This window comes from Ammospiza caudacuta, chromosome 2 (genome assembly GCF_027887145.1).
Source record: "Ammospiza caudacuta isolate bAmmCau1 chromosome 2, bAmmCau1.pri, whole genome shotgun sequence".
Lineage (NCBI taxonomy): Eukaryota > Metazoa > Chordata > Aves > Passeriformes > Passerellidae > Ammospiza > Ammospiza caudacuta.
The window spans coordinates 3696263-3768351 of NC_080594.1; the positions used below are offsets into that span (position 1 = coordinate 3696263).

At 38.4% G+C, this 72089-nt stretch overlaps 2 long non-coding RNA genes across 2 annotated transcripts in view; both read left to right on the plus strand.

The window, feature by feature from the left end:
• Positions 1-429, plus strand: part of LOC131554765 (uncharacterized) — a 4840-nt gene extending 4411 nt beyond the window's left edge. Inside the window, exon 3 of the long non-coding RNA XR_009274424.1 lies at positions 1-429. This exon is cut by the window's left edge and continues 1636 nt beyond it. This is a non-coding gene — a long non-coding RNA (uncharacterized LOC131554765).
• A 25521-nt stretch (positions 430-25950) lies between these two features.
• On the plus strand, positions 25951-51135 carry LOC131554786 (uncharacterized). Its single transcript, XR_009274427.1, has 7 exons — positions 25951-26011; positions 28453-28538; positions 30561-30660; positions 45535-45628; positions 46447-46552; positions 49312-49374; positions 51070-51135. It is a non-coding gene; the product is annotated as an uncharacterized LOC131554786 (long non-coding RNA).
• Positions 51136-72089: the final 20954 nt, after the last annotated feature.

Here is a 72089-nt window from a genome sequence, read left to right on the forward strand (position 1 = left end):
AGGGGAAAACTCCCTTTGAAGTCCATAGGAATACAAGTAAGGATTGCAGCTCCTATCACTTTTCTGTCATCCTCTATCATGCATCTAATTTAAAAGCACAAGTTCCATTTGAGAGGCTAATTCTCATCTTTCTTCCCCTCCTTATTCCATTTTCTCCTTTAGCAGCTATTTCCAGCCTAATTCAGCCACCTGTGAGATATAACCGGATCATTCGGCAACTGCCACTCAATTATCAAAGGGAAATTCATGCAGGGGAAAAAAAGACACAATTTGAAGGCAGCATTTATCCTTCAAAAGTTAAAAGACCACGGTTGACACTCATCTGAAGCAGCCCACACCCCAAAAGAGATGTGGCAGCAAAGTGAATTAAAACAGCAGGCTGCTCCTGGAGCTCTGGTGCTGGGGGCAGAGGCAGGGCAGGGCACCTGAACCAGGAGACCAGATTTTTGTGCAAAGACTGGTCCAGTGCATGGTTGTGATGGTTTTTCTGTAAAGACTAGCCCAGATCAGATCCCTAGCTGATAGTCTCGTCTGATACAGTGGAACGTCAAGCCCATGGATCTGGATGGATTCAGGGACTAACTGGGTATTGAGTTTCCCAGCCTCACAGGGATTTGTGAGAGCACAGACTTTCTTTTCTGTCACTATTTTTAGCTTCTATCTGTTCAGAAGCAGGTTTTTCTGCTGTCTTGGAAACTGCAGCATAAAACCCTGGCGATTGTTGTGCAGAATCTAGGAGTAGAACTTTTGAACATTACAACATGAAATTAGGCTCCCAGTTTCTTTTTTGGATCCACTCTGTCATAATGAGAGGCCCTTAGGAAACATTATGTTCATCCTACTCTAATTAGCTGATGGAATAAAGGCCAAGGTGCTCAAGCTTGATTATTTCTGTGTCAGGGTAGAGTTCATAGGTTATTTTTAATCCAAATGCTAACACTGTTTCGATTGCATTTAATCAAAGAACAAATAACAACACGCTCCTTATTGTATAAAAAAAAATGTAGAAATGTTTACTCCTATGTGAAAAGCCATTCCTTCTCTACTGTTAATATTAAAAGCATTATGGGAAGGCAATGCACGCTCCTTAAGATTAGAATTTGAAAGGAAACCCCCAGAACTACCAGATCAGGATTTCTACATTAATTCTTCTACACAACCAGAGAGCAAGCTTGTGGAGTTTTGCGGTTTTTTAGTTATTTTTATTGTTGTTGGTTTTGTTGTTAATGTTGTGTTTGTCAGAAGGGACATCAAATGCTGAAGGTAGTGCTCAGCTTCTTTTAGATCAAGACATACTGGAAATACCACTCCGAAGGACTAGGCTGCCTTTTACAGCAAAAAAAAACATAAAAAGAATTCAAGGTAAATTTAGCAACTTTGTAAAAATGCCAATCAAACTACTTTTACCAAGTTATTGACGTACCATAGAAAATAAATATGAATCAGAATCAGGCTGATTCCTACTGTAAAAAATTAATTATAGGATATCCTTACTCTTTGACTAACAGTGGGAATTGACTTCCTAAGGTTCAGAATGTGCTGGAAAATAAATATGCTAATATTTAATACAAATTAAATGGCCTTGCAGTACAAAGTAGAAACAGCATGAGGTCTCAAAAAAACATTAACCTCATATTCCAAATCAATATAATTTTCTTTTCCAGTAAAACTGGTGATTTTTGAGGGTATCATAGAATACAAAAACAATGCTGAGATGCATTTTAAAACCTGCAATCTTCTTGTTGAAGGTTTTATGTTCAATTTGCAAGCAGCCATCTTAAAGACTTGGAGAAAAATACTGAATTGTTATGAACACATTAAATGTTGTGCCAATTATTCCAAAATTGAAAATTATTTCACTGCTCAAAATTTGACAAGAACCAGAAGCCTCCAGGTCCTGAAAGCTTATCCTATTTGAGCCTGGAATTCTCTACACTGTAATTTCAGTGTCCTCTTAGAAAAATTCATTCATGTGACCCAACCATGGGATAAAAATTTCACCAGAGACATTTTAACTGTTTCCTGCTAGAGAGTTGAGCCAGGTAGGTTCAACACCTGCTGTAAGTAGATGATCCAGCCTGATTTATTTTTCCAATAATAACAAAATATCTTGTGCTTCACCATAATTTTGGTTTAGGATACTCTGTGTACGGTAGTTATTTGCCAGCAACCACAAACAAGGAGTACAACCAAAGAGAAGTTTTCAACCTTCAGGGCTCCCTCACAACTTTTAGTAAAATTAGAGAAGGTTCATCCTTACAGGAAGCACAGTATGCACTTTGCCAACTTTGTTCCAGAAAACTTATGGCATTTTCAACTCACTGCCACAGTCAGGGAAAGATTCAATTTTACAGTAGTTCCTCTTAACAGAGATTATCTGTCACAGCCAGATGTTACAGTGATAGCTGCTCAGAAAAAATTATTCTGTTTCAGAAGCAGTGGCTCTGTTTTGTTCATTAAGTAGAATCAATGAGCATTGGCTCAGAAAGGACCTGGAGCACAGCTCTGGTAGATGAATTACACAGTGGAATCTGCTAACTAATTAATATTGTTAGAAATTAATCTCCCCACCTGGTGGGGAAAAAGTTACACATGTTCTGGTTCCACTTCAAACTTTGGAGGTGATTGAGTGGGAAAGGAATGGATTGAAGTTTATTTAATATAGACAGTTATGGAATAAGGATCCAAAAACAAACTAGAGAGTTATTATTAAGTTCAGATGACATTTAAGTTCAAAAACCTAAAAAAAGCAGAGGACCTGACAGGTTATCCTCTCTAGATCCTATTTCAAATGATTTGTCTTTGTTTCTCCAACTTCACTCTTGGAATATCCTTAAGTTATCCTTACTCAAAGCCAGAGCAATGCCAGGCCCCCAGCCTGAGCTGAATGAAAATTCTTGGCTTTAAAAAGTTAGAAACTACTTGTTCAAGGTTGTTAAATCAGAATATCTTGGAGTGGTTTGGGTTGGAAGGGACCTTACAGATCACCTGGTTCCTACGCCCCACATGGGCAGGGACACCTTTCACTATCCCAGGGTGCTCCAAGCTCAGTCCAACCTGGCCTTGGACATTTCCAGGGATCCAGGGGCAGCCACAGCTTCTCTGGGCACCCTGTGCCAGGGCCTCATCACCTTCACAAAAAGTATTTATTCCTAATATCTAATATCTACCTAAACATAATCTCTTTCTGTTTAAAGCCACGTACCCTTTTCAACATGCCTCAAGTAAATCACTGTATGCAAAAATAAAACACTTGCAAGGAGATGACACAAATTTGGCCATCAGATTTACAATACCAGTGAAAGGGTTTGTAACTTGAACCTTGTTCTATAAATATGTTGTTCCTATCAAGCATAAATGTGATTTTTTAAGATCATTAATCTGAAGCTTGATGGGATAAAAATACGATGTCAACATTTTATGGATTTGAAGAAGAGTGACTTTCTTGCTTCTGGTTTTCACTGAATGACTGAGAACTTGAAAAATAACTCTCTTTCATAAGATTGTATCTGTGAGCTCTGTCAGTTTTAGTGCTCCTATCTTGATCTCTGGCAGCCGAGAGCCCTGCATATAAAGTTATTCTTTTGTTATCATTGCTTTTCAAGCTGAGAAAGAAACCTCAGGTATTTTTCTTACTCAGAGAGGTAGATCTTCATTTTTTTTATAGCTAAGATTATCATTCAGCTTTCATTTCTTCAAGTTTGAAAAAGCATAAGATTTGATTCAGACATTCACTTTGGAGCAGCCAATTATAGGTGTCATTTTTACAGTCTGTATTCTCTCTTCCACTGTAAGTTTATTTTTATACATCATAAACTCTTTTCCTATAGCACTGAATTTTGCTAAAGGAACTTCAGGGAAAGCATATAGCCAGCTGCAGTTGTCAACTCAGATACTGTGCACTGATATGTTACTTTTGATTTACAGAGAGTTAACAGTGCAATAGTCTCAAGTCAAAACCCTCCTGTCCTTCTGTTGCCTTTTGTTTGGGCAAAATGGGTAATATTGACAGCATATTTAATCTAAAACATTTCTGAAAAGCGTTTAGCTAAAAATAATTTGAAAAAATTTTAGTAGATACCTAGGAGCACTGAAAAAAACAAAAGGATATATTTGTTACCTCACTAAAACAAATTTTTTTGTTAGTGCTTTCCCATTAAGGAAAAATTACACAAGGCAGGTGAAGAGGGAGGGGGTGACACAAACTCATCTGTGATAGAAACACTTTGAAATGTTAGTGAGTGCCCTGCAGAAAATGTGGGGTTTTTTCCACAGGTTTGGAGTGCTGATTTCAAATCACAGGTCTGTGTTGTCACTTTGGAATCTCTGGCAGTCAGGAATCATTTGATGAGGATAACTGGAAAAACAAAAGATTGAATCTCAACACCCTCATCCAGGCTGGTGTGGGCTCAGTATGGACAGGCACATGTGAAGAGCTGAAGTGGGGCTGAAGAAATTCCCATTATGAGCCTTATATGAGAAAAACCCTATTAAAGATTTTTTTTCATCATAGCTCATTGACCCTGAAGTAATTAGCATTAAATATCACTTAGGGAAATTGCTAATCTGTAATATCTGACAGAGTGAAAGAAGGAAAGAGGAACCCTGTGACTCACACAGCTTTGAACTTTGCTTTCTAAATACCACACAGCTTTCCAATCCAGTAGCAAGTAACCTAAGAGGTGACCCCCAGCCCTCAGGCTAATGGAATGAGGCATGAAGCTCCTACTTATTCTGGAAAAAGGCCCTATAAAAAGCTGTCACTGTACATAATATTCCCCTTATTCCAGCCTGGTGAATGGCACTGCTCTCCTACCTGGAATTTTTATCAGTTTAAGCCATGGCTTTCAAGAATTCCAAATCAGAACTTGCTGGTCATGTAAGGTGTTGTGAATGTTCCTAGGACACTAAAAACTCACTGCTGCCTCTGTGTAAGCATGGCAATTCTTCTGCCTGGTGACACTTTTGTCAATATTGCATCACCCGGGAAATCCCATTTTATCCTAGAATCACTGAAGTAAAGATGTACTAGAGCGCAATTCCTGCCTGTTATCACAAATAGGTTTCAACAAACCCCTTTACAGCATTCCTTAGCAACAGAAACCAAAACCAGTTTACACTTTTTCTTTTTTCCTTTGTGCCACAGTGCCCAACAAAAAAGCCTCCAGTCTATAAAACATACAACAATGGCAAAATAGACAGTTCTTTAAAACAATAAAAAATGGATTTCTGCCAGAAAAGGCTCACATTATCTACAACAGCATTGTGTGACTTCATACTCAGTCCATATACAAAACAAGAAATTCATCACCTCTTGATCTTTTTTTGCAAGTTACAGTCAAGACACCTCCTGTCATCTGAAACCTCATTAACCTAAAGATGCACTCAGGTCTAATAAATTTACAGAAACTCCCTCCCAAATCACTCCTTCCATCTCCCAGCTTTTGAAAAGCTTATGGCTTAAATAGTTTAATATTACCTGAACCTGGACATGAAAAATATTGCTTTGTTTGGATATAGCATATTTGAAATACTTCTGTTCTCTAAAACAGTGAGACCACCAAATTTCAGTTTTAAAGAGAAATATTTTGCTGCTTTTTTCTTGTTTTTTCAGGGGTATTTTTTGTAGTTAATCTTATTGTGGAATGGGCTAGACTTAGTTTTGCTCAAAAAAATTGGCAAAATTGGCTTCTGGCCTCTTTATAAAAGTCTGCTGGTTTTCTTGTTAGTAAAGGCTGTAGTCTTCATTGCAGAGCTTTGTTGGGGCTGGGGAAAATCCAGATTAATCTGACAGGGCTTTCTGGTTGGTTTTGTTGGTTGTTTGTTTTGAGGGATTTTTTTCTGATAAGAAAAATGAAGTAATATAGTTCTCCTCTGGTCTTCTGGAACTGTGGAGGCTCTACTGCCCATTGCAAAAGGGCTTTCCAGCACTGAAATTTTCTGCTCTAAAATTGCCTAGTGTTCCATGTCTTGCTATTGTCAGGAAAAAGAGAAAAGGTCCTTTCCATTCACATTTTTATGCTTATCTTGAGGCTACACAATACTCACTCTTTTTTTGGCCAGACCTAAAATCTACAGCCAGCCTTAATGAGGCCTGTTTATATTCAAGAGAATCTGACTCGTTGCAGCCATACATCTTTGAGTTCTGCAATTTGTTGACGTGTAATTTGTCAACACGTAATTTGTCATGGGCTCAGGGGATGTCCTGGGAGAAATATGAGGGCTAAAACCCATAATAGGCTGTGTCAAAGCTTTGCTCTGTGCCCTCCTGCAGTGAAAGTGCATTTCAGAGGCTCAGCTCACCTGGTTTTGGCCACACATCCACCCCTGCACATGCTCAAATAGGGGTGTGATGGTTCTTTCTCCCTCCCTGTATTTTGTTATTGTATTTATTTGGGTCTGATGCTGTATAAGTGTGGGACTCCCAGCACCTGAAGGGGTATAAAATTTGCTCATTACCTGTATTCCTTTCATCCTGACTTATTAAATCAGCCATTTTTAATATGCCGTTTGTTGTTAGGTGTTTCTTACTGAGATATGAAAACCTCCTCTGTACCTCTCACTCCCCATTTCTCATTCCAGAACTGAAGCCAAATTTAAGGTGAAGCCTTAGGGAAAGGCTTGCTTTTTTCCTCCCATCCATACTCCTCACCAGAGTAAGAAACCAACTGTCAGCATTTAAATTATTATGTTAAAAGGCTTTACCCTGCATGCAGCAGAACAGCTACATGTGGAAAACCGTCTTAAATTCACCTTTCAAAATTCACCTTTCTGGGGGGTTTTCTTCTGCAGTTTCTGTGCCACACCTTCAAGCTGTGTTTTCACCAAATCATTCCCTTTGTTGTCAAGAAGGATGGGGTCAGTGGCAGCACCAATGTTCCTACACATTATGGCATCATGCTAACCAGCTTTACAGCCTGGGGTAATTCATTAACTTGGAGTCCATGACACAGTTGCTGCCTGAGTGCTGCACTGAAGTCCTCAAAAGGCTTTACAAAAGTCAGGTGAGCATTAAATGATCTACTTTCATAACATTTTCCCAAGTAATTTAGATACCGATTTACACCACAACTGTGGTACTGTAGCTCAACAAAACTACAGCTTTGTGGGGCCCAAATGATGTAATTTCTGATATTGAAGAAGCTTTATGGTAATGGCATTCCAAAATGGCTTAAATTAGGCTGCTACAAATCATTGGTTACTCTGAACCATTTGAATCTAAGTGATTTCATTAAGCCTAATATAAAAAGAGCTGCCAAATTAATCTCCTCTTGGATGCCAAAATTGAATGTTTTAGGAATAATATTTTTAAATACAGATGATTATACTTAAAACAATTAAAGCAATGTCACGGTTCATTCATTTTAAAGACCTTTAAATCATACCAGTCTTGAATCTAATTTTAAACTTGCAAGCATTACTGAAGTGACTTGAAGTGTTTAATGCAATACATATGGGATGGTAATGTTGATAACTTCCCCTGGGCTAGGCTGAAAACAAATGGGATTTTGCAAGTTGTGCCTGGAAGAACAGTTCTTTCCCTAATAATTGAAAATCAGACAAGTTTCAGAGGACTGTTATTATTTTTGTTAAATTCATTATGAGCTTCTTAACCAAATGTGCCTTACTCTGCTACCACATTTTCCTTTCACTAGTCATTTAATACACACTGACATTTATCCAATGATTCTGAGAACTTCGAAGGGAATGCTATAAGCCAAGGAAGAATCAACCTTTAAGGGGTTGCCTATGCACATCCACCTTCCCAAAACTTAACAAAAACATTTTAGAAAACATCCCACAGCAATAATATCATATTTTTCAAGTTTGCTGTTAATTTTCAATGACTAATTAATCTTTAATCCCTCTAATTAGAAAGAATGAGTATGAGATAACAAGTTGTTCTTCAGCCCTGAAACATTGGTGAGCTGAAGACTGACAATCACCCAGACAAAGTTTGTATTCAGGTTTCTGGTTTGAGATTTCCTGTTTATGTGACCATAATGTGCACATTTTGCACAGGTACCACATTTTCACCTTCCTGTCCCTACTTTGAAGTACTTGTGATCCCAGCTGTAAATGCAATAATAGAAAATAACTTTCTTTTAAATAACCCTTTATGTGCATTCCATGCAATAAATTCCTTGAGTAGCTTTTCACTCTTGCTGTGGTTACAGGGCTGCTTGCCAAATTATTCCTTGCTGCAAGGGAAAAAAAGGCAGGAAAGAGCTTGAACTAGGCAAGAAGAGAACTTACACAGGTCCTGTTCTCAGTGACAGCAGCTAACTAGGCATAAAATGGGCACGGGGAGAGATAACAGCCTGCCTGACACTTCCATCTGTCCCATCCTCCTTGTTCCTTCTGGAACGCTCTGACCTGGTGGAGGGGACAGTCTTATTTCAAACCTCATGTTCTCTTTTGGTTTTACAGCTGAACTGAACTGAATAACTGCAAAGATGGCAGATGATGCAGGGAAATTGCACCCACATCCCATTTCCACTGAGCCAGAGTCCAGAATTCCTGTCTTCTGTAGTTATTTACAAAATAAACCAACTCATAATGCTCTCTCTGTCTGCCCCTGCACTGGAGTGACGCTGAACCTTCACTTTGTGCAAACCCCAGGTTTTTAGCCTGAAAAGTTGTAAGAAATAGAGAGAACTGGGTTATCAAGAGAGCTTTAGACAAAACCTTCTAATAGTGTTGATTTTCTTTCTAAATGTTTCTGTTATGCTTCTGCATACAATGTTTGGGCCTAATTTTACTTTTGAAACAGCACTATTTTATAGAACTCAATTAACAAAATGTGTTTTCCTCCCTTAACCCCCAAATCATTACAACACCTAGAATCTGAACATTTACCTGTAATTATGGAAATTACCAATTGCCCAGCATTGTAAAATACATTGCTTCTGATCCTAACCTAATGTGCAACCTGGACTGATCTTCAGTCTTGTCATGCTTCATGTGGGTGTGAATTGCTTCCATTTCACTTGCAGCCTTCAATTTAATGTAACAGTAACATCTAGAAATAATCCCTGGTATTTATTTTACTGTGTATTGTAGATAAATCTCCTGTGATTGTATTAGTAGGTATAGCATTTTAATTTTTGTGAAAAACAATTTCTTGTTGTCACAGTGTGGCTGAAAATTATTTTCTAATCTCTGTTCTCTCCAGCAACATGCCAGGGTTGGCTGGGATTTAAAACTTAACTCTTTTATTATTGTTTTTCCTTTTATTACAGCTTCGAAGAGGGATTTGGGTGAGGCCAAAGAATTACAAAACTTTGCTAGGAAACTTACAACTCAGAGTAAGCACTATGAAATAAACCTGATGGAGTGGAGTTTGCTGTTCAGTTTTGTAATTCCTAATGAGGAAAACAACAGAACTCCTGCTGTAAGAGGATAAGATTCAGCCTCTGCTGCCTCTTTCTGACAACAAAGGGAACCCAGGGGATGCAGAGCTTCAGTAGGAGTCACATTATGACTGTTTTTGAGTGCTGGTGGGACCATTAGTATCACTGCTTTAGCTCAACTCCTTATTTTGCTTTCAGAGTTGACTCTGTGATGGCTGGGGTTTGAAAATGTATATTAATTGGCTAAATCCTTTTTGCTTTTTCAGCTAAAAGTCTTGGTTAGCAAAAGGACACTGGCTACTCCATGGCTGCTATTACAAAAGGAATTGTCCAGGTAAATGACACTTTTCAGGTCTCAAGGACTTCTTGAGGACTAGGTCCCAGCATTGAGTCTACCTGATATAAATATTATTTTGACAAAAGAGTTCTATTCTGTAAAAGACTCAAAGATTTATTTTTTTTCCCCTCTCCTCTCCCCCTCATTTTCAGCAATTCCTGGTCTTTTTAAGCTGCTCATTTTCTTCAACCTTTGTTTTCTCTGGGCTCCTCTCTGTGCCTGCCCGTTGCTGGTGCTCTGGGCAGGACATTGTGGAGTTCAGGTTTAGCCACTCTCTACAGTGATTTCCCATTCAGCAACAGAAACTGGAATCTGGGCAGAAAACATTCCCAGGACCCATAATCCCCATTATACACTTTGACCAGTTAGTGGTGCCTACCAAGGTTTTACAACAATGTGGTATGTAAATGACCAAAATACCAAGCATACCTAACTCTATAATCCAAATTAATTTAATTTATCATTATTACTGTGTTAACCTACACAAGCCTGCTTTGTCCTGCTAGGTTCTGTTTCATTTTCACAACTTTGCTTTGCATTTTCTTCTGGAAACTTCTCTCTTTACGAAGTTATCCAATTATGCTAAACCATCTTTTTGTACCAAGTTTTCCCAGTTTTCGGAAATATTTTTAATTAAAAAAATCTATTATTTAGCAATGGGAATGAAAGAGTTTGTTAACTTGTCATTTGAAAATGTAAAAATTTTCCTCTTATTGTTACAGGCTTAAAATAACTGAACCAACTGTCAAGTTTTTCCCAATCTTACAGTACAATTAATTATTGTTTATATTTTACTAAAGGTGAATTGCTAAATCCTTACAATGAAGTTACAAAGAAATGTTTAAAGGAAAAGTCAGCCCCTGCCTCACAAGGATGTGGCTTCCCAGTGATGCAGATCTGTTACCTACAATAATTCTGAAGAATTTGTTCCAGCAAACCCCTCCTTCCTTGCCCTGTGCACATCATAAACTCTGCAGAGAAGGAACGTGTCAATAATCAATTTAATCCAGTTCACGGCACCAGGAGTTGTTCACCACAGAAATGAGGAATTTGTGCTTTGTGAAGCTGCGTGCTCTTAAGAAAATCCACTCTGATGAACACTGGTGGAAAAAAGGCATTCTGTGAGTTTGCTTTGAGTGAGCCTATATAAAGCACACTGGTTATGAATTATTAATGCAATAAGGCAGAAGGCTTAAGAAGAAAAGCCCTCTAGGAGAAGGGAAGTGGGAAGGCTTCATTTACATCCATTATCATTCAGCACCAGCGCATTCTTCACTCAGCATTTTGCTGTGGCAAGGCTGAGTTCTGAGCCTGGGAGTGAAGCTTGTGGGCTTCAGGAGGAGGAAAAGGCTGGGGAAGACATAGCCTGAGGAAAGTCAGTGCCCTGGGCAAACTCTCAGGTAGGGGAATCAAAGGCAATCATCGCATCCTCTGATGGCTCCTGGCAGCGCCTCTCGTTTGCTCAGAGGTGTCAAACCCTCCTCAAAGGCCAGGCTGCAGCACCAGATCAGCACTGGCAGCTTTGGATAGAACCTGGGAGCAGAGATTTGTCTGAAGCTGAGCAGGGAGAAAGAGCAAAGCCAGCCCTGGGATGATCCTGGCTGCTCGAATTTGTGGGAGGTGATTTAAAAACTAAAGGTGAGGACCTTGTGGATGAGGAGCTGTATTGCAGAAATCCAAACAAATGGTAATTGGTGCAACGCAGCACCAGCTCTATCTCTGTCACACTCTTTGAACTATAGTTATCTTCACTCTAATGAAAAAATACACTTTTTTCACTAGCATGAGCTCAGTTGCAGCAACCCACATTAGAATTACTGCCAGGTGTGAGGGAGAGCTAGGGGCACACATAGGAATCAAAACCTAGATTTCAAAGCAAGGAATTAACTTTCCAACTCGAAAATGGATCTGTAGTTTTATCTTTATCACACATTGTGTCTTCCTGGCTGTTTCTGAAGGCAACCCAGCATACTGACATCAACATTTGGCAGCAGAAAAGAAAAAATGCAACAAACTGCATTTATTCATGCATTTCCAGACATTTTGTGGAGACAAGATATTAGTCCAGCTTGTTTTGTTAGGTGTCAGCAACACACTTGTAGACTTTAATTCCTCTTACTTTTTTGCCTACAATGAAATTCACAGCTAGCAAACAAGAGTTGAAGACCTCAAAGAAAACTAATCATTTGTGAAATAGTCTAGCTGGAAAATAATCTGGACTCCTCTATTTCTAGCAGAAGGGAATGCAGAGCCCCAGAATTTTTTTTTAAGAATGTCAACATTACTTTGCATGAAAAACAAGAGATTATTTTAAAATTTTCCAGTGCTTTCTGCTTCCAGTATGTAAATCTGAGTGTTTGTAGAATTCATTATATTTCCCTAAAGGTTCTGGAAATGTTAAACTAGCATTATTCAATTATGTAAAGCAGCAGGAAAGCCTTTCTTCTTTGTGTCTTGATATACATAATAGCATAAGTCAATATTCATGCTAATATTAATTGAAAAATGAATGCCATTTTATTATTGTTGTTAGAAATAATAAATATAAACCCCTGATTAAATAGATAGACAACACGCCAGTTTCCCCACTTCATAAGATTATTTTCAGTGTTTGTATATACTGCAATTAGTCATGGGTCAAAATCAACTGTGCTAGAGAACCTTATTTAAAAGCTAGGATAATATTTGGCCTCCTTTTATCCCACGAGGAGAGTTCAGTGGGCTCCTCTTCATGTGAAAACCTCCAATTCCTTTTTAAAGAACCTCTCCTTCCCATGCCTCAATAGCTTTTACTCCAGGCATCCTAACTGCCACTAAAATATATGGACATGATAAAGATATTTCCTAGGGTTTTGAGGGTTTGTCTTGTCTGATAATTCTGTTTCAAATGAACACACTCAGATCATTCAGATTCTTGCCCAAAAGTGATTATAAATACATGCATAAGTCTGAGAACACCAAAGGAACATCACAGATAAAATTTAGGCTCTTGAAGCCTAAGCTAGCTTCTCACTCATTAAAATTAGTTTTAACTATGCAAGTTAGAGAAGTAATAAATAATTAATAGACATATCCACAGCTCCCTACAAACTGATTTTAAACACAATCATGTTCTGTTTAATCCTCAAATTATGAAATGTAAACTAGGGATTGGAGACTCTTCACTAGGGAGCTGAGGGCTTGCCTTGCCATTACCCTGACAGAATTGCACTGACCTGTGTGATGTTCCTGATTTTCATTATTAAAAGCAGGCTGAAGGCCAAAGAATGAGATGAAAGTCACACCTTGAAAAAGAGTGTTAAATGGTGACATCTTGCTTCTTGATATTTATCTTAATCTTTAGTCTTCTATCTCTTTTTATAAAAAAAGTCAGAAAGGTTGGTAAAAACCTCCATATATTAAATAAAACCAGGTTTATTTCCCATCACTGCAATGTTGTGGTTACAACAAAGGATTGTTCAGAAGGCCGTTCCCTCAAAACAAAACATCATGAAATTCCTCAGTGTGCAAAAGCAGGCTCCTTTTCCTTTTCTTTGAGTTTTGCAGCAAGTGTATAATGCTAATTTTGTCCAGTATCTTTGTGATTTCAAACTGCAGCATGACAGACACACCTCTCATAAGAATGGCCAAAATAAACAGGGTGGAATTTTATTCAGAAAATGCAGTCAGATATTGTAAAAAAATTGTATTAAATAACAGAGTAACTGTTCATATAACAATTTTGATAGGTAATTCAGTCTGAATCACACAAGGAAGGATAACATAAATCAGCATGGTGAGATTTGGAAAATTTTCCTTCTCTTAAGGTCCAGTGCTGAGCTGCTGTGTGCTCTTGGAAAGCTCTTTCCAGAACTGGTTCTTTTGCTTTGTTTGCCACTTTCTGCCACCCTTTCTGTGTAAAACATATTCTCCTGTTGGACCAGCCCTCTGCACGCCGTGCCTGAGCACTTGGTGCTGGTGTCTGGTCTCTAAGAACCATAAAATATTCCTTAAGTACCATGGGTTTGGTGTTGGGTCTTTGTTTGGGTTTTGAGAGGGTTTTTTGTTTTGGTTTGTTTTTTCCCCCCCATAGTAGTTGCACTGGAGATGACAAAAATCCTCCAGGGCACTAGAAGATTAAGTTTGAAGTAATTTTTGGACAAAGGAGGAACATCCAGGGACTAAAACTGAGTTACCCGTGCAGTGGGATGGAGTGCAGAGGTCCCAGTGCTCAGGGATTTCAAATGCAACCTAACCAATTCTTCTCTTCTGCCTTTGTGGCATCTTTATCCCTCATTAGGTGAGAGTAGGAAGCTCTGGTGGAAGAAATCCACTGATTTTCCTCTATTTTGTCTGAGTCACATCTGCAGAGAAGGTGTTCAGAGTTTCCAAAGGTTTGTAGTAAGGAAGTTCTGTATTATTTTGAAGCTCTGTTGTAAATAACCTGAGCATCTTTCAGGACTCATGTTTGGATGTGTTTGCCTGACTCCAGTTGAGTTCTAATAGCAAAAAACCACATGGGCCCTTTTAATTGAGATGCAAACTTTCCAAAACACTTTAGTCCAAGGTAGCCAAGATTTAAGTGCTTGACTACTGAAGCTGCATAAACTCCAGGAAGCTGTTATCCATTAATGGGAATGAGGAAATTTACCCTCTGTAATTAACAAATCTCACTGAAGACTGTATTCTTCATCACCATGGATTGTGAGAGAACACTGCACAAAAGCAAATGTCAGCTCTTTGTGACTCAGAACTAATTAATATTTCTAAAGCCTTTAATATATCACTGTGTTAAAAAATAGCAATCTTCTCTTTCTTGGTAGTACCTTAGAAGGAAAATGAACTGAATAAGAAATCCACGTGGCTTTAATAATTAGTGGAAGAATTGCACCTTATTTTCCTGTATACTGCATCATAAAATGGCAGGATCTAAATGTATTCATAGAAGTTGGGGATTTGCCTCTTTTTATTCATTTCTCACCATAAAATTAGAAAAATCAGTCTCATGCAGATTTCCTTAATGTCATTTTTTGTACTTATTATTTATGATGACTGCATTGCAATTCTTTACTTTACACAAAGTCTATGAATTCATTCATAGCTTCTCTTTTGGCGCTGAACAAAGAGATTCCTCTTAACTGAAATTTGAAAAACAAATTCTGGGAATAGTTAAGAGGCTGAATGAGCAGCCCTGTTTTCAATGGGAAAGAAAAATAAATCAAAATTTTTGAAAGTCTTCAATGGCAGCACCAATTCCCCCCATGGCCTCAGGTCCTGTTGTCAGGCATTCAGGGCCTCTCCCCACCAGGCTACTGAGAAAATGAATTTCTCTCTAAGATTCTGATATAGCCTTCACACTATTTCAAGCATTTTACATTGAAAAGTCACAAACCAAAGTATTTTAGGTTACAAGGACTTTGCAGAAGTCCCACAACTTGTAGCTTGGGAGCACAGCTGCATTCCAGTGGAAAGGACTAGCTTTGGGCAACATGAACAAAAGCCACTGCACTATCTAATCTGGAAATAAGAGTGGGTAGGCATCAGATTAAAAAAAAAGAGGTTTTAAAATAAATTATTTATTTTTATATGATTATTTATATTAAGGTACAATGAATTTGACTGATGTTTACAGGGGAGCTGAGCTGACTGCAGTTTCCAGAAGGGGTTAATAGAGTGTAAAGGAAGCACATTTTGGTGTGGAAAAGGGACCTCAGCTTCATGGGGAAAACAAGGTCACATGCATTTCAAAGAAATGTTTTCTGCTTGGTGTCTGAACTTCCAAAAGCAGACAGAAAGTGAAAGCGGGTCAAAAAGGCAGCAAAAGGTGGCAGAACAGAACCATTGTGAGGATTGAGCAGTTAATCACCTCCCACAAGAGGTGGATAAGCTTAGAAGTCAATATAGATAAGCAAGAAATTCTTCTGGGAAACAAAGATGAGGTAATGTGTGAAATGGGCACTTTAAACTGAATTAGCCTCCCTCTAGACTTTATCTAGAGTCAATCGCTTCTCAGTGTGTGAGTCAAACCCTACATATCAGCTCAAGATTTGATTAACTGAGAGTCAGCCTTCCTAATGCTCATGCCAAGGGAGTTACAAGGGTAGGAGTAAAGCTCCAGAAGCCTCTGCAAAAGTCTATTACAAAATGTAGATTAAATAACTCAAACCCCACTCTGACTTTCCTGCTTTCCTTGCACATCTCAGCCTTTAAGTTAATATTTGTTTGCATTTATTTTCTACACTCACAACTGGCCAGTGAGGGAGACTGGGCTTGTGCACATTGATTTTTGTGCTGCTCACCCTGGCCTTGGGGACTCTGAAAGGGTGGGCAAAGCCCTTCCACAGCACAAAGATGCAAAGGTCATATCTGAAGGAGATGGGTCCTCTCAGTGTTTAAAACCCATGGACTGCTCCTGCCTCATGCTTTTTCAACAAATCAGCAGAGTTCCAGGAGGAGACAGAGTTTATTGAGGGGCCTGATTGCAGGAGAAGAGGGAGCAACCACAGCCAAAAAGTGTTTTAGCTGAACAGAACTGAGGAGGATCAAGAGACTTGTGGGAAATGAAGCCTTGTTTAGCATTGTAATGCATAGAGCAGGGGAAAATTTGCATTCTTTTACAAGAGGAAACAACTGGATTAAGAGAAAAGCTGAAAAAAATCAAATTCTCTATTCAAAGGAAGGGGAAAAAAAGTGTTTTTCCACAGGTGGTCTTCCAAGAGCTGGATGGACTTTATCAGTAAGAAAAACAGTATGAGATACCTGGTAGTAAGTTATCAGAAACTTTGATAAGCTTGTATTTTTTACACTATTTTTATCTAAATCCAGGCCTGCTCACAAATCAGTGAGACAGCACACAAACTGAGGTGGAAGGACAATGGGTTTAAATGTCAGAATTCTGCTTTCAATTCTCCTCTCTACTATACTCCCTATGTAAAACCTAGCAAAACTTTATTCCAGGTTTTATAAAAGAGAACTTTTCCTGTGCTCCTTTCTGCTGTCAGCTGGGAGCACTCAGCACAAAGAGATGGCCTGTTGGCCAGACCAACACCCAGCAACAGCTTGTTCAGAAAGGATTCAGAGCAGGTTTCCAGCCACAAATTCGGCACAAAAACATCTCCTGGAAGCACAGACTGCTGGTGCTGCCGAGAGAAGGAAGATGAGGAGGAAGAGAATTACAGGGAATGGAGGTGGAAGATCCTTTTCCAGAAAAGGCTGGAACCTTTTCCTCCTGCTTAACACTAAAGGTAATTTTTCCAGCAATTGTCCTGTCATCAGAAACAGGGTATTTGTGTGGACAAAGATGTCTGGAGAGTGGACACAAAGGAAGGTAAATTCACAGGAAGGTTACAAAACCTGGATCCAGGCTAAGAACTGGTGGTTTGCTCCAGCCACTTGATTTTCTCTGGGTGGCATGGATGAATTGTGAATTATCATCTCATCTTCTGTAATTAACCACACCAAACTCCTGCACTTTTCAATCTTCATCCATTACTGCCTCCACCACGACATGTTGTAATGGACATATTAAATGGCAGGAAACTGCTCCTGGTCTCAGTGCACAGAATAATGCATTCCCACTTCCACCCAGACGAGAAAATGAACAATCGGAAATGAGGCGACTTGGAATATGTATTTCTCATGAATCACTGACAAAATATTTTATGACCTCCTGTAAGATAAGAGGCAAGACAAAGGAGATATTAGTAGATTTGTTAAAATGAGAATAGTTCTGGCAGAATATAATTCTTTTCTGTTTCAGAAGTACCTGTGGAGGAAAAGTTTCCCTGGAAAAGAGATGGTACAATTCAGGCTACAGTCTTACCCAGAGAGGTCATTAATACACTCATTTGGGAACATAAATATACCTTCATAATGGTAGTTTGGTATCAGATCTGAGCATTTTATTGCATTGTTTAGATAGATGCTAAATCTGAATTTCCCCAAAATTTTTCCTTATATCTATGTATTTAATTTTCCTTATATTTCTGTATTTAGCTTTTCCAGTGTTGCTTTACAGTAAATAGAGCAGAAGAGCAAACAGAAATCAAACTGTTGTTTTTGTGTTGAAAACATGATTTATCAGAGATAGGATGGGGGGCTCAAGAAGATTCTTTAGTCTTAGGCCTGCTTTTGCTTGCTACCCTCTGCACCAGCTGAATTGTCAGAAAAAGTAACAGAGGAAGCTGCAAACAGGAGCTTCTCCTTTACCTGCTCAGAGCAGCCAGTTTGCTAGGGCAACATGATAAAAAGTGTGGAAGGAGTGATTCCACGGCATGGGAATCCTCCTGGGGCAGGGCAGTTTCAAATACTGCGTTTCTCTCAGCAGTGCATCCTAAGGCAGAGCTCTACCAACAACACTCATGATAAATGCCATGATTTACCAGGAAAACTAAGGGTAGCCCTGAACTTCCACCCCTAAAATTCCCTAAAATTCCTTTTAGCATCCTAAAGAAAGTAATTTTTAATCACTTTTTCAGTACAGAACTGAACAGTCTGAGAATAACTGCCCATCTCTCTGTTGGTGCAAATGAAAGTAGTGAGAGCTGACTCCTATGTCCAGGTGCTATGGAAATGGTAATTTTTTTTTTTAATTTTTAAGCCTCATTCACATTATTCCAAAGTTTCTCGATATATTCATACACCACCATTTGAATGGACCACAACTATTTATTGAAATTATCAAATAAATATTTGCTTTAAAATGCAGCCCTGCTTTTGATTTATTGCATTCATTAAACATTGTCTGCCTTACAGCTAAACCAACACATATCAGTATTATTTTCCTTTGAGTGTGTGTGTGGAATCTGACCCCTGATGATGTATCTGAAGGTGAATAAGTGAATTCATCCTCATACATGATCTTATTTATGTTTTTGATGCTGTCTACCTTCCCAGACAGAAGTGGATGCTCTATTAATTCATTTTATTCTGCCTAAAGTGTAATATCTCACAAGACTGCTCAAACTGCTTCACATAAATTAGAGTAAAAACTTATTTGTCTTTTTAACCTTGATGCTACTGTATCCTATTGTACATGGAGACTCGAGAACACACTGAGCCGCCTTCCAAGTACAATTAGTGCTTAATTAAAAAAATAATGAAGAAATTTATTGCCACATGCAGGTTGTCCTACCTTCTATTCACAGCAATATCTACTTAACATTCCTAACCACTGCGGCTGTTTGTTGATCCTATATGAGTTTTAGGGTTAGAGGAGATCTCATTATAGCACAGTAAGTTTAAATACTGATAAAAAAATCAGATTTTTGTCCTCAGAAAACATGACTTTGAAACAAAATTTAAGGTAAATAATGAGAAATAGGTCTTCATGAATAACTGAATTCTTGCTGGTCTTGCACTGTTTTAAAGGAGTGACAGGAGATTAATCACTGTGATGAACTTCCTTCCTTGTTATTTCTCATTTACACACATACAAATGGATGCTTTCATTTTTGGAAAACAGAATTAACAGATTAACAGTGCCATTCAAGATTCCTTAGTCTTTGCCATAGATTTCTAATTGTTGTTTTTAAATGCAAATCTTATTTTCAAAGGAAAAGAACACACATGAACTTGAAGCTCTCTCTTTTCCATATGAGTGGTTTTTCTCCAAAGGGAAGGTACAGACTTTTTGGTTTTAGCAGATTCTAATCCATGGTTTTGGCAGATTCTAATCTATTCAATATCCACTAATTAATCCCAGTCTGATAAATGATAAATGGACTTTGCTTTTTGCTGAAGGCTCCTGGTTTTTACTCCTGCTAACATACACGTCTGTGTTTTATACGGCCCCATGCTCATGTTGGCAACAAAAACTCCTAGGACTGGCTTTACAAATTCCATAAGGAATGAACCTGAAGGGAGTCAGAGCCACGGAGCTGTTTACCTGCTTTTTTAATTATTAATGGCACAAGGCAAACCACCTCTTGAGGTCCAGCAATAGCTGGTGTTAAGCTTGAGAAGGAAACAAACATTTCTGAGAAGGCCAAAAGTCTGGAAGAGTTATTGCTTCCCATAAAAATCTGAATCAGCTTCTGTGGTGAAATGATTTCCTGAAAATTGGACTGGGTGACTGCTGCAGTTCCTGAATTAAAGCCCATTCTTCCAGCTTCTGGACAGACTCTCTGCCCAGTTTGCAGGAATTTAAAATAAGGACAGTCTTGTTTTAACTGCAGTTCTGAGGGAACTGCCGAAGTGCTTCATTTGCCCAAATCAGTCAAATTTCAGGGAGTGCAGCCTGCCAAGTACAAACAGATGTGCATTACAATTCTGAATTTAGTCACTCTCACCTACATGGGTCTTGCTTTGAATGCAGATGAACTTTGGAATGTAATCTCACAGTGGTGCCTGGGCTATACATGTGGAAGTCAAACATAGCCTGAGCACATTGCTCATTAGCAATCACAAATTCTTTTGCTTCACTACCTTTTCTTTGTATTTAATTCTTTACCAAGAAGAATGCATTGTGCTATAAACTTTCAGATTTAACTGTCACTAGGAGTCTCCTTCCATTTATTTATCAAGTGGCATCCAAAGTAATTACAGAAGGAAACAACCACAAGCACCTGACATGCTGGTAAAGGCAGGCTGGTAGAACTGAGTGCTGTAAAGTCTGGCTGTATATTGACAACATTTGTGATGTCAGACAGCATTTTTACATTTATTGTGAGGGGCTTGCTTGCCACATTGAGCTCACGCGCAGGGTGACACGGTGTGCTGGGTAAGTCAGGGATTTTATATTCATCTGTTCATTTATTGTTCATTCTGCAGCTCCTGCTGGGTGACACCTTGCTCTGTATCTCTTTGCTGTACACAAAGGCACTCTTGGTGACAGATGAGGGGTTTTTAATAACTTTAAGTTTCTCTTCAGCTACAAATACAGGGCCTGGGCTTGTGAGCAAGAAAATAGAGCTTTCCACAGTTTGGTGCTTTCAGCTTTTTGTTGCTACCAATTTTTATTTTATATCCCAAATTTTCCTTATGGTGAAGCATCCTTCCCTTCAAGGGGAAGACAGAAAAGCTTTACTAGAAAGTAGCCACTGTCTACCTGTATTCTGTTTTTCACACTGCCTGGAAACACAGCTTTTAAGTCAACTTTGTCCTTTCTCTATTTAGAATGTGTCCAGCAGCCAAAAGTTCACATAAAAATGATCCAAACATCTCAATTCACATACAATGATCCAAACATCTCAATTCTTTGCTCCTTGCCTGAACAGAGCAGGTTCCAGGCATGCCCACACAGTGACCCACAGTTCCCTGGAGGGGAACCCTGCAGAACCTCATCAAAGGACTACCAAAAAGCTGTAACTCTTCTCTTAGGGTGGCTGTAACACTGCTCTTAGAGGAGCTAGACCTGCAGAAAAATAAACAAGATTTATATTTAAGGCTCTGCAATGGAGTTAAAACTAAAAGTAGCTACTGCAAATCTTTGGGCAGTGAAAGGAGCAGACTTGGAGGAATTTAGATACATACAGCATAAAAACTGTAGAAGCAAATATTCAAAGAACCTGAAAAATACCTTAAATGTTTTGCATCTTGTCTGAAACTTTCCCATCTAAATATTTTAGTTACCTTGATGTTTTTTCCCATTAGACAGCATATTTTACTTCAGTGTTTATATACAGGAGTGGAAAGGATGGATCAGGTAGACTAGAGGGTCAAGAGATGGACACAATCTCACTTCTTTTTCATATTAAATACTGTCAGTTTGCTTGCTGACTCTACCAAAGCTCTGAATTATTAAAAAATCCCAGTACAATTGAAGTTAAGGACTTGCATAATCCTTTTTCTAAAGATGTAAGATATAGCTATGAACACGCTGCTCACTTGTAATACCTGCTGTGATCTGCAGTCCAGCTGCAGCTTGTCAACAGGATAAACACAAGACATTCTCATGTATCTAGTTGTGCATGACAGCTGTGAAAAGGAGATTATAAACCCCCACTTTGCCACCAGCCTCATGGAAGGGAAGCTTTAAATAACACAGGAAAGATAAAGCTAAAGCTAAAAAGACATTTTTGTCGCAAGGAAATAGCCTGCCCTGACATCACACCTTTGTCTAATTTCTTATAAGTATGTTTATTACCTCAAAACTTTTTAAAGGCTTGACATTTTTATGGTTTCAGGTTCATTGCCCAGATTAAGCCTAATCTCCCCCCAGTATCTATTTAAAGTGGGATTTGTGGCTTTGGCTGCATGATTCCTATTGAAGTTAATGGGAGCCAGTAGGCCAAATCCTCACATGCTATTTTATTTTTCTCCCTATGTGTGTTTAACTCTTCTAAACAAATAAACCTGAGCCTAATAATTAAATAAACAAAATCCACTTCACTGTTTGCACTGATGAATTAGGCTTCCAGTACCACCTGATAGGATTTAGAAGACTGCTAAAATAAGATCAATTAAAAAACCTCAACCCTAATTTTATGACAATAAAACTGCAATGGCTCTCAAGGAATAAAGGAATTTCCCTGACCTACAAGTTCATTGCAACTGGTTTGAATATGTGTAAGTTGGTGCTTGTGTGGGTTTGTGGGTTGGTTTTTTGTTTTGGTTTGGTTTTGGGGTTTTTTGTGCAAGTGTGTGGGGGGCGTTTTTTGGTTGTGGTTTGGGTTTTGGGGATTTTTTGCTAAGAAATAAACAGATTTTTAAAGTTGCATGTTTCTTTTCTAAGCATATTTTAATTCTGACAAAAAATACCATTAAATATTCTGACTGCAATTTCTACAGGAACAAGATGAAATTTGGAAACCTCCATTCCCTGCTAAATACAGAGGTTAAATGGCTTTATGATTAGGTGAGAGACAACATTTCTGACCTCTTATGTAAATAAAGGTGCCACACCTCAGTTTCCCAAGCTGGGAACAGGTTGCCCACAGAGGTTGTGGTTGACCCATCCCTGGAAATGTTCAAAGATGGATTGCATGAGACCCTGAACAACCTGACCTAAGGTATGGCAACCCTGCCCATAAGGAGATGGTCTGGATTTGTAGGATTACAGAAAATCTTGCAACACCTTAAAACAAACCCTAAATGAGTTTGCTCTGGAAATGAGGACTCTTTAGTGAAGGAGACTTGAAGACATGGATTGAATTATTCTGTCATGTCAGTCATCTTGAGAGAGATGCAGCTGGCAGAGTCTGCAGGTCTGGAGAAGCACCTGCTTGTATTGGCAGAGAAAATGGCAGGTACAGGGCTACCTAAGGCAAATTGCACTCAGCAGCTCTCCAGGGCTCTGACATTTACTCCTGAGTGAGGAGTGGAGGAACAGCTCACTGGAATGTGTGAAAATGACTGCCTTGATAGATTCAGTTTTGTCCACATTATGATAGTTTATTATAATTTTATGTATGTTATGTATTTTCCATTCTTCTTCTCAACGTGATGCCCAGGCCACTCCGAATGATTTGTGTTGAGTTGGTATAAATGTGTGCTGTGTGTGATCATCCACTGCCTCAGGGAATAAAGGTGTAAAGTGCTGGTTAACATTCCTTCAAACATTTTTCATTGCTTCTTTACCATGATAATCTTTCCTGACCCCCACACTAATTTCATTTTAGAATCTTCCTGAAGGGAATAGCTGGAGATGTGAAATAGCTGGAGGAGGATAATGTGACACCTTATTATGAAGCAGCAGTGTGAATGGTGTCAGCTTGGTCCCTGGTTTTAAAAAGGAATACAACACTATACACGAGCTGCATTTTGAACAGATGGATCTAGTCGTACATAGAGCATGAAACCCAGTCAGATTTAATACATATGATCCCCCTCCTGATCTGGGCATGTTGTTATTGTTACCACTGCTATTTTCATCCTGCTGCTCTAGAAGGACAAATATTTGCAGCACAGATAAACAAACACCCATCCCAAACACAAACTAGATCTTTATCACATGGAGCTGATTCAAAGATGTTCACAACCTATGAATGAGATGAGAAAAATACAAAAGTGCAGCCAGACAAGTGCAAAGAAACACAAAGAGATTATTGAGCAGTCTGACCAAAGAGCTGCTGGTTGATGAACCCAAAGCCTGTGTGCACAGTTCCCCCTGGACAAATGATAAACTGCTGCTCATCAATTGCAGCACAAAACCACAGCAAGGACAGCTCTGTTTAGTGGCTCAATATCTCTGAATGAATACCTTAAACTTCCACCATCAATACCCAGAGACCTGGAGACCATCTAAGTATCTTTGCCTTAGACACCTGGCAGAGCTGTGTTACTTTTCCATGTGAAGAGGATGAATTCCACAAGGTAAAGCTGAAAATTAGATCTCCCCAAAAATTTGGTTGACAGCAATGATGGTCAGCACATGTTGGAAAGAAAACCACCATTTCATCTGCTCCCCTTCCTTCTTCCCTCTGTCCCTTTCAAGTTGTAATCCCCTCTCCTTTTTTTTTTCTTTCCCCACATGTCATTCTCTGTTTTATTATTAATGTTCCTCTGTGCAGCGCACAAGCATTTTTAGGATGTTGAGCAGTCTTTAGGGTCAGCCGTAAGTATGATCCTCTTGAGGATGACACTCTGAATAAACCACACAATTGTGGAACAGATAAGGTTGGAAAAGACCTCTAAGATCCATTACTACTGCACTGCCAAGTCCACTCCATCTACCAGTTCATCAGCTTCCTAATTTTCCTTTCCTAACTCCTAACACTGTTTGAAAAAATTGGGTGAACCCAACCCACATCCTTTACTTCACATTTTGGAGCAGGAAAATATTTCCAATGGCTGTGCTCATTGCTGCTGCACCACAGTACATACAACATAGAAATTTCTGTTTTCTTTTTCAGAGAAATAACATTTGACAAAGTTTGAAAGTCAAAGAATAAAACCCTTAACTAGAAAATTTACCTGGAATCCTGTGGGAAGTTAAAAAAAGCACAAATATGGAATAGTTAAAAGGCAATCCAGAGAGAGACTGATATATCTGATTAAGACTTCATGAAAACTAACACAGACAGTGAGCTGGATAATAAAGTATTCAGAAGGAAAGCGCTTAAGCAAATTATTTCTATTTATGGAAACAGGGACCTGCTATGAGATATAAAGTCAGAAAAATCCTGGCACACATATAGGAAGCAATTAGATTGTGACAGATTTATTCTTGCCATTACACGCACAATGGAAAAGTTACTTTTAAACCCAAGTTATCTGTGTAGTTTCCACTCTTCTCTGAATGATGGATTATACACAAATCATTTTTTTTTTTAATTCAAATCACTTAGTTGAGAACTCAGAAGAATCAGAGATTATCATCATGCTGTTCTTTCTCCTCCAGTTTACACTAAACAGAGAAAACTTTGTAATCTTTTAAATATCCATCTCCAAATCTGGAAAAATATTAAAAAAAAAAAAATCAACCATATTTGAATGAGTGGAAAAGTGGAAATGTTCCTGGAAAAAATTGAAAAACCCCTCTGAAATAGTCTAGTTTAATATAAAACCTGCTTCATAATGAAAGTTGTTTTCTCTTTTTTTTCTGTGAGCAAGGATTTTTTTGGTTATAAAAGAAATGATGCTCTTTGCTTTTTCAATCTAGCAGAATCCCGAAAAACAGAGATATAATTAATGTTTAAGAGTTTTAACTGGTGCTAAGAAATTACATTTTATTCCTCATTTAAAAGTCATTTAAAATAAATCTGTTTGTTCCACAGCCCATCTTCCATAATGTTTAAAAGAAATTATGTTGAAAGTGATTTTATTAAAACTGTCTGGTGTGCACTCAGTTTTGTCTCCATCGTAGAGCACAAAAACTCGACGGAAGTGAAATTGGGGCAAATTTGGAAGCCAGAAAAGCTGTGTGTAGGAACTGCTCCAAGAACTTCAGGATCCATTGACTGGATATTAACTCAGAATGTCAAAAAGCTGATAAGTTTTCCTTGAAAATTTTTGAAGGATTGAGGTGGAACATCATTCTCTACCCCGAGCAGAGTTTGGACCCAGATAAAATGTAGTTAACCACCACTGATTCTTTGGTGTTTCAGTTGTGACAATTCATAATTTATTTTTACTTTATCCAGGTCACAAAACTAGTTCATTTCAGCATTTCCTCATACAAATACTCTGTTTTAACTATAGTAGGAGTCCTAGTAAAATATCTGTATTGTATTTGAATATCTGTATTGTATTTGAATATCTGTACATAAGCCTTGCCCTGATCAGCCCCGGTTGTTTTTGATGGGCTGCAGCTGTGATGGCCTGAATTGGGCTGCAGCTGTAGCTAGTGAAGATAACTGGGATAAAAGGGGGTGGGCTTGGCCGGTTGTAGAGAATTTGGGAGAAGCCTTGATGCAGGAGTCTGTGCTGTGATGATTTGCCCCCAAGAAATATCACTGAGAAGGTAAGGGACTTTAGAAATATGATAGCAACTTTGAACAGCTTCATTTGAAATTATATTTCTTGCTCTGCTTGAGTGGGAGATGGAGCTTAAAACCTTTGCCCTTTTGTTACTTTCACAAACTGACTTTTTTTGTTTGTTTGATTGTTTTTTGTTTTTGCTACTCCATGCTGCCAGTTAATATCTTTTTTTTTTTTTTTTTTTTTTTTTTTTTTTTTTTTTTTTTGCCAAGCAGAGTATTCTAACTTTTCATGACAGCCAAGACAGCCAGATCTGGTGAATCCACAAAAAGGTTAAAGCAAAAGGCAATGCCTGATAATACCCGCCTTCACTGAGCAAATCATGCAAAATGTTCCCAAACTGAGCCCCTGGCTGGGAGCTCTGAAACCAGAGAAGGTTCCACACATACCTGCAGATATTAAACCCAGACCCCTTTCCCCAGCCTTTGATTCTCCTTCTGCTGCAGCATTAGTGAAAGAGTGGATGATGTTACAATTCCATGTAACTTATATCAGTTAAGACAGACATTTACATTTTCAGGGCTTTATGGTTATCACAGTATTAAAAAAGGACAAATTTTCTATTTCATAGATGTTTTTGCTGCAGCAGAGCTTTTGCATAGGTTTCTTATTGTCTTTCTGCAATCAGAATTGGTTTTTCAAGTGTCAGCAGCAACCAAGATGTGCCACAAGGAACCCAGTGGCTGCAGTATCAATATTGTGGCACCCCCAACACCAACAGTGACCCTCCAAATCAGGGACCTCTTCACCAAAGTTTAGCTGAGCAAAAAGATAAGCAGGAGCCATGATCTGAAGAACTGAAATATAATATTATTTTTATATATAATTATATATATATATAATTAATTATCCTCTCAGCAAGAATGTTGTTTTGCTACATGTGGGAAAAATAGGTTTCTCTGAGTAGGTCACAATAAATCTCTTTGGAAGTTTTAAAAAATTAAAATAAATCAAGGTGGATGGTACAGCATCAAGCCTGACAGAGTTCAGAAAGTGTTAGGACTGTGCTGTCAGCCACAGGGTGTAATTCTTGGGGTGTTCTGTGCAGGGCCAGGAGTTGGACTCACTGATCCTGATGGATCCTTTCCAACTCAGCATATTCTGTGATGCTGTGATAGATTTATTTTTTTTTGTGTTTGATTCCAAGTGGAAATGAATGCCGTTCTCCAGGGAGGAGAAAATGCATGGTTTCTAACAACCTTCTTATTGAACCAAAAGCAGATTTTATCACTGGGGTGATGCTACAGCCTGAAGATGGAGGAATAATGACTGTAATTTGTCCAGGTGCTAACACACTGTGGCTGGAAGTTTCTTACTGTGGAGTGCAGAGCAATAAATTACTGGCAGTTTATGGATGCTGAAATAACCAATCCATTAGTGCATTTGCAGAAACTTGTTAGATACTCTACAATGACTTAATGAATTATTTGCCAACAATGTAGAAATAGAAATGCTGACTTTTATTATGGAGCCACAGGAGATTCCTGGTCCTTAAGATGTAGGAAACTTGTCATTCCTCACGTGAGTGGAATGACAAGCTCCCTATCTTAAGGAAATCTTTTATCAAATACAGCTAAGAAAGCTTAAATGTAATTAGGAACTAGCTACAGCAAGGCTTTATTTTTTCACTCCTGTAATTCTTAGGATGGTTGCAATGCTAGTTGAATCCCAGCTAGTACGTTTTTAGTTCACTGGAGCTGTGTTCTGTAACACTGATGTGTTTGCATTCAGTCTATGCCCACGGGTAACCAGCGTGGAGGGCTGAATGTTAAATAATCAGATTATAAACTAACATCAGTTTGAAGACTTTCACTGTTCTGAACTTAACAAGAACCAAAGCAGCATCTTAGTATGTCTCTCTCTAAAAGCCAAGTGTGAATCTCCCAGAAAATTGTGTGAAGCTTGTCCTTTTCTTTAGTAACACTATCCTTGCAAACTTAATTATTAACCTCTTACTCTTTGTGTCCACCTTCTTAAAGACTATTATGTGGGGAGTCTGTTTTCCATAATTCAGTTTCTTAAAAGAGAATCCAAGTATTGAAATGATATCTGAGGAAACTCTTGTGCTGAGGTCAGTAAAGATTTGTTTACATTGACTGCTTGCAGCCCCGAAAGAACACAGGAAAAAAAATAAGTTGTTGCGGTGCGCAGTATTTTTCTACAGCCTTAAAAATTGCTCATTTTGGTGATCAGGCCCTAATGACAGTTTAACACAGGGAAGGTTGAAATGTCTCCCAATACACAAAGCAGGAATTTGAATGCTCTGCCCGGTGTATTCTTTCACAATGCTGAATGGGAAGGCCAAAAGTCCGCAGAATTCTTGTAACATGTGTTAGGCAGTGTTGTATGTATTTACTAGGGACAGAGTGATCTGCACCCAAATAAACAATTAGTGATTACTAACAAGTATTAATTTTGTCATAGATCTGGATGCTGTTCCTCTTATTGGACTGTGTGGAAAAGGAACCAGTATAGCCACATGAAGTAAAGTATTTTAAAAGATCAGACTGGTAAGATGTCATGTACCAGTAGGCATGAACTAGTCACAAAAAAAGGATGAAATGTCTGCATTTTTTTTCCCAGCCTGTGCCATAGGAGTCTGGGCATCTCTCCCTTTTTACAAGGCAGTAAAATGGGAAAGGCTTTATCCTCCCTGTTTATACAGTGCGCAACATATTTCTGCCTTACAGGTCTATTTCACCAGAGAAAAGGTGTTCTATTTAACATGACACCCAGAAGCCAGGGAAGTGCTTAAATGTCAAAACCCCATCTATGACTGGTGTGTCAGAAGTTTATCTCACATTATGAAGTTGTTCCACAGCTCTATGGCTCCCCTGAGAAAAGTCATTTACCCTCTACACAATTGCTTGAATATATTTACAGTGAGTAATCAGTGGTGAAGCAAATGCTAAGCTGTAGTTTCACCCTCCTCACTGTGGCTGCAAAATGATTTAAAGTGTGATTCTTTTCATCTTGACACTTAGTCTGTGAGCGCAGGTTACTCAGGATGGGTGAATCAGGGCTGTGTTTCTTCATCCAGGAGCCGCAAACAAAGCCAGAAAAGCCCTGGGGTTCATGTAGGGCCTGTGTGCTGGCACAGGGATCCCAGGGATGCCTTAGGATTTAGCTTTTCTGTTTTTCAGGTCCTCTACTGCTTCATTGTGTAACTCTAAAACTCCATGGCCTGCCAGCTACTGTTCTCCTTTTTTATTCAGTGAAAACAATTCCTCTCTGGGCCTAAAACTCAAGGACTGTCTTAGGCCCTGAGTTGGGGCCGTTAGGCCCCAAACAGTGATTTAGGGGGCAGACTTGGAGTAAATCACTTCATTACCTGAAACTGTAATTGGAGGATTAACCCCTGCTATGTAAATGAACCAAAATTATATCTATCTGGAAAACTCATGGCTGTGTCCTGGGTGTAGCCCCTCCGAGGCTTTGGACTGCCCAAAGTGAACCTATTGAAGGCCTTCCACAAACACCCACTTTGGTTCCCTCAGTTTGGCCGACCCTCTGGTTTGGGTAGCCACTCCAAGGCATCAGCCTTGCCACTCCATGTGCTGATTGTGGAGGGAAACCTGAAAGCAGAGTGAGCCCTCTCTCCTGACTTAAAATGCCTACAATTATCCTGAAATCCCCTAGACACTGGGGGAGGAGAGGAAAACCAGGTTTTGGAGGGTGGAATGAGTGTTTTGAGGAGCATCATGTACCAGAGGCTAAAACCTCAAGCACTGGGCAGGGATGGTTTTTCTAGGACAAAGCCCAGAGACAAAATGGCCTTGATGCCACATCCCTGTGGATCTCCTGCTCTGTCTCCAGGCATTTCAAGGCTACCTAGACAGAGGAGCTGCTGCCTGCCATGGCTGCTGATGGTCCAGGCAGAGGAGGGACTGCTGTCCCAAGGCCCTGCCAAGGTGGGGACGCCAGGCCTGCTGTGACATCTACGGACAGGGCCTGGCAGTCCCAGGGGGCTGATGAGGGGTTCTGCATCTCTGAAAAAGACATCCCTGAGTGTAGAGGGATGGAATGTAAGAGAATAGTGCAGAGGACAATCTCACACCTGAGGAGTTGTAGCTATATTAATTACCAAAGATTAGGAACAGGCCTGCCCTTAACAGGCTGCAGCTGTGCCCAATAAGAAGGGTGCTATAAAAGAGTGGCTTAGGTGGGTGAGGAGAAAGTTGCAGTGTGTGGCTGTGCTGTGAGGAAGATGAAGTTAGTCCTGTGAGGAGAAGCCCCTGAGAAATCACCAAGAAGGTATGGAACTACTTTGGCAATAAGATGACAGCACCTGAGTGTCTCAGTAGGGTCCACAGGCCCCAGGGTACCTCAGGCTACCACGGGGAAGGGGCAAGAAAGAGGGAAAAGGGTAAATAAACATATAAATGTCTTGTTGATTTCAATTTTGTTGTTATTAGCAAGGTGAAAATTTACAAATAATTAAATTAATACTCCTGTTGTTTTTATCCTAATGAATTATAAATTATAGCTGAATGCTGAAGAATTAATTACCCTTTTTCTCTTGGCATGCGTAGGTGAAGGCCGCAGACAAGGCCAAGATCCTTCTGCAAACAATCTCTTCCCTGCATCACAGTGGAGTTTTCTTTGGTGGCCATTGGAAATAAGCAGCCTTGTGTGAGTACAGACAACACAATCTGCTGGCTATTTCTATTTTAAACTGACTTGCAGTTCTTCTACTTGCAATGGTTTGTAGCTTTCAAAATCGGAGGTTTAGCCTATCATTTCTGTGTTCATATGTTTATTCCTCCCTCTAAACTCCAGACTCATGGAAAGCATTAAAAAGAAACTCGTTTGTTTTTCTACAATATCATCAGAATCCCAAAATGTGCTTGTTTAACAGGAACTATATTGCAGGTTATTTACCCCCTTGTGTTATGTGTGACCATATTGGATGCCTCTCTCACTAGGCTTTGGGTTATTCAGTGATAAAGCAATTTTCTGAACTCAGTCCAGGAAGGCTACACAAAATAACATTGCAAAATCATCTTTTCCCTATCACCCCTCTGAGATTTCTCTGCAAGTCTTCCCTTTTCTGTGACTCTCAGGAGTGATAGCTTTGTTTGCTGGATCTTGAGCTGACAAGTGTGATTTATTCACTGGCAGCCATCAGACTTAGGCACAGATCTGGGCCTGAACCCCATCAAAATGTGTTTAACAACAGAGAATTAGGTTAGTACAAGTGACAGCCAGGCCTGAGATTGCATTTTAAGTTGTTACCCCGAATAATTCCATCATACCCCATTACTGTTTGGTTTGTTGCCTTCAGTGTTTACAGCAGCTCTCAGGTTTGTCTGTGACATGCGTAAACACAATTTCCGCTCCGCAAGACTTGTCAGGTGTAGGAGGAGAATATTCTCAGGAATTCAGGACACTGGGTTATCTTCTATGGCAGACATAGTTAAGATGTACCACTAGCCTTTATTTTAAACCCTCCATTTTATTTTCAGGGTCTTTTGTCCCTCTCCTTTTGTTTAGTGTCCTTGTCAGCCTTGCTGTCATCTTAGATTAAATCCCTACAAGCATTCATTACTGTAGTGTGGGAATATAAACAACTCCTTGGACTACTTCATACCCGTGGAAAATGAATGGTGCAATATCACCCCTCAGTGAAATGGAATATACATCTTAAGCCCCTGACACTTACTCTATTTAGTTTAAAGGCTTCTTTATTCAGAATGTATTTTCCCTCCGTGTTTAAGGAAACAACTGCTTGGCTACTTAGTATCTCACAATAAGTGTCACATCCTTTGCCAAGGAAACGATTACTCCCTTGCAAAGACAAATGACAGGTCTGAAGCAAATCCAGGGCAAAATGCCAAAACACAGCTGAAATTAGAGAAGCTGTGAATCAGCAATGCACTGACAGACACAAATAATTTGAGGAATTTGTTTTGTTTAGCACAAGCAAACAAGGCTGCGGTGATGTGTGATGTATTATATTCTATCCAGAAGCTGCTGCTTCACAGGTACCAAATTGCAAAAGTTACTCCAAACATTGCCACCTTTGGCCTTGGCATTTTTAAAAAGAGTCACAGATTTACATGTAATGTGTGCCATGGCTTGGGAGCATGGCTTCTGATTGTTATTGCTAAATTATCCAGTGTTTTTTTAAAAGATGAACCAGCTGATTCTTTTTTGTAACCTTAGGGTAGCAATCAAAATAACAGTGTATAAGTAATAATTATTGTTCATTGTTTCACCAGTCAGATAATATGCTGGGATCAGTATCTGGGTATATATAAATTCGTTACATTTATCTTGTTTTATATGTAATTTTTCGTTATCTGTCTGGATGAAGTTACGCTTCATATCTGCATTATTTGTGTATTTCAAAGATTTTTATTGAACTCTGCATTAATTCTTTACCATCTTAATGAACTGTTCAAAATTGCTATGCTTTATTCTGTAGATGAGTCTTGGTTAGCAGTTTGTTACAACTGCTAAATACAGCATTTAACATGAATTTCAAGTCAAATTCCATCTCATTTGCATCCCATCTCAGGGTATGTAAAATTGTCCTTTAACAAGGACTATTAACACAGCAGTATCTAACACATCATCATCTTTTCTTCTTAGCTGGCAATTGAAACAAATAGCTTCTAATTTGTATAAAACATATTTTTCCTGTAATATTTGGTTGTTATCTCACTGCAGAATGAACAGTGTTTCTCAGTAGCCAATGGCATCTCCAGGACTATGTTAAGAGAACAATTTTGAGGCTGATATTTGACTGCATGACAAGAAAGGATTCAAAGGTCACAGGAAATTTAGAAGAGCTTTTAGCTTCAGCTGTATTTCCAAGGCTGTTGCTGTGCTAATGAAATCTGTGTGGTGAAAACTGCAGATGTTTGCAATACAATTTAACTAACACATATAATTTTAATTAGGTCACACTTTGCCAAACCCACCTGCAACACCAACAGCACTATAGAGGAAACCTCTCAAAGCTGGTAGGAGGATTGGGTCTAAGCAACAAGCTTCATCTGTTATTCAGTGTTTCAGAGGATTAGTAATTGTAATACTTTTGCTTATTTTACTGTCTGAGTTGCCTCAAGTGCTGTAGAACTTGAACACAATTGTTCTGTTTTCTGACTTTGAGCATTTGTACTTTTGGAAATGCACAGTAAGAGAAAACAGCCTGGATGGTCATTATACATCAAGGCAAGTGTAGTGCAACCTGAAAGTTATTCCACTAAGCAATTAAAATAGTTTATGTAGCAAATGATCACTGATATATTCTGTCAACTCTGTCAGAAACTTGCAGGTAAACCAGAAGGGAGGCTGTCTACATGCAGGTTTGCTACTTGAAAACATTAATTAGAGCTTCCACATCAAGTCTTTAGGATTAACAATATGAAGTGTCTAATTGTTCCCTAGTGCTTTCAAGAACATGAATCATAGTAGTAAATAACAGTAGGAACAGCAGTGTTTTGTGTTCTTAAAAGCAATTTTATAGGTTGCATTTTGTCTGCCATTTGGTATGCTGGTCATGTAAGATGTGTTGTTAGGAACATGTGGTGGTATAAGCATGTATGGTTTTTCCCATTATGTTTTTAAAGGGTTTTTTTATCCTTATGAAAATAAGCTTATGCAAAAGCATGGCCGATTGTTTTTCCACCTGTGACTATAACTAGATGTAACAACAATTTTTTTTCTCTACAGCAGTTTGAAATAGCAAGTCTCCTAGAGGTGACTGTGGGATTAGCAGTACTGAGGGACAGCAATACACTGGACTTTGTCAGAATTAGTGTGTAGTGACAAGTAAAAGAATCTTTGACCTTAAATGTATGATCAAGGTTAATGTTATACAGTACTTTGAGAGGCAGCAATTATTTCTGGGGCATTAGCTGGCAGTCCAAGATTAATTTTTGATTTAATAATGGAATTTAGGCCATGTTTGTGATCTGTGCAGGTGTGAGGTGCAGCTGAAGGGGGTTTGTTTGTTAGTTTTACTTGGTCAGTGTGGACACCAAAGAAATGAACCCTGTCTGGTGCAGAAATTGGACAATTGCATGAGTTTTCTTAGAGGGCACAATACTGAAGCAAAAGATTGTATTGTATTTTCCATCCTCATAAGGAGTACTTCATGCTGAAGTCTCCCATTCTTTTAAAGGTACAACTTTATGTACCTTTAAAGAGCTAAGATAAAGCTCTTGTCTTAGTAGGAAATCAGCTACTACAGGTTTGCATCCAAGCTTGGTGTCTTGGGTTTCATCAAACAAGCACAGATGTCAGGGCATTTTCTAGCTGACAATCCCATTCTTCTGTCCTTTTAATCTAAATAGCTGGTAAGTCTCTTCACTGGTTTTTCCAAATGCTTTCAAAAGTATGAGGCCATAAATGTAAGAATTACTTTAAAATAACACTCCTTCAAAAAAAAAAAAAAAAGAGATTATTCTGAAGCACTGTTCAAAGCAGCTCTTCACTTGGTGTGAAATGAAACTCTCTGAAAGTGCCACGTCTCTGCCTCAGGTACAGACTGGGCAAGGTGGAAATGAAAATTGTTTTGAGGAGCCAGAAGGTCACTGCATTAGTTGTAGGATTGATTTTTCATGTGGAACAGCATGGTCTAAAGGCTCCCTAGCTCAGGATTGGGATCTGGGTATTTTGACAGCTGCATGGTATGATAGCCCAGAGGATGTTAATTTCTGAGCACTGAAATTAAGTTTTATGTGAATTAAGGGCCTTCATTTATGGGCATTCTGAAGCACCTCTTTGGGGTTTGGAGCAAATCATGCTGTTTGTACAGATACAGCTGTAATGTCACTTATAATTCCCAGCAATTAGTGTGACACAATTTGACCTGAATGTCCTGAAGCAAGCAATCCTAGGGTTTTAACCCAGTTTGTGTAACTTGCAGTGTAGTTTAATAAAGTAATCATGTTCATAGAAAATGGCATATTGAAACACAGGTTTTGATTACACAGATGCAACACATCCTGCAAATGATATGGAGGGTAGCGAACATTTGTGTTTTCTACATTAATGCCTCAAACCTCTCATATTTGCAGAGCTCAGAGGTTTGGCAGCAGGCCTGCAACATGATAAGGTTTGCTTATAGTGTTTTTGCTCTCTCTAATTTTTTTTCCAGATAAGCACAATTCTGAACTGTCCTCTGCAATTTACCTGTTAGAGTGCAATTTTGGCAATAGGAATCCTGCATTCTGTGTTAGGCAGGAGTCAAAGGGCACCTCCCAGCTGGCACAAAGGGAAGTTGTGTTACATCTGCTCTATGCAACAGAAACAGGGATTTAATTTTTCTATGTTCTGCTTACTTGAGAATTAAAGACCTGGGGTCTGACTTTTTAAAATTTTTAACCTGTTCAACAGCTTCTAGCCAGGATATGGGACAAGATTTCATAATCTGCTCTCTATAATAATTAGGAAGCTGCTTTTCTGTAGGCCTAGGACTAGATTTTTTCTTTGTTGTTAGAGTTGTTGGTTCAGACAAGAGAGGCTGAAAGAGATGCCATTCTTGGAGTGCTCTTAAAGCAGCTCTATGAGAATTCATTCAGGTGAATAAATAAGCAAGTTATATTAATATATGATCATTTTAGTGCATGAGATGACATTGTCTTTTCCAGATTCGTTCACAAAAGGTGCCAGTTTAGTTAAAAGTTGACTTAGAGCAAAGCTTCCCTATAAATTGCAGAATTTCTTAGAATTTAAAAACTCGGAAGTGTCTCCTCTGTGTTAAAAGTAGATTTTCTCCCTTCAGTCCATATAATATAAAATGGAATTGTCAAAGTTCACAAAATAAAGGAGGGAAGATATTTCTCTGCATTGGGGAAGCAGCATGACAAACTGCAAAAATAGCTGTTTTAGTTTGCTGATGTGTGTGACTCTATAATTGAGACAACTTCTCTAGTTTCTTGAGATTTTGTATCTTTTTTTACCTTAATCTCCTGCTGCTCTAATTGCCTCTGAGTCTGATAACTAATATTCAAAGAAGAAGATCATCCACTGACTTTTTTTTAAATGATGCCAATAATACAGCATTCCTATGAATATTGTAAACTTAAAGAGGAAAATAAACCCAGCATTTTTTATTGTGCCCGGTTTTATTAGTATATAGTCAAAAAAGATTGTTTTTTGCACGCTTTTAAAGATTACATACAAACATATTTAATCAAGCGTGATTGCTTTCATTGACTCTGAACCAGTGCTGAAGAATGAATAGTCTTCTCTGAACCACAAATCTACTGCTAAATAAAATCAATGAGAAGTGCGAAAGTCAGTTGAATTATGAGCTGACCCTCCTAAACAGGATTCAGGTGACCATCAGCAGGTTTCAATTATTGGATCACCTCTAGGACTGGATGTATACTTTACAATTATTTATTGATTTAGCCAACTTCCATACATCATTCTTTTGTCTTGAAACATAATGGTTTTGTCATTCTTTTTAAATCCCCAGTTGTTGTACAGCTTAATCCCAAGCCTAAATGTGGGGTTTTTTTTCCCTATAGGATGTATTTTCTGAGTCAGTTTTCTTGTAATCACTCAGTAAAGAAAAACTAGATTAAGAAATACCTAATCAGGGCTGTTGGAACAGAGTTTATAAAGGTAGATAGCAGAGCATATTGAAGAAATTAAGTTCTCTTCAATTAGAACCAAAGTTTTTACTTTTTCAAAGGTATCTTTTCAATGGACAGAAGTGCTTAATCTTGTGGATACCATTCTGTGGTGGAGTCCAGGAGCAGTACTTTCAAATGTAAATGGAAAAGAAGAATGGGTACATTGTGAATAAGATTATTGTGGTGAATTGAATCTTTGAGGCCTTTTTGAAGGGCGCACACAATGATTTTTCACACAATAAAAAAGGAAGTTGCTGCAGAACAGTCTCACTCGAATTGTTACAAGTGCATTGTGCTTGTCCTGAGAGGTGTTTTGCAAAAGAGGCTGAGTCGTCCTTGTTGCTGTCCCCAGCTGAAGGTCTTGGTGGAATTTTTCACCCATGGTTCCTGAAAGCTTTGACAGATCTCAGCTCTGGAATAAGTGAATAATAGTAAGCATCAAGCTAAAAACACTGCAGTGAAGTGGATGAATACTGAAAACTAGCAGAGGGGTTTACTGTTCCTTTTTTCCATTTGTTATCCCCACAATGGCAACTGCAGTATGTGCTTAGAAAGTAACAAGTGTGTTCTTGATTATACTGATTAGAGCCCTGATAGAGCAGTCTTCTGAGCAACAAGAAATGGAACTGGAAGTAAGCATGCACTGTGTCTTAAGTTGTCAGCGTATGTGGGTAAGAAAAGAGGGGAAGATTGGGAGGGAAAAAAAGACTTTATCTTCCTGTGGATGTGCAGTGAGGGCCAGGTTCCAAGCCACACCTAAAGTTTTTTACAGCTTTTTATCTTTTTCATATCTTTGTAGCCCTGGGTTTTCAATATATAAATGTGTGTAGCTTCTAGTACATTTTGTGCCCTCTCTCACAGTTTAGCAAATTCTCAGTGATCTGTTCTTGAAATTCTGTGTAGTTTTATCCTGAAGAAGACAATTTCTGACTTTCTTCTACCAGAACTTGAGACAACAACAAAAGGGGCAAAGAAAGCTCTGGATCAACTCCAAGGGACTGAAACAAGAGTAGGATGCTGGGTTAACTGGTCTCTTATTGCATGTGTCTGCAAGGTATAATAGTTAACTTTATAGAAATTGTAGTAATTCTTTATCACATGAGTGCAGAGCCATGTTTGTGCACCTGAAAGCTTTCATTAAGAAGTTCTTTTATCCTTCCACTGCAAGGTTTTGTGCTTCTGCTCTTAAGCAACACAGGATCAGTAGTGGGGGTATGTGGCATTCACAGTCTCTGAAAAATCCCTTCACCCAGGATTTTTCCCCTGGGAGGCTGAGAAGCCTCAGACAAAAAGAAAACAATCCTTATCTCATTTGCTTGTCCTCTGTTTTGCTCATGTGTGGAATGTGTTTGGACGTTGTTTATCCACAGGTGACTGTTTGATTGGTTCCTGGTGTGAGTTGTTTTCACTCGTTGGCCAATCATTGCCAAGCTGTGTTGGGACTCTGGAAAGAGTAATGAGTTTTCATTATTATCTTTTTACCACTCTGTAAGTATCCTTTCTGGATTCTATAGTATAATATTCTTTAATATAATATAGTATAATAAAATAATAAATTAGCCTTCTGAGAACATGGACTCAGATTCATCGTTCATTCTTTTGTCTGGGGGAAATGCCAATAGAATAGTTCAGCCTAATTGTCAGGTATTATTGGGCATAATTCTCTGGCCTACCCTTTTTCAAGACTGGAAGCTTGCTTTTGTATGTCATTAGTAGTTCTCAGAACCTGCTGAGGGTTTCACCAATATTTGTAGCCACTTATGGTTTTGAGATGTCATCGCAGAATTCCACATAACTGTGCTAAAAAGAGTGAAATGGTCACTGAACTGACTTCACTGGGCCAGCAGTATTACAGAATGGAGTTTTTTGGACCCATGGGGTATCATTTGTAGCTAGGCCGCTAACACATTCTTCTGGTTTTCTTGGGCTGGCTTCCTTTCCAGGGCATTTAAAAACCACAATGTGCATGCCCTCTCATGGTGGATGGGACATCTGTGTGGCACTAAAGAAAGTGCTGCAAAATCATTTGCTGTAATGAGTAAGCTCTGGTGAAGCAGCTGTAGTCATTTGTTAATGCTTTTGAAAAAGCCGTTCCTTTGCATGGTACCTTAATCAAATTTTGTGCTAAACACTGCAAACTCTACTCTTTGCTTGTTTTCAGCTGCTCCAAATTAAATGGTGGAGCAAAAGGTCGGTGGGAGTTGTTGGTTTATTTAATAGGGAGTTTTGAATAATTGTCTTCTCAAAGGATGTTTAACAAGCTTTCTCAAGTCATTGCTTTCTGAGCTTTATTTGTAACCAGGCATCAACATTTCAGCCATGTTTGTTAGTTGGCTTTTTTTTTCCTAGGTAAGGTGTGATGCTTTGCAGGGAGTTCGAACAGGCGTTTGGATGGGTTTTTTCTCCTTTGTGAAGAGAAGTCTTTACAGCTCCAGCAGGAAACCTGCAGGATATTGCAGTTAATGTAGGAATGGCTTGTAAAACCTGGTGATGGAGGAAATGAATTCTGTTGAAAAATTGGGTATATCCAGGCTTGTTCTAAGTACCTGTTGGGTTTTCCTATGATTTTTCCACTGTACACCTGTAACTGCACCACCTTGTCCTAGTGAGATTAAACATATTCCCAAGTGTCTAATCTCATTTTGCTCAAGAAGAAATCTGTACTCCACATTTAGATTAATTCTGGTGGAGCAGCTGGTGACTGCTTAATTTTATGTATTACTATCTGATTGCATGAGCTCTGGCTTTGTCACTCCTTCATCTGAAGTGAAAGGTCCAAGTGATTCACAAGCTAAATGAACCCCAGTAGTTCATCATAACAGAGGGTAATGACATGGTGTGATTTAAATGATGATGCTGGTTTTGCTACCAATTAGTGTTAAATTTCTCTGCTCCTCTTACTTTACATTTTCATTTTTAGGAGGGTAAACATAAGATGAAAGTTGCAGAATGAAGCAGACTGACATGGGAGATAAACAATAAATATTTTTTTTTATGCTTGACACATGTTACCGTAATAGAAAAATATTGTAAACACTCAGTAGTTTTAATAGATACTCAGTCAAAGTATCTATTTACCAAGATTCTTGCGAGTTCTGCCAACAAGATTATTTGTTTATTAATTTAATCCAACATTATGCTCAGTTTGGCACTGCAACACAGAATTCTAATGCCTGACTTTTGTAGAAGCAAACTTCATGCTTATTCTGTAAAGAGTTCAAGAGAAAAACATGCACGTTTATATTCATTAGAACTTTAAATATATGGCATTGATTTAATAACAAAGTCAACTTGATAAAGGCCAACAGGTAGTACATGAATAAACCCAAATTTTTATAACCTGAAGCTGGTGAGCATAAACCTTGTTTAGTGTGCAGCTTGCTGCTCAAACAAAAGGCAATGGCTGCTCCAAAGATGTTCCTATCTCAGATGTGAATGAGAAAATGATTATAAGCTCAAGGCTCTTCAAAAGAGAGTGAGAATAATATCTTCCAATTGTTTCTTTTCATATAACTGAGTGATTTTTTTTTTGTCCCAAGTGCAATGCTTTCCTCTGGATTTTATCCTATCTTCAGTAACATTAGTGAGACTTTTGAGCACCTTTCAAAAAGTACTGTGTGCACACAGATTTGATGTGGTTTCTGCTAGAAACTTGAATCTAAACACTCACATCTTTTATGCAAGCAAACTTTATCTCTTAATATCAGGAATTGCAAGGACAAACCACCTCCTTTAATATTTTAGAAAGGAAGACCAAAATCTACCTTTGAAACTCAAAATTTTATCTGAATTAGAAAAGAGACTAGTAGAAAAAAAAAAATTTTAGTTTTTTTTTGTTGGATTACCTTTTTTCTTGGACTGTACAGGCTTTTAGAGCTTGATGTCCTCTTCTGAAGTGTTTAGCCATGAATATTGCCAGCGGACCAAATGTTCTAATGTAATTAAGGGGTATGTTACAATCTGTAATTCAAGACATAAGTATTTGGAAATGTCATTTATCTAAAATCAGATTTTCAGGTTTTGAAAGTCTAACAGAAATTTCATGCTGTGAAATTGGTACCAATGAATCTAAACTAACTCAGATTTACCAAATGTCAAAATACTTGCCGATAACTCTTTTTCTCTCAAAACCTCTCTCTACTTTTCTCTATTCACTTGTCTAAGAGCTTCTTTATTCCTCTTCTTTGAGGCATGGGTTCAGCAACCATTATCTGTGTTGTACTCTCCCATGCCTTTCACAGCGTTTTGCTCTGCATTGTGATGTCTATTTTCTGTCTAGTAGTTCATTTTCTTTATACTGTGACCTTTTTTTTTTTTTTTCAGCCTGCTGCAGCAATCTATATTTCACATTCATAACTTCCCTTTCCCATTGCCTGTTTCTTTCTCATTGCCAGACTTTTCTCTCTCCCCTGCTGCAGGTGGAACACCTAGCTCTAAAATGGTGATTATTATTGACACTTTAGTCACATCTGCCACCAACTGCTGCCTCTCTAAAGGCAACTGAAATTAAAGCACCTAAACACAGGAGCTCCTTATACTGCCTGCCACTAATTTATCAGTGATATTTTACTCTCATTGCTTCACTTGCCCTCTGTAATTTTTTTCCCACAGATGGAGTTTTTACAACATGTCTGCACTGTCATTGAATCTCCACCTCTGTCTTGATATGATTATTTGATTTTACATCATCAAAAATATATATTGGGCTTTAAAGAAGCATGACTAGTGCTCTGTTATATTAATCAGGATTTTGTCCATCAGCCCCTTCTAGTCCCCTATCTCATGCCCTCTGTTTAGACTAACAGTCTAATTTAATGTGGGGCTTAGAATGAAAATAAACCACAAATATAATAAAAAATGACAGCACATTAGAATTGTATAAATTAGCATTTCAAGCTATGTGTAAGGTTTTGCCTGTCACCAAAAAGTAGTCTAAGATTTTGTAATGCTGATCTGCCACATCTGAATCTGTCATCTGTTTTGTTAGGAAAGTAAATCTAAAGCCAAAGAACAAAACCTAAAGTCTGGGATCCTGATGAAATCTGTGTGAGGAGATGTTTTTCTGCTTCTGTTATGACTTACTTGCACTTTTCCATGTCTGACTGATATACAGATCAACAAAATGGTAATTCCCTTCAGATGAAAGCTGTGCATGCTTGTGTGAGTAGCAAAGTTGAAACCCATTGCTAATCCTACTTAGAAATTCCATAAACTGCTCAGCTGCTGCAGCTGCACTTTGGCAGTTACTGCTGTATTTTGCGTCTGATGTGAAAAATATGGACCACAAGGATAGTTTTATCTCCCTCCCCACAATTCCTTTAAACCCCCCTTTTAAGGCACCCCACTGGTTTATGCAAATGATATATCTGCTGGCTGGGTTTTATTGGCATAGAAATTGTTTATTAATATTTAAGAAACCTCTTTCAGAACAGATTCTAAATAAGAATAGTTCAGTTCCATTTCTTTATTTGTTACTTAAAAGGGGAAAACTTGTATATCTATGGATCAGTCACTGTAAGGGGAACAATTATGTTGTAATTAACCTTTAGAGTTTAAAGGAACTTAATGATGGCCGGTGATGAACAGAGGGAGATGGAGTGATAACAAGGTTGAAGTTAATGAATCCTTTAAAAAAGGAATGCTTTAAAGTGCCCTAGGCAAATTGCAGAGCTTTTGTCTTCTGCTAGAAGAAAAGATGCTTTGTTTTCAGATAGATTTTCTTCAATACCATTCAATTTGGGAGCTCATCATTCCTAAGAAAAGAACACCTTTTTGTTGGGTGACATCATAATTTCTCTCCTTTATGGATTTTTGAGATGAAAATGAAGATGTGTGATGTCAGAGCATCTGTGGGTGTATGTGTGTGTACTGGAAGAACCTTTTCCTTAGACTGTTGCAGTATAATCTGCTTAGTCAGTCCAGGCTCCCTTTGGGATAGAATTTGTAGAGTTCTGACCCTTTCAAGTTGTGTTGGATCTACTACAGTGTCTAGCAGATGTGTTTCAGATCCCTTGTTGAGTTGCTGCTGTGGATACCAAGAACAATCAGCGTGGTCAGCACAGTGGTCCTGAAGAGGAACCAAGAACCAGACCCCTGGCCACAGGGCTTTATACAAGTTTGGAGAAGTCAGCTTTTTGCAAAAGGGGATATTTATCTGTGAAACCAAGCTGAAGTTTTGGGATTCATGTAGCGAGGCAAAGCACAGTCAACTTTCTACAAAAAGTCAGCCTATTTTCTGTTTTCCCTAGCCAGCTCTAGGGGATGGTGGTGTGAAAATGGAGTGAGACATGGTAGGGTAAAGGGAGAGTGTGAGGGCTGAGGAAAAATACAAGAAGAGGTGCAAGGAGGGAATAAAGCCACTGTGAATGATAAACAGGAAGGGAGGAGGTTTGATTGAAAGGGCAGTTAGCATAAGGCTGAAAAAAATATAATCAAGCTATCCTCTCAATTTACAGGGATCTATAGTTTAACAAGCTATTTTTACAGCAATGTCTGTGTGCTCAAATTCCTATCTATATCTCCCCAGTGTTTCTCCTGTGAAGCTGCCTTGTCTTGGTTTCATCTGGGATAGAGTTTATGTTCTTCTTAGCAGCTGGTGCAGTGCTGTGTTTTGGGTTTAGTATGAGAATAAAGGTAACACAGCAATGTTTGGGTTGTTGCTGGGTAATGCTCACCCAGTGTTCAGGACATTTCGATGTCTCATGCTGTGCCAGTGCACAAAAAGCTGGGAGAGTGCATGGCCAGGACTAGTGATCCAAACAGGTCAAAGAGATATTCCATATCCCAGAAAGTTTGTGCATAAACTTGGAGAAGTTTTCTGTGAGGAGCTGATTGTTACTCAGGGCTGGACTGGGCATTGCTCAGTGCATGGTGAACAATTTTGCTGTGCATCGCTTGTTTCCCTCAGCTTTTTCCTCCCTCTTTCATTATAATAATTGTTACAATTTTATTAGCGTACCTTACTTTTTTTTTCAATTATTGGACTCAATTATCTGCAATCCATGCATTTTACTTTTTTTCCTTGATTCTCTACCCTATCCCACCAAGGCAGGGGGAAAGGAACAAGATTTCTGTAGTCCTCACTTGCTGGCTGGGGTGTGACCATGAGGTGCACATTAAAGAAGGAAAAAAGTGTCATCTCCAGCATCAGAGTGAAAGATTTAAAACTTTTTCCTCTCACTTCTCTCACCTCTGCAAGTGAAAAATCAGCATGAGGTCTTTATCTGTTCTTTTTCAGTGCAGTATTGGAAAACAATTGCCTTCCCAATTGTGGCATATCAGCATGAATGTAGAACACTGAGAATTAGCTAGACCTCTTTGATACACCAATTACTGTTTGTCATAGAACTCCTGCACTGGAATATAGAAAATTAAGCAGATCTGTTTCGTGGCTTTTTTTTCCAAAGCTGCTGTAATGAAACATTGTAGTAGTGGCAGCAAATCACAAATGGTAATTTGCACTCACTAGGCAGCCAATTAAAATTCTGTGTAAAAGCATTGGCAAGATAATATTTTCTGTCTAATATCATAGATTTTGCCTTAACTTCTCTTGTTCTGGGTGCTTTAAAGTGCTAATGGATGCGTCTTTCCAACATTTATTTGCCTGGTTGCCAATAGACTAACTTGGAGAATGGCAATGTTTTACATTCTCTTACCAAGTTTCTGCAGTATGTTGGAAAACACTGATTTTTATACTCTCTAATAGGTAGAAAAAGCACTCTTTGGTCTGATAAATGTTCCATAGAAATTATTGCCTAATACTTTAAAAACTATTACTTCTTCATCACAAAATTTTCACTTTTTTGAGTTAAAAATGCATACTAGAACTAGCATGGTTTTGCAGACCAAGGATCAATAGAAAAATATGAAAAAATAGGAAGTATTTTAATTACCTTTTTACAACACATTTGGGATCAGCCTGGCCTTCACTCTTATTAATGCTGCTTCAAAATTCATCAATGGGGAGGTATTTTTGTTGTTCTGTACTTCTTCAAAATGCCACTCTGCTCAAGTCCATTTAGTTTGAAGCCCTCTATAGAGTAAAATTGGCTTATTTATTTTAAATTATACCTCCTGAGAAAATTAATTCCATTTTCTTATAAATGGAGAATTCTGTCTTGCTTTCAGTTGTGCCAAAATATATCTGAACATATGTCAAGTTTTGCTACATGTTTCTTTTGAGACAAAGCACTGATGGGAGAGCTGTCACTGGCATTCCAAGAGGTGCTCACCAGAGAAAAACATGCTGCTGCACTGGGCTTTGTCAAGCAGCAGCTCCATGTGTGGACTTCTCCAAGGAGCAAAAATCATTCCTTCTTGAGCAGTTTCTACACACAAAGTGTGGTGTGGCTATGCTGGCACCAAAGTGATTTTCTGAAAAGTCTTTGGGAGAAGTTTTCTCCATGTAGTGCTGCTCAGGAGTGAAATTCTGTGGGGTAGCTGGTGCTCCAAATAATGAAATCAGTTCATATTTTGTGCAGAAGCACAGAATATAAATAACTGTTGAGATCTGGGGGGATACCTGAGTGTTCTCCCTGCAGGTCTGTGACAGGCCAAAGTGACTGGGGAAACCCTTGCCAAAGATGCCTCCTCTCTCTCACTGTCACTTCTTTAATTGGTTTTTCAAGCTTAGAGAGCAATAGACAGACAGAACCATGGGAGCATTGTTTTCTAGTGGTAGGCTCAGAGAGGGGAAGGTTGTGTCTGCTGCCTGGCTTCATGAGCCTGTGAGAAACCACAGGTTTTACAGTGGTCCTGACAAGTTTTGAAACCACTGGGAAGAAACAAAATCCCACTTAACTGCAAAACTTAGCCAACACTTACTGTTTTGGGAGATAGGCCCAGAAAAATTCCTGTCTCTTTGCCCTGTGTGCACACTGTTTTTTCACAGCAGTTTCTGTGTTTTCTTCAGCTACAGACTCTTAAGTACAACCAGAACTCTTCAGAAGAGGAGTCCAGAGTTTCAGAATAGCACTTTTTGGAAAATGAGGCGTTGACTTTGCTAGGTATGTCTGACAGTTGTTTCAATCGACCTTTGTTTTTGTTCAGTAGGTTTCTGAGCTGGGATCCTTTGGTTTTGAAACTTAATTCAGTCAGGAGCAGCGAATTGTTCTTTGCTCCCTGCCTGTTCTGTGCATGTCTTCTCTGCTATTGTGTCAAGTCTGTTTTATCATATAACTATAATAAAATTGTGTCTTGATAATTGACTTAACCATTAAAAAAATATGGGAATTAACTTTTTTTCTTTAAAAGACCTAAACTTTGAGAGAATCTTTAAGTGTTCAAGTAAAAAAATGTAGCAACTTGAGGAACTGAAAACTGCATGTGGCTAAAGCTTAGCATTTCAAATGAGAGTAGTACTGGTAAAGAAATGAGATTAGTGACTGAAATAAATAGCCTTAAACATGGCTTATTGAACCTGGGAGGGAAGGCAAGATTTAGGAATCCCTCACAACCACTGCAAGGAAATAATGTGATGGAAGTGCAAGGGCCAGTGGCTGTGGGTCTCACCCACTGCAGGAGCTGATTAAATACAAAATTTTAGCCTGTATTTTATCAGGGATGTTTGTGTAGGGGTTTTTCAAATCCTCTTTTTTCTTTAAAGTTTTTCTCTTTGTGTCCTAGATCCCTCTTTTGAGTGACATGTTGACATTTTTTGAAACACAATTGATTCCATGGGCAAGAAAACACCAAATCTTTCCTCACCTCTGCTTACCTGTTCTTCCATCTCTTAATTCTCTGAATGTCACTTCTGTCTTTGCCTCTGTTTGCTTTCTCCACCTTCATTATTCCTGACCTCCCTTGCTTAATCTTGTCCTCGCAGAGTGCCTACAATCCCCTGGAGATGCTTCCCCTGGTCACGGGAGCAGATCAGAGCTGTTTCATTGCGGGGCTTTTCAGGCTTCCTTTGGAACAAACTGTGAAGGAAGGTGAGCGTCTGCAGGTCAGCAGGATCTAATTGTTTCCCCAAGTCCTGTGGGCTGGTTGGGGAGTGACACTTGTCAGCTCTTGCACTTCCTTTTGAGCCATGTGATGTTTCTTTTTTCTCCTGTGGTAGTCATTACATGATTATTTAATAATTTGTTGTTGTGCATTTCAAGAAATCCACTGCTACTCTTTCCATACATAACTAGAAAAATGGAAATATAATTCTGAAGTTTTTAATGCCAAACCCCAAATGTAGACCAAATTGTTATGTTCTGTACTGTGAGGTTTTATCCAGTTGTGATATAGGCCAGAGCAAACTTCTTTTAAAAATGTCATAAAGGATAGGGAGTATGGAGGGTAAAGAGATGTCTACTTTACTTTTATGAGAAGCTGCTATTGAACCCCTGAAATTATAGCTGTTAACTTTGTCGCCTTTGTTAACCCTGATTGCTGCTCCACCTTGTTGATCATGTTAAACCAGAATATCTGTCACTTTAGCCTTTGAATTCTTTAGAACAGGAATCTGACAGGGGTGTAGGGACATATGTGTCCAGGTGTATTTCCTTATTCATTTTCCAATTTATCTGCCAGTCTGGGTTGAGGGCCATTATTTTGGAAGTTGTGCAGGCACAATGCAGCCCACAGAATCTATTTCCTCTGTATGATCTCAGGAGATGAGGTACTGTCTGAAGAAGAATTGTCTTGCAGAAGCTTCAAGGTGCTTAAGTCTCTGGCTTACACAGTGTGATTTAAAGGGTGGCACAGGGGGCACTTCACTGATCAAGGAGAAACACCATCAGGTCCCTCCTAGTGCTCTTCAAGTAAAAGGAAGCAAAGAAAAGGTCAAACAAAAAGAAGTTAAGAAATGGGGGAAAAAATGTGCATCAGACAGGAGCTGTAATGGACGAAAGGTCCAAGCAGGCAATAGCAATGCCTCATTAAAAAAAATTAATAAACTGACCATAAATACACCAGCTAACTAAACTGAGATCAACAGTGTGTTCCAATCGTTTATTAAACTGTGGGTTTCCTTGTGCTAAGCCTGAAAGTGAAATGCTTGCTCAAAACCATGAATGATACTTGAGAGAAAAATGGAAGAGTTGGGATAAGTTCCACAGGTAATGACACCTGGTGACAAATGAAGACAAAGGATCAGGGAGAAAAAAGGGGTCAAAGGAAACTTGCAAATACTTAAAGCTCCATTTTTAGTTGGCCACTGTCAGGTGTAATAAAAACAGCTAAACACCTGCATGAACCTTTCAATACCAGGCAGACTCAGGGAATGGCTACTAAATCTGTGACAGGAGTTGTTCCACCTTAAAGCTGGGTAAGTTTTGACTCCTATTCCATGATTATTCTATTAAACAGACATGGAGAGGGCTTCTTTAGCTGATAGAAGAAAGCATTTCTGAACTTGCAAGGAGAAATGCAGCTCCTACAGATTAAAGTGTTTTCTGGGATGGGATTGCTCAGGCAGGGCCTGAAGTGATTGTGATTCTTGTCAAATCCTTTGCTGATTCCCACACTTGGCATGTTTGGCAGCTCTGTCCTGCTTCCAGGTAAGACAAATCCCAGATTTTCATCCTCCTTTCCCACTCCTGATTGCAGCTGCTTTGGAGAGAAGGTACCCGTGACTTAATCTGGCCAGGCTCACAGTTTTGACAGCTGGGAGATCAGACAAGGAAGGGACAATGCCAGGCAGTATCTCTGCCTGACCCTTTTAGTCTGACCTTTATGGGTAATGAAGGTGAATTCCATCTTGGGTCAAAGTTTGAAAACTCTGGCTGTCTAAAATACTTCTTTTTCCTTCCAAGTCATGCCAACCTCTGTTTCCATGGCAATAGGAATGAAAATCTATTGGCAGCTTGTAGGCAGGCAGCAGATGACAGCTCTCAGTAGCAGATTTCAGCAGCTGACTTTCAAATAACAGTCCTGAGAACCCACTGCAATAACAAGTATGAAGATTTTACTACAATATTGGCTCCTCATGTGTGTCTTACTTTAAAACAGAGAGAAAATGGATAAAATTATTACTTAGAGAAGTGTTTGTGTCTCTCTATTGCCAGCTGCTTGCTTGTGCTTTTTGTCTTCAGCCCTGCAGTGTGGGTAGGTGTAATTGTGTACTATCTATGCAATACATACATGATAGTGCAATTTTTGGTAATCAAAGAAGTTATTTGGTACCTCTAAAAGGGGGGAAGTTTAGATAAAGAAACTTCAAGAGGCTAAAACTTTCCAGGATGTAGAAGAGAAGAATCTCACAAAACCTTGGTGAGGAATTTAGGATTTCCCATCAAATGTAAAGGGAAATTTTAAAGAAAAAACTATGAAAAGAGAAGAGGTGACTTGGGGATTCTCTGAAGAGCTTCCCAGGAAGGAACAGAGCAGTAAAACACAGTCAAAGAACAGGTTTTCACTCTGTTTATAAGTGTTCCAGGAGAACTGAGTCAACACCTCTTTGCATATTTAATCACTTTTCTTTTACATGTAGCTTGTGTGTTTTGCGTATAATTTTGCTGGTGGTATTCACTTTTTGAAGAGTGAAAACAAGTTCAATTTCAGTATTTAAGTCAATATCAGTGATACCAGTATTTCACAAAACTTGTGGAAGCCCTATGCTCACAAAGAAATTTCTGAGCTGTTTTCTTTCTCATCATTCTGTCATGAATGTCTCCAAAAAGGTCAGTCCATTAAATCACTTCTCATAAGAGGCCTTAAAAGTTCTGAATTGTTAATCCTAAACTCTTCTCCTCATCTCCAGGACTAAGAAAACTAAAGGTGATGCAGTTCCTGATCAATACAGACCAAAGGGCAGTGACTTGAGGTGGGATGCTCAAGTTCACTGACTTCTCTCTCTGCTTGAATAACTATAAATGAATTTGGCTATGAAGGATTATAAATGTTTTGGTGAAAATAACAAAATAAAAGATTTCTCAATAGGAGTACAAAAAAAGGTGACTGTCACTGGTTAGGTGGTGCATTAAGAGATCTCATTTTCTCTGGGTGATCCTATTTTCTGTGGGATCCAAATTGTCTTGGTCAATATGAGGATTTCATATGTAATTACCTGATGTCATGCTGCTTCTCTTGGAAAAAAAGAGATCTCTGTGAAATTCTAGCTATTACTTTATATGGTTCTGTATACTGCATCTAATATCTTTATCCCCAAACACCCAAGATTAACAGAAGAAGTAAATTTTCATGAGTCCTTCAGCAGAGGGAAGATAAAGATGCCATTTCTGGGTGGAAAAGTGCATGTTCCAAAGGCTGGAATAAAAGCAATTAAAGAATTGTTTACTAATGAGAGCCTTCCCTTCCTTTCCAGTTCCTCTATTGTGCCAGTCTTTGCTAGAACATTCCAAATCCTAAGCAAAATATTGGCCATTATGGGGCTAAAATAGGTAACTGGCACAATTGTTAAGAGTTTGGGCTTCAGACAAGAGACTTTAAGTGTTGGACCACTGGTTTTTATCCCTAACAATTGTTTGGTACTATCTTTCAAGGAAGATGATGTATTTTGTTGCCTGCCTCTCTAGGAACTTAGCATAATAACACATGTGATCCAGTATGAGTTCATTAATTCCTGACACTTCCAGGAAAGTGCACAAAAACCTGTTCTTTGAAGGACTCAACAATTGAAAACTCGCTCAATTTGCAGTAATGACAAGTGAAAATCTGGAATAGTTCTAATTGAGTTTTGAAAGGTAGCATTAAACAAACCAAACACAACACTGCTGAGCCTGGAAGGATGATGTTGGGAGGCTGCTTTTGAAGCTGTTATTTGTAGTAAAAATATCAATTCTGAGGCCTGTGTTAAAGGGAAATTGGTAGATGTTCTGATCTGCTCCTAGTAATGTGAGGGGGAGTATAGATAGTGAAGTAAATAATTGAGATGTGCTAAACTTATGCTAATTTTTCATGTCCAATATGCCTGGTTAGAGTATCAGTGGGGTTTCTGTGAAAAGGAAACGAAGAGAAGGAAAAAAACCCACTTTTGAATTCTGAAGCTTGTTGGAACACAAATATTCACTCATCAGCCATCAGTCATTTGTGCTGAAGTTGTGGTTGCAACTAATAAATACTAAAGAATAGAAGTTTCTATACCCTCCTCAACTCTATTTCTTCTTGTATCCAGATTCAACCTTTTTTCCTGAATCATGATTCATTATTTACAGATGTCATGCTTTTATTTTCTGCTGTTGTCTAATGAGGCACTGAAGTGATCTGTAAATGTGAGAGGCCCAATCTCAAAATATTTGTGTAAAAGGGTATCTGAAATCCTCATATCTTTGGGCATGGAGAATTTCTCAGAGTGACTGTAGTGCTGCACTTTAAATTCCCTGTGTCCCTGTAATGTAAAAAGCAGCAGAGATAACACTTCATTGACTCAGAGGTGGATGTATAAGGGAGTGTTTTCCTAAGAATCCAAATTTTTTTGTTCCTTTGTGCTTAAATAATTTGCCTCCAACCAATCTGCCAAAGCAGAAAAGCTCTCAACATGACTTTCTTCTCCTTATAGTGAGCGTTTCTAAAATAGAAGGTGGTTCTTTGTCAGGAAGGACCTAAAATCTCTAATATGCTGAAGATCTTTACAGACAGGATGATGGTAATGTGTCGCAAGGCAATGTATGAATAAGTGATCTAATTTTATACTTATATTAAACACGGTTTAACTGATATATCACATTTAGGGTCTTTGATTCTGTATTTTTTTGCTATTGGTTTGGCTTTGCTTGCCTTGGGGGTTTTTGGAGTTTGTAATGAGAGTTAGTCTATTAATATTTTGAGGGAAAAATTGAACATATTGAGAGAATGCTGAAAGGCTGCAGTGTTAATAGAATTTAAACCTTCTTAAGAGCAAAAATAAAAATGGGAAGATCAAGTAGTGTGAGAAAACCAAAGGCACAAGTCTGGGCCTGTTGGCATTAATTCCCACAGGCCAGTTAGTTGTCATGTGAGAGTTTATATCAGTGAAGAACAGCCCCAGAGTTCAGCTATTTTATTGCTTCTGTAATAATCTGAATTGTAATTTTCTCCTGAGATTGAGTTAAATTTTCAGCATTTAATGGCTCTTAGAATTAAATCACAATCTAGGAAAGTGTTTGCCTACCTTGGTATCTCTCCATATGTACATCAATCTTTATTCTCCTTTTCCTCCTTAGGATGTTATAACATTCCCCCTGTGTGATAAAGGGCTTCACTCACTGCTGGCTCCAGAGGCTGTTAGGAACCACTGACACACTCTCCAAGGAAATCATTTATTAATTATTTAACAGAGACCATTAACTAGCTGTAAAAATGTAAGAACATCAATAGATTTAGGACCTTGAAGTTATTATGAAGCCCTTGTATGTGTAACTGCATAAAGAAAATAAAATAGATAGAAAGGTGAATTTGGGCAAAAAATATTAAAGGTGTAATTCAGGATTGTGTTAGTTTTGTATTTGCAATTAGAGGGTTGAATAGATGTGGAAGTCTCATTCTAACATGAAATGTTTAAGAATCTTTATTTTTAAGGTGTTGCTCACCCAGAGAAAAAAAGTAGAGTTTATCTGCTGATTCAGGTATTTGTTCTGTTTAAATATATTCAAGGTGTAAAGGATATATTTTTGGGGCTTGTGAATGTTCTACTGAAAATTATACTTGATATTATTCTCATATTAGATTTAACTTCTGCTGGTTAATTCTGACATAGCAGTTGAGAGACAATGGTAAAAGATTTTTATAGTTCTTACAGTTAGATCATAGAGGTATCCAATAAAAATCATGCCCATATTCTTAATAAAATGCTATTTTTTTCCCCCAAGATACACCATAAAATTGCTTTTTCTGTAATTGCACTGCTGCAACCAAAGTTCTATGCCTGAGACTGCTGAACATTCATGGTGAATCACACAAATACAATAGGGAAAAGAGAACAGAAGTGACATTTTTCAAGGCAGTTGTTTTCAGACCTGTGAAGTAATTCTGAAAGCAGTTATTTCAGCTGTGAAGTGAGGAGAGCATATTGCTGGAGCCTAAAAGGAAAGAGGTTGTGCCCAATGAGTAAGTTTGGTCTTTATCAACCTATTTGCTGATAGAATGTAAATATAATTTGTTTTTTCTTAGATTATTACCAAAAGCTGCCCACACATTGGCTATTGCCCTCCCAGTATTGTTTTCCATTGGTTCTTAATTATTTTTCTTTCAAAATATGCTGTACTCGATCTTTTGCTCAAGTACTGTGTACAGATTGAATTGCAGGGAGGAATCATACATTCCACATATGTTGTGGTAATGTGACATTTTCTTTAAAATAGAAGTCTTACACTTTATAAGTCATCAACATTGTCCACAGAATAAAGTCTGGAAGAACCAGAAATGCCACAAACAGAAAGCTGTAGTCTTTCCATGCAATATAAATGTAGATTTTTTTCCTGAAGTGTTATGAATGTATGTTCATATACACTTAAACGCCTTCTTTTTAAGGTCAACACCAAATAACTTCATGTAATAAATAACAGAAGGTCTCTAACTTTAATTTAAACAATTGAGGATGACAAGCATAGTATTAGTTATGGGAAGTATTGAGTCAGAAGCAACTCTTAGTGCTAATTGAGATGTCTGGCTGCTGAGGAAAGGCTGTTGTGGTTAATAGACCCCCAGGCAGAGTTTTCTAATTGTGAAAGCATCTTGCCACTGACAAAAACTACCTTTTAAAGACCCTCATGGCTATTTATAGATATTCTCCTGAATATCTCCTCAGTCAAGCAATAGTAAATTTTGATTTCAAATGCCCTGAACTTAAGGAGAAAGAATAAATTTCAGTGAGGGAAGTTTCTTCCTGAGTTCCACCTCCATTATCATGCCTGCCAGGACTCTTGAATAAGTTCCCCAAGCAGTCTCTCTTTTCTTGTGTTGAAATAATCTCTTCTCCTTGTTTGTCAATATTCCCAGAACCTCTCAGTACTTCAGTTTGGTGTGTGCATGCTGCCTTAACAGGAACTGGATTCTGTTACCTTATTCATGCCCAGAAATGCCTCCAAATAAAATTGAATTGAGGTAATGAACAATTACAAGGTTTTATCCTGAAGCTAAGGAATGGAAGGTGACTGTCATTGAAGCTTGAAACATTTTTAAGGAATGCTTTCAAGTCTGCCCAGTAATTTTAGGGTTGTGTAAAATCCTTTTAAGCCAGGGGAAGCCATTTTCCTGGCACAGGGTTGGAAATTCTAGGTGGACACGAAAATGGTAGCATTGAAACTCCTGTTTCCATGGCAGAAGTCTGCATGGATAATACTCTTTATAATTAATATAATCACAAATGCGTAAAGCCACATAGAGGTCAAAATCCACTAGAGGAGAGGATGCAGAGGTCAGATACAGAGACTAGGAAAGGAGGGAAATCTATGCCAAAAAACATCAGCTAAGAAGCAATGGGGTTCTTCCCAATCAATGATATTTAGCAGCAGAAGAATGAATGAGAAGTTTCTACAGCCTTAATTGTGCCTTTTCCTCTCAAGGGAGCTCCTCATTCAAGGATTGACCCCTTGTCTGGCATTGTGTGAAACGTGATTTTGTTAATTAAATACCAGCTTCTTGAATGCATTGAGCTCTTCAAATTAGCCTGTTAGCAGTTTAACACAATTAGATGAATTAAAAAATGAAGTCCTGCTTCAATTAAGACAGCATTTGATCCTCCTTCATAACCTTTATTTATTTTTTTTTCCTAGATACCCATTTCCCAGCTGTTTTAAAATGATGTGTTGGTATTGCAAAGGCTGCTCTGGCTTCTCTGGCCAAATTCTGCCATTCTAACTCGTGGTGAGTAATCCTTCCCTGCCTGAACTAAATCCCTCCATCTAAAATGAGCTGTTCATCCTGAGCCAAGTGTTGCTCTGTGGAGCTGAAGTGGCAGAATGCAATCCTTGCTGGAATTTTGCTGTACACATATTCACAACATGGAGTTCTGGTGGGTCAGGTTGTTATTTCTTACATTTTTGCTTAACAACACTTCCTGCAGAAGTCATTACATAAAGGGCCCCTAGCAGCCAGCTCTCATTACACGTGGAAGTAGTCTCCAAAAGAGAATTTAGGTATTAGGAAACCTAATATTGAAATAGGCAAAGGGGTTTTGGTTCTATTTTTGTCTTTTAAAAAACTCCCAATCAAAGTAAAACCTTACATAACCCTTCAGATGTGATAGGTTAATGCTGCTCTGTCACCCTGCTCCCTGAATTGTTTCGAGATGTGGGCAGGATGTGGGGAGGTGTGGGTGGCTGCATGTGATGTAACTCAAGGAAATATTCTTTGAAGAGGTTTTGAATATGCAGTAAGTAGCACTTTAAAAACTGACAGATTTTGCACAGCCATACTTGGCAGCTTGAGTGTGATAAATAAGATTTAAAATGAGGCTTTTCTCTTTTTTTTCTGACTGAATTTGTCAATACAGCCACTGCCATTTTAGCCATGTCCATTGAAAATGCCCTTTAAAAATTGGCAATTTTAGAAAATTAAATTCTTCTTAAATCCTGCAGTTGCTTGCAGAGGAATTAATGAGAATGGCTTGCAGCTGGTAACTAAGCCTAGAAGTAACCCATGAGTAATGAGGGGAGGTTATGAGACAAGGAACATCCTCATGCCTCCCCTCAGTACCCTCTGAGGCAGCACAAGCTCTGCAAACCATTCCAGTCTGTATTTGAACGAGTGCAGTTACAAAAACAAGTCCACTTTGTGGTGTGTATGGTAAAAAAGTTCTTCTAGAATTTGAGAGCCTCTAAAAGTTCTTTGAGAAGTGTCCCCACTCGTCACTGTGCATTTGTTCCTCTGAACGTGAAATGCTAAAATTGCCAATTACTCTGGCATGTGGTCTCATATTTAAAGAACTGGTAGCTATAGACCAGATTATGAGGTCAAAGTGATGTACAAAAATGCAGTTCAAAGAGGTTTTTTTCCTTAGATGCTCCCTAAAATTTTCTTTCAGGGTGTGCTGAATGCTGAGACTCCCTGGTAGAGCTCCTGAAAGACCTGTGGAATTATGCACTGCAGTTGACTGTATTTTTATTGTCTCTGCTGTATCTGAGATATCACTGAGATATCACTGCAAGAAAGGTCTTGCAGTGCCCATTTGTGAGAAGTGATGTGACAGAAAACTCTGGGGTTTTTGTAGAATGCTGAAATCATATGAAAATCTTACCACATTTTATCTTCCATTTTATCCTCATTCCAGAAGTTGTGACTGAACTAAGTTTAAATCCTGTCTCCAATAGGCCTGTTATCTTTTAGAAAGTTAGACCACAGAAAAATAGGTTCTGTAATCATCTTTTTGTTTTATTTTGTATGTTCTGTGGGCTAACTCATTGCCAAAATATATTCCCTGAAGCCCAAAATATTGAAAACACAGGGTCTGTTTCCCTCCACCTCCCTCCCTCCATATATAGACAAATTTACATGGAAAATAATCCCAAATTTTTGTTGTTTTTATAGTAGGAAAACATTAAGTTTCAGGGCTTTCTTCAATTTTTAGATCCTCTATAAACCAAAATAAGGGAGTGGTCAACAGTAATGATCATATAATCCAACAGATAATGTGAAAGGAATAACTGTTCCTACCTGGACTAATGTTCTCTCAGCAAATGCTAGTTTAAAGATAATTTACACAATATTCAAGAGTCTTAGGATGGTTGAGAAGCAGCGCAGCCCTGCATTATTTTGATCTTATTTTGATTTTTTTTCTTTTCTTTTAATTGTACAGGATGCAGCTGCAAGTCCTTGTCCTTCAGCTTGTGTATCTTTGTTTTCATCTCCTGTGAATTAGAAAAAGCATTATAATACTCCAAAAATCAAGGCCAGAGATACTTCTCACCATAGAATGGGTGCATAAGAAATTCAAACTCTGATCCTATTTATATTCTAGGTATATTTCAGAAATTGAGATTCCAGATTTTGTCTGACAACTGCTTCTCAGGTTTTTTTCAAATGGAAAATCAGGAAGATTTTGGTTTACAACAATTCTAGTTTCACCAGCCCTTGTAAAATGGCATCTTTGTATTAAGTCTTCTATCCCTCTGATTATTAAATGTCGCTTCATAATGAGTAAAATACTGTTATTATAGTGTATAAATCTATATCATAGATAATAATAAGCCAGTACTTTTAAGCTGGGCTCTGTAAAGCTGGATTTGAACCACAGAATAGATTTTGATGGTGTTCTGTATGTAAGGGTTGAAGGCATTTTTTATTCCCGGTTTTATACATGGATTTAATTTTTTTTTTCTAGAGAAGACTTTCAGAACACTGTGTGGAATTTTACCTGCTTTTTTAGGCCCCTTTTTTACTCCCTTCCAAGCCATCTGCAATTTGATTTTCCTACAGCAGCCCCTACACAAAGTGCACCATCTCTGAGGTGCAGCTGATCTCAGAGTACCTGATTCAGTCATGCTGACAGCACTTTATTGTGAAATATTTTTGTCATCAGCTGTAGAAACATCTCCATGGAAAGTGCCACACCAAACTGTGACAGTGACAGGTGAGGAAAACAGAAAAATCTGAAATAAAAAGAGTTTCCTAGACAGCAAGCATTAAAATAATTTCTTCAAACAGTAATGAATGGGAAATATCCATCTTTAATTGATATTTGATGCAGTTGTACAGTAAGAAAAATATTTAGCTTTGCTTCCAGTGAGTAAGAAAGACATCCTTAAAATAATTGGACAAATATGCTGATGTGTGTTTCAGGAAGTCCCACACCCCTGGTGATTTACTAATCTAAAAATGCCCTCTATAGCACTAGGTAAGGTAAATAAGTAATGACATTAGTGTCATCTGTTTTGAAGTCAGCTCTGAACACACTAATAATATTGAGAATTTTATTATTTGGTGAATGTTCCATGAACAGAAATCAATAAAAGCTGATATAATGCATAGAACAAGTATAGTAAATAGAAAATATGAATTATGCATTTGTCTCAAGGGTTTTCTGATGCCTTGATTTGAATTTTAAGTATGCAGTGAGACTAATAAACATCAAAGGCTATACATATCTAAAAATCTTTTTAGAAATGCTCCTGCTGTATTTTGAGGCAGGTATATTTTCTTCTGTGAATTATCTCTGATACACCACCAGGAAAGCATCACTAAGAGGTAAAATAATTTGCATGAGACAACAGAACAGGAAAGATGAAAGTGTAGAAGAAAATCTGTCTATTTTTTTTTCCTTCTTTTCTAAACACTTGATACATTTCTGCTTGTTCAAGACTGGCCACAAATTAGGAGCACTTTTAATATTATAATGAGCAGCTGTGATCAAATGCTAAAAAGTGCTGGGACCTGTCATTGAACCTCAGTTTTATGAAGAGTTTAGAATTCTGGTAAAATATAAAAACAAAACAACAATGTTGTAGTAGCTACGATAAGCATTTCCCACGAATGCTGACAGAGTCAGAAAATTATATGTACAGAATAAAAAGTATTACAGGAATATGCTGCAGGATAATCTAAATTCATGGTTGTTACCTGTTGCGTTTGGGTGTCAGCAATGGAACCTGCATCAGCTGAGTGATGGTTTCCTTTGCAATGCCTTAGGAAAGCATTTGTTTAATCACTGTCATGGCAGCATGAATGAAATACAATGAATTACTGTGCTGTCTTGTTCTGGGTTTAGTGAAACTAAAATTTAGATACAGAAACAAAGCCTTGCATTGGTTACACTTAAAAAAAAAAATTAAAATTAGAGAAAATGCTCAAAAGAATGATATCTAGGTGCTCAAAGTGTAGCTCTCTCAAAACAAAAAAAAATCAGATGTTATTTACATTTTTCATTTTGAGTACTTTAAAGGTAATTCTGAGAAGCCCAATTTCTAAATCTGAAGTGTTTAGGACTAACAGTCAATCCCAGCAATTTTATTACTGAATCATCTTGCTGGATCATTCCATGTGTGGCAGCTACTTGTGTGTATCTCTGGGAAGATGTGGGATTTTGTACTTAATTCCATTTTATTCTTGTCATGTTTTTAAAATATATTTTTTTAATAAATTTTACCCACATTTTTCATCCAGGCACACAAGAACGCTCCTCTGTACTGGAACAATCAAAAAACTCAGGAAGTTTTAAGGTTTTAAGGGAAGTGGCTGATTTCCCCCCCTCCCCCCCCCCCCAATTCCTGTGTAAATATGAAAAATAACTTTCACAGAATGATCTTGATTTTTTTTTTTATTTTAATGACATGGATTTCAAAAGCCAAAAAAATAAGACCAAACCAAATGATTAAGCCCATATATTGCAGCAATCAGATATCACTGTTTTCAGCCTTTCTGTTCATCAAATCTCTGGTTATTAACACAGGTAAACACCTACAGTGCATCTGGCTTTGTTTCTCTTCCTTTCTTTCTAAAAATGTCCTTTATTTTTATGGCCACCACTTGTTTTTTCCTCCCTCTCTTTCTCTTTTTTTGGAAACATGGTTATGTTGCTTTACCTGCTTTATGATCCTTTGATTCTCTCAGAACCTCTTTTTTTTCCTGTCCCTTTAGTAGATGTTTCTCTCCTATGCCCAAATTCTGGTTGCTTCTCCTTTCCATTTTTCATTTGTTTTCTCTCTCTCCTGCTGGCAGACAGATGGGGGCTTGCTGCTTGGCACTGAAAATGTTATGGAGAGGGTTAGTTCCTATCCCACTATGAGAACAGGCTGTTCCTGTGATATTTCTTTGCAGATAGAAGGAAAATGCTCTGGAGCAGCAAATGGCACCTTCCTGGGACTGCTCTATTTTCATGACATTCTGAAAAGTCCTCTGAGAAGTGTATGGAAAAATTTGATCTAGAGCTGACAGGCTGGATTTGAGCCCTTTTTTTGCACACAATTGCTGCTGTCATGTACTTGATCTATTCAGCTTGTTTCGGTTTTGGTTTTTTGGGTGATGGGTTGAAAGACAAATGTGGAAGAAGAGCTGGCTTGTGCTCTTCCAGTATCAGCCTGGAGCTCTCAAAACACAAAATGTTCTTTCTCTCAAGAAATAATGCATATGTATTGTGTATATGTTGAACTGGAACTGAGTCTAAGTGTACATCAGAGGCTTCTCATATGCTGATTTTTAGCTGAACAGCCTGGCAAGGCAGCCATGCCATTAACAACCATCAATCCACCCAGGCACATTCTATGGGAAACTTCTGCCACTTTTTAAATAGTAGGTGAAACAGATAGCGGATTTGTGTGTGTGTTATAGTTCATATGAGCTTGGTTTGCAAACTAAAATATAACTGTTCCCAAAGAGTTGGTACAATTGATGTCTACAACTGAAGAGGCACTGGGAAGGTGCCTTCAGCAAGGAGGAATCCATTACCTGCAGCTGCTTGCTCCTGAGTGCTTACCCATTGCCAGCCTTCTTGAAAAAAGGTCTCTATCTGAAACAGAGATTAAGAATTGTTGCAAAAACCACACTCAGAAGGAATGTACAAACAACATCACATTGGTTTTCATATGCAGCTTTTATTTCTGAGAATGAAGCACTCTCTTCATCCGACCTCTAAGCAGTTGAAGTTCAATATATTTAAAACCTCATTGTTCCAACGGTTTTATTTTTATAGTTGCTTATTACTCATGATCAAGTTACTTATTACCCATGAACTAGTTGATTGCTACAAGAAGCATCTAAATTTTTTTTCTTTTTCTCATTCAGTGGTACTTCAATGTCTGGGATGTCAACTTCATGATGTGCTCACCACTCTTACTCAGGTGAGTAGGAACTGCAAAACCTCTTTTGTACTGCAGGAAACTGAGCTTTTCTTCACTGCTGCAAAAAACCACTGAGGTAGAATTTTAGATTTCTAGCATTCAGAGCATTTACGTATTTTATCATAACTCCAGCCCAATTTGCTTCATAAGCAAGAACGACTTCACAGAATCATAGAATAATTTAGGTTGGAGAAGTGTTTTAATGTCACTAAATCCAAGCATTAACCCACTTTGAGTGTCACCTTCACTGCCAGCAGGCCAGGAGATGCAGTCAGGTAAAGAAATCCAGCAGAGACCCTGCTGGTGCCATGAGATGAAGCTGCTCCCACCCTTTGTACTCCAGAGCTCAGCTCTGCTCAGAGGCAGTTTGCTGCCTCCCCATTCAGCTCCCAAGTCCCCACGAGTGGCAGACAGGAGCCACAGAGTTTGCAGCTCAGTGAGAGGACAGAATCATCTGTGGAACAGCTCCCTCAGCCCAGCTTAATGATGCCTTTAGAAATCAGTAGGAGTTACATGGAATTTATTTGGGGAAGGCTTGTGGAGACCAAAACTGCTTTTGCTCTCCCCTTTGTTAAGCACTTGACAGTTTTGAACATAGACTTAGAAAAGACAGTTTAAGGAGTTTGTATTCATCAACCATCATACAGTAAAAAATGAGTTATGTAAGAAAGAGGACATAAGTTTTATGATTTACACTAATTATTAAATGGTCCCTTTTTACATGCTTTTCAGTATGGTGTTTCAGTGACACTCATGAAAGCACAAGTGTTCTTCTTGCTTCAAATTGCTATTCATTATTAGAAGCTCTTCCTATTCCTTTCTGAAGACACACCAACAAAAGCAGTTACACAATCCAAGCCACAATGCAAGTTTCCTGGAGTCACTCAAAACCCCTTAAAAGGGAATTATCCTAAACAATTCAGCTTGCATTTCTAAAGTTTTGATAATTAACTGCTACTGAAGTATCAAAGGAAAAGGATCTCATCCCTATTCTGGTAGCAGTTCTGTCTTATATTAAGAGCAGAACAAAAGCTTCTTTTTTTCCCCAACTAACTGCGCTCCCACTTGACAAATCATTAGATGTAATAGATCAGCTTCCTCTATTTGCTGCTGTAGTCTTGGAATGTGGAAACTATATCCTATTCTTTTGCAGGGATGTTCAAGCAAAAATTGATGCATGAGTTTAAATTGGCAATTAAGAATAAAAAAAAAATGAACATGCATTAAAAGGTTTCTGGAAGTTATTTACTGTTTTTTGAGATAATGATACATAAAATGATGCAATTCAAAGAGAATCATACCTTTAAAAGGAATAAGAGAAAGATTTTTAGTTTTGTGGTTTTTTTCATTAACCTAGACTAATTTTTAAAAAAATCACTTTAGTGCCCAGGTGTCAAATTCACAAAATCTTGAGGCCTGAGACATTCAGATGAACTTGCCTCAAACATTTCTTATATTTCCTCAATTTTCAGATATAAAATTAAAGGTTCCTTATTATCCTTGATCAAGTTACTTATTACTTATATGAGCTAGTTGATTACTAGAAGAAGTATCTAAATTTTTTTATGGCTAATATGAATATTTCTTTATTCCTAGGGGGGAAAAAAAGGGAGTGGACTCCTTGTCTTTCTGCAATTGGAAATTTAGATATGGAACAGCCCAAATTGTCCATTTTTCTATAAATGTTTCTATTTATTAAGAATTGAAAAAAACATAGAAATGGGAATTACTTTTATAAACTTACTCTTATCAAATGTGTATAATGGAGGGCTGATCTCCCCAGCTTTATAGCAATAAACTCCCTCACCAAGATGGATCTTCCAATAAAATCTTTCTAGAAAAGACAATAAAACTGGATATCACTGGGCAGTAGGAAGCATTAGAAAGGGAAAAATTGCTTGCAACAGGAATTCACTCCCTTCATTCAGAGTTTTCTGCCATTGCAGATCACAGTCAACTCTTCACTCCTCCTTCTCCACAGACATTTCAGCCTGAGGTGGATGTGGGACAATCAGGATAACTGCTGGAACAAGGTAATTAACTGAAATTGCTGACACATGGACTCATCCTGCCAAAACAAATGGAAAAAAAACCAAACCAGGTGATGGCTATCTGAAGTTTTGTATTCTCAGGTGTATTTGATCTCTGTGATGAATCTGAGCTTGTCTTCCAGCAAGCTGCAGAAGGAACTCTGAGCTTGAGCATGAAGGGGTCTATAAGCAGTTGTTTTAATTGAAGAATTATCCAAAAACATTAAAAGAGGAAGTTAAGAGTGAATGTGAGAGTATAAGAAGAAAGATGAATTTTTGTGTGGCCTGGTAAGTATTCAAAAACCATGGATTGAGGTTTTTCTGTGGTGTTCTGAAGGGCAACTTCAGTGTTTAGCTCATAGAATTGAAAATAATGTCCTTCTAAAAGTGAGCCAAGGGGTCATAGCCTCTCTAAGAGGTGCAGAGAGCATAAGGGGTGAAGGGAGATGTAACTTGGCCTTATTATTTGAGAATAATTATAATAATTCCAGAAAGACTCCAAGAGAGCTCTTTGTATGTGTGATATCTAGAAAACAATATGCTGACATTTGGGACAATAAATGTGTGTATTACAAATTATTTATTACAATTATTTGTATTTATATGTTATTGCAAATAGTTTAAATGACATTTTAAAATACTGTTAATTTCTACTGGTTTTGTAGGATTGGACTAGATAAGGGCTGAATGTTGATAACAAACCTGGTAATAAGAGCAGTACTGTCTTCTCTTAATTTTCAAATATCTTGCCATCAGAATACAGGAAAGGTAGTTTTGTTAAGATCTTGATATAAAAAGGCTTAAATGTTTGAGCAAATGATTTTGGGTCTTTTTTTTTTTTTGATGGTGGGAGGTTGTTTTCCTTCAGATAGAGGGTGACAAGTAAAGGAATACATAAAATGAAAAGCAGGGAGAGGAAATTGGAGCCTTTGATTCTCTCACTTTCCTTTGGATTTTGAAAAGATCACAAAAGCAGTAAATGGACCACTCAAGAATTCCTTTTCTCTTTCAGCTCTGGGCTGCTTGGAGAGCTTTTACTTTCTTCTGACCCCTCTGTGGCATCCAAGACTAGCAGCTGTGCAAATTCCACTTTTTAGATTGGTAAATGGCATCCAACAAAGGGTTAGGATGTAACTGAGGAGAGAAACAGAAAAGCATCAATTAATAGGAAAAGTGAGTGCACCCTGACACCCTAGGAAATGCAATAGAAAGCTGATCCATGTTTTGATATTTTTTACACTTTTCATGGCTTTTTTCACTAATGTAAGAACAGAAATAGTGATGCTATTTCTTTTTGCTTTTCTAGGCTGTGGATTTGGAAGGGAAGTGATGAAATGTGGTGAGTAGGTTGAGGTGGAGCAGCACTGTAATATGCAAATGATTGCCTTGGTTATATCATCTTGCTTTCCTTCAGTCACTTGTGGCAAAATAAGATTTCTTGCAATGCTGACTTTATTTTCACGGAGAAAGGAGTTAACTCTGTGGCTGGTAAGGGTTGAAGAGCAATTTACACCTCACTGGGCAGTTTGTGTCATTTAACTTGATATGATCTTGTTAGGCAGCAACTTTCTAAAATTTGTGGGACTTCTTAATGTCATCTATTCTGGCTCTGTATTGATTTTTATGGGATTGAAAAAAAATCAAATTTTTGTTTCCTAACTTATCTCAAATCATTCTTGGTCTCTTTCAATGGTTTAAGCATATGAAATGTTCTCAATTCACATTTCAGTGAGATTCTGTGGAATGGCAGGAAGGAAGATTTATTCATCACTCTGCTTAATTTCTATTATTTGCTGGGGTATCTTATATTAAATATAAACCAGAATCTTATCCAATAATGGTCCAAATATGTTTTGGGAGTTCTGCTTTGTTTTTTCAAGTTTTCTCTTCTGAATATTTTTTTAACTCTTGTCAGCAGCTCTGGCCTGTCTTGTATGGTAGGTAGCTCCAAAATCAGTTGGCTTGTTTAAAAAATCCCAGATGTTTTCCATTTAAAAATATTGCCTCATAGCTGGTATTTCCAGGGTCCCTGTCAGGAATTGCCAGGCAGAGAATTGACAAGAAACTCTGGTGAGTTGAGGGAAGGCCCTGTGGATGTGTCCTGGATTCATTTTCACCCCCCCTTGTTAGTGTGCATTGTGAGCAGCTGTGAGGTTTGGAAAGCTTGGCTACCAAAGGGTGCCATGGAATAGCTGTGTTAGAGTCTATCTGCAGATGTGGGAAAAGGCACAATGGGAGTGTGTGATCATGACAGAATGGGCTGGGAGGAGATGATTGTAGCAGCCTCTGTTTCTGATAGAGTTTTCAAGTCAAAAGGATGTTTCTGTTCCACTTTTCTTCCTCTCCCTCCATAGTTTTGTTGTTTTTTTTTTTTTTTTCTTTTTTCCATGGTGTTCAAACTATGTGTGAGACAGATGCTCAGCCCCCAGCCACCATCCTCCTGTGGCTTTCAAGCCTCCAGTTTGATTGTATATGAGCACAGCAATGCTTTTTCTCCTCGAGACAGTCTGACAAACTCTCTTTGTGTGAGTGGTGCACTCAGTTGCTCTGGTAAACAGAGTTGTCTTTTTATCCAGCTGTCAGGAGAAGTGATGACTTCCTCACAGTGCACCTGAATTGTACCATATCTCATTCCTCCAGGGAAGTAGAGGCTACAGATGTCATCTGATATTTCTTTCAGCTGATTCAGAAATATTTGCCATCAGGCTAAGGCCAAATGCTTCCTCATTGTGGAAAAGCTGTAGGTAACAGCTCTTACTCAAACAACTTTTATAATATTCACGTGGTGGGGCTCTCAGGAAATGTTCCCACCTGAAGTGAGGCATTTTCAGCCCCACAGCTGTGCAGCAGGGCAGAGAGGATTACAAGAGCTCAAGCTCCCTTGCCACAGCCTTTCCAGCCTGAACTTTGCTGGGTGGGAGGGAGCTGATAGTTCTTACAAACTGGGAGGAAGAACAGATTTTCATTATGGCCATTTTCAGTGGTGAATGTGGGGAGTTTTGGTTTGGGCATTTTTGGTCATCGTTTTTAAATAATTTTTTTTTGTTGAAACCAAAGGTGAGATCTCTTGTATTCAGAGTGCTCCTTTCAATGGAAGGGAAAATTTCAGTGTTCTTGTTGAGGCATGAGCGTATTGCTAAGAAATACATTGCTGAGAACAGAAGTCTAGCAAGCCACACAATTGAGATGACAAGCACAACAAAATCAGGGGTGCTGAAAGGACTTTGACAGTTTTCATTAGCAGGGTTGTCTGAGGGAAATGCCTCCTTTGCCTCCTCTTGGCAGTGAGTCAAGACAGCAGTGCAAGGAATGTTACCTTGGGCACTGAGCCAAGTCACTTTGTGGCAGCATTTTAATGCAAAACACGTTAAAGATTTGACATAAATTAGAGAATATCAGTATGCCTCCTATTTTAAATGTCATGTTCTTGACTTAAAACTATAAGAACTAACTGGGAGGTTGACCTGTGGAAACTTCTTTAACTAGGCAGCCTTACCATCCAAAGTCTGGTGGCCAGTGATATTTGTCTTTAAATTGGAGCTCTGTTTTCAAAGTATGGCTTTTTCCTTTGGAATCATCTTAAGCACTTGCTGACTGGTTCTGACTGTGCAATAATACAGTTAAAAGCTACAATTACCAGAGAGTCTCACTGAATGAAAGGCAGCACTAAATCTACTGATAATTTCAGGACAGCCTTCAGAAGTTTCCTTTATTTCCCTCAGTCATCACTCTGAACTTGTTAGCAAATGATGCAGCCTAATGAAATGACTGAAGACACTTTGTAGTGTATTCATGCTACAAATTACTATAAATAGAGTAGCTTTATGCCATAATGCCAGCACCTCTGGGGTATAATTCTTGTCCAACAGAACCTCAGAACTGTGGAAATCCATGGTCACTTATTGTGTGCATTCTGGAATATCACTGTGGAGATTCAGGGGTAACATTTTCCCTACCTAAGAGTGTGGAGAAATGCATTTCACCTCAGCATGACTTTCATTTTCAGATAGCTGCTTTGGAAGGGAAGGCAGGAAGATCATGGAACTGATTTGGTTGCTAAACTCTGTTAAGATGTCACTGATTTTTCACAGAAATTGGGTGCTTTACTTCTTTCCCGCCCCTAACATTCTGATTGCACTCCCTGCTTATGTAACGTGCATATGTCTTGCTATGCATAAATTTTTTTCCCATTGGTTGGTACCTGACAGGCTTCATAAAGTTGTACATATTTTAGAACTTTTTCTGTGAGGCATTTTAGTTTGCACTACAAATGCCTGACTTATTTCAGTTGTTTGGATCTCAGGTTTAAATTTGGGTGTGGTATTAAAATGTAAATCTGTTGGGTAGACACTTACAAATTCTGTCTTATGCTGTGAATATATGAATGTGAAGCAGAAAATATTAAACTTGAGCTGCTTCCCTTCTTTTATTTCCCCTCCCTGTACACCGTACACATACATGCCAGAGTTTTTTGTCCGCTTTCTTCCAGGAAGAATAGAATGGACATAATTCTGCCACTAGCCTGAGTTTTCAATTGGACTGTCAGCTCTTTCCTTTCAAAATCAAGGGTCAGAGCATGAAATCTGCATCTTTTCAGAAAAATGCAATTCCAGTTAATCTAAATAGAAAGAAAAAGATTAGCCACTTAAATTTCTGCTTGTTTTTTTGTTGACCACAATTGGCTGTGACAGAGCAAGATTTGCTCAAGATGGATTCTGTATTGCAGTGAGCTTCCTGAAAACTTTGAATTTTAAATTTCTTTCCTTTTTTCTCAGTGTTAGTAGGCAGGATGTCTTCTGTGAAATGTAACTGTGGCTTAGGGTAACCTTTCTGTTTTGGGTGAGGTACAGACAAGGTTCTAAATTGCTGCCACCCATATGTCACTATGTTTTTGTGCCATGACAGCCAGAAAATGGCTGAAGACATCCCAGTGATTTGTGCTGCACTTTTCAGCCTGGCTTTGGTAATGCACACAAAGCTGGCGATGTTCTTCACAGACTTTGTTAGGTTTGGAGTGTCTGTGAGCAAAAACCACCTCAATATCTGGTGTCTGACTGAGCTTCAAGCACTTTGCACAGCAGATTCTCCCTGGGATAAACAAACAGGTGCCTCAGGCTGAGGTTTCCTTCACAGCTCCTTGGAACCTGAGGATGCTGCTTGGGTCTAGATATCCCCACATCACAAACTGTGTTTCACAAGACATTTGGCCCAACTCTCTGTTGTGGTACTGCTGTGCTGCTATTTTATGGGGTTGGTGCAGGCCTGATGGGAATGAGGGGAGAGTGTCACAGACACATTTTATGAAAAATCCTTTCCTTAGAATTTTTTCTCCTGAGAATCTGAGGCCTCAGGAACAAAATGTAAACAGTAATTATCTGCTGCTGTGGAATGCAACAGGTGGATTTGTGATTGGTCTCGTGTGGTAGTTCCTAATTAACGGCCAATCACAGTCAGCTGGCTTGGACTGCGTGGTTAGTTGCAAGATTTTATTATCATTCCAATTCCTTTTCTTTCCTTGCTAGCCTTTTGATGAAATCCTTTTTTTCTATTCTTTTAGTATAGTTTTAATGTTATATGTGACATAAAATAAGCCTTCTGAAACATGGAGTCAGATCCTCATCTATTCCCTCTTCCTGGGACCCCTCTGAACACCACAGGGAGAGTCTGGCTTTGCCACATTTTCCAGCCATACTGTGGAACGTGAAAGTACAGGGACTCCATGGGACCCCATTAATGGAAAGACTGTAGTGTCCTTCTTGAACATCTTCTCAAGTTTCTCACCTTCACTGTAGCTCTCATCTGTTTTCAAAAGCTGATTTTGGTAGATCAGTGTCTCTAGCAGAGAAAGGTGTGTTTTGTTTTTCACCCTGTTGGTGTGGTAGTGTCAAATGAATCTCCTTCTCAGATGAGAAACTAAAAAATGTTAAATAGCAGTTCAGCTCCTCAGTAAAGCATTTTGTTGTAAATGCTGGTATAAGCTTATCCTTGCATCCTTCTGTACTTAGAGATGCCACTGTAAATTTCCCTGTTCTGTGAGAGCACCCATTGTAACAGCACTTTCTACAAAGAGAGACTTGAGCAAATGCAACAGAAACTTTGCATTTGTGTCTTTTTGACTTAATGCCTTTAAAGCAGCCATTTTTTTTAGTCAATTACTTGTTTTTTTCTTTTTATGCCCAAGCACTCTTGTGCTGTTTTTCTGCTGTGGAATCTTTTATACTGGAAGTCTATTCTTTTTTTTCCTTGTTCTGTGAAAAAGTATCCCAATTTAACTTCTTAAAAGCTTATTTTAGTGGGTTTGTTTCATTCCCTGCTGTGAGGAAGTGCTGCAATAAGAGATTATTTTTCCAAGGATAATGGTGCTTTTTGCTTGAAACTGCAAGGCTGGTAAAGGTGCTTGACATTAAATGTACCTGACAACTCCAGGTGATGATGGAAGGGTCTGTGCTCCTGTGGTGGCTCAGGAAACCTCCTCAAGCCTCATGACCAGGTTGTGATTAACAATAAAACAATAGAGGCCTGAATGGGTTGTGTGCTAGGCTTCTCCTGTGGAATAATGAGGAATAATTCCAAGAGAGGGGGCTTAGAGGGTTGTTTGGGGTTGTGTTTAGTTTACAGTGAAGCTACAAGGAAGGTGACCTCTTGGGTATACCCAGGGAGCTCTGGAGTCAGGCTATAAGCTCTGCTAGGTACTTTGTTTTTGAAGTCTGTTCTTTCAGTATTTCCATGGTCTCAGCACTTTTACATATTTATTGCCAGGTACAAACAGGTCTTTCTGGAGCTTCTCTTTAAAAACAAAAGAAAACCCCTTGCAGTATGCAGGGACAAACCCAAATCCCCAAAGCTGGAATGCCAGCCATGCTGCATAATGCCCGGGACTGATCTCCTACAGCACCTTGTGCGAACTCTTATTTCAAGGAAGGGGCTTGACTGAATATCCAATCTTCTTCACATATCATTCTACCTGACTAAGCATTTTTTTCCAAACCCCTGGTGATAATAGATGTGTTTTTCTTTACTGGCTGCCTTCTCTCTGTGTTGCCAGACTTGCTGCATAAAATAACCAGAATTGTGCCAGAACTTGACCTGTGAAGGAACTTATTTGGTTGTTTTGTGTGTGTGTTAATATTTCATCTTCCCCTGCCCTTCCTTCTTTGAATGTCATAATCCACATTCTGCATTGAAGGAGTAAAACACAGAAACAAGACAAAAGCATCTCATTCTTCATTTTTCAGTGGGTGCATGACAGCTTGGGGACTATTTTATCTTTTTAGTTCCCTCAAAATTTGCCTTTTTATTATAAATATGAAATGACTGAATATAATGGCTCTTTCCCCCAATATTGTGAACAATATTAAGGTAAGGAAGGTGTTGAGTGGTGCCTGGCTTGCTTACTCTTGCTGGCTTATAGGTATTTAGCATACATTTGTAAGCATATACTGATGTTATGCTAATATTTCTTGGTTTAAAATATTATGAAAGGAAATAGCCTTAAAAAAAAGTACAATACTGTGATTTTTCTCTGAAATGTCAGTGTGCCAGGTAATTCTTCATGATCAAATACAGTAAGAACAGAGAGCCTGAAGTATTTTAATCTGAGTGGAATTCATTTCTTATGTAAATTAAGTGAGAAAATTGTACAGATGTGAGAGAATAGGAAGTTGCACATTTTAAATCCAATGTCATTGCATGAGTTCATCTTTTATTGAAAATTTTAGTAATATTCTGTTAAACTCAATAACAGGGATGTAGGAGAGCTTCATAATGTAATGACTAAAGGTTTTGCGTAAATTTGTATATGTAGATATTCTTATATTATTTGCCTGTTCCTTAGAGTTAATTTGAAGTAATCAAAGCTTTGCAAGACTTTAGTATCTCCATTCCCTAATAATTTTCACCTAGGTTTTCATATAGTGAGCTTCATCTCCTTCTATTTATTTAGAACACTGTTCCATCACAGTTCCCAATTCAGGAAATCTTTGTGAACTTGACTGTCAAAGTAAAGCCATTTTCAGGAATTTGCTTAAATGTGTGTCCCCCCACAATGATGTCTCTATTTCTGACTCAGCATTTTGCAGGCTATGTAGAATAGACTCTATTTAAATTATAGAATAGATAAGATTTATAATAATGTCATCTGACCTCCTCCTGTAACTCTATAGGGCTGAAAAGTCTGAGATAATCAGTCACTAAATTGTTACTAAAGCAATGACAATCTATAAATACAACTAAAGTGGAAGCTGTGTGTTCTAGAACTTACCAATGGTTATTTCAACTGGTTTGGTTGTTCAATTAGTCCACGAATAGATTAACCACAGCAGATTAATCAGTGTTTCAGGCTCGCTATCTTTCCTCTCCTTTCTTTATGATTTTCTCTTCTCTTCTTTCTCTTTTTTATTTTTATTCAATTATGGAAAGTATTTATCTATGTTTGAATACAGATGATAAAGCTCTAGAGGTGGTTTTGGTAGATGAAGCTTCAGGGGATGGAAAGATAGACATTTACATTTAAAGTGCAAATTATTTGGGCTAGTGGGCTGTTATGTCTTCAGGGCCATTTCTGCTGGTGTTCCTCTAAATGTGACACATGGGACTGACTTCTTCAGCCTTAATAAAGATGAAGGTTACCAGCGCATGAAACTTTACAAACAAGTTCTATTGATATATGTTGAAGATTTCACTCATTTCCATTTTAAGTGGAAGCCAGTTTATAGCCTTGTAAAATGGAGGATCCTAATAATTGTTTTTAGCACTAAAAATAACTGATATGGCTGCGTAGTTACACAGCACTTCAGTAATGCAAAGCAGGAATTAACTGCGAAACACAGACATAACCTTGGAATAGCAAACAATACAGTGAAGGAGAACAGGAGATGGTGAAGAAAAAGAAAGTAAAAAAGGTTTTGGTTTTTTTTCCCCTTGCAGTGAGAGAGCAGTTATGGAGACGCAATAACCACCAAGAGCAGAATATGTAAAAAAAAAAGATGCAACAATCAGTGGATCCTTCAGACAACAGCCAGGGGATTCTAACCATAGTTTAGGAAAGTAGAATTTGAGGTAAAAAATTCTTGAGGCTGTTGAGACTAAACCTAAACTTACATAAAAGCATCAATGAAGCATATGGAAGGAAGGGGGAGAGGAAGGTAAGAAATGAGGATGTATTTTTCCCTAGTCTTAAGGGAAAAGAAGCAAAGACATTTGGTGAAGGCAGACATGTCTGCCAAAGTGAGAAGGAAAACTGAGTGGTATTGAAGCTATCAGCTTGAACAGTTTGAGCAGTCAGTCTGCAGACTTCCATTTGCATATTTGATGCCTTTTGCTTTTCTCTGCTGTATCGGTGGTATTTTCTTCTTTCTTGTTCAAGGTAGATGTGGAGTTAGGCTCAGGTTATTGATATGTGCTTTGAAAGTTCACATTTGGCATGATTGGCTCTTTAATGGAGTAAGAGAGAAGTTAAGAAAGGCTGAAGTGATGCATTTATGTTCAAAGAACTTGGAATAATCCCTAAAATCCCATTAGTGTGTATTGAAAACAACAAACAGAGATAGGCAGAGACTGAAAAACACATTTGACCCTATGCCTTCAAATATTAAGTGTATCTTGCTCTGCTGTGCATGAGAGTTCTAGGATAAAGGTAACAGCAACCCACAACCTTCCATCAGTGAAATCATGTCCCGAAGGATCGAAGGCAAAGAATTGACCTAAGGTCTTCCAGTGCAGACTGGTAACCAGTCTCCAGACATGGTGTCTGTAAAAGTTTATAGGTATTTGACAGGCTTATATGAGGCTTACAAGCTCCT